Source organism: Phacochoerus africanus, chromosome 6, assembly GCF_016906955.1.
Source record: "Phacochoerus africanus isolate WHEZ1 chromosome 6, ROS_Pafr_v1, whole genome shotgun sequence".
In the NCBI taxonomy this organism is placed as follows: Eukaryota; Metazoa; Chordata; class Mammalia; order Artiodactyla; family Suidae; genus Phacochoerus; species Phacochoerus africanus.
This window is the reverse complement of record NC_062549.1, coordinates 58,265,100-58,337,188: the sequence shown is the minus strand read 5'-3', so window position 1 is coordinate 58,337,188 and position 72,089 is coordinate 58,265,100. Positions and strand designations below refer to the sequence as shown.

General features: G+C 37.2%; 1 non-coding gene and 1 pseudogene across 1 annotated transcript; one reads left to right on the top strand and one right to left on the bottom strand.

Annotated features, from left to right (window-relative positions):
* Nucleotides 1-2,869: 2,869 nt before the first annotated feature.
* LOC125130157 (U6 spliceosomal RNA) lies at nucleotides 2,870-2,973 on the bottom strand. The gene has a single exon (XR_007135658.1). It is a non-coding gene; the product is annotated as a U6 spliceosomal RNA (small nuclear RNA).
* Nucleotides 2,974-37,373: 34,400 nt separating this feature from the next.
* Nucleotides 37,374-69,402, top strand: LOC125128671 (60S ribosomal protein L30-like; annotated as a pseudogene).
* Nucleotides 69,403-72,089: the final 2,687 nt, after the last annotated feature.

The following is a 72,089-nucleotide window of genomic DNA, read 5'->3' as shown; positions in this document are numbered from 1 at the left end:
TCTTTGCAAAGTGAAGAAAATCTACATCTAAATCACATTAATCCATCCCCTGTTCATCTTCCAAAATTTTGTTGACATTGATCATCTATTATAATCTCCTCTCCAATAATCCTTGTCCTTCTGAGTTTCTGTCATTCACATTACTTTAATGTTATTTTCTCATAGTTATTAACCCAAGGAATTACCCACTGAATTCTAGGAACTACCCACTTTTAATAAAAGTGGAGATTGCTTTCCATCAGTATTTTCTTCCTTCCTGTGGGTCTGTTATAAGAATCCTGAAAGGCATCACTCCTTATGAGGAGTTTGTAAATATTTATGGACAAAATATGTTCAAAAAATACATTTTAAAATTAAGATGGTAGACACAGATAACTTGGTTCTGATTATGGCTCCAAGTTACATTCAAAAAATTGTTTTACACTTAGTGCCCTAGCTTCCTTTTCTGTAAATTGGGGTTAACAATATTATTTAATTAATGTGGTTAGAGCAAGAACTAAATGAGTAATATATGTAAAGCATTCAGAAGAGTGGTACAAGTTCACACAGAATTTCAGTGTGCTATTGCTCTTCCTGAGCTGTTCCCAGACTTCAAATTATCCTCAGTCTATTGCACTTCGTTATTTAGATCTCTTTGTCTAACTCTTCTGCTTTTTATGTGGGACCAATCTGATATTAATATGTTGTACTTTCATTTGAATTCATCTCAAAGTATTGGTAATTTCCCTTAAGAGTTCCTACTTGACCCATGAATTATTTACAGATATATTATTTAATATCCATGTGTTTGTGAGTTTCATAAATTTCTTTCTGGTAATTATTTCTTATTTCATTCCATTGTCATCTGAGAGCACACTTTCTATTGTTTACATACTTTTAAATGTATTAAAATCTTTTTTACGGCCTAGCATATAATCTATCCATATGCATTTGAAAAGAATATAAGAATGAATATTCTGATCCTGTTGGGTGGAATGTCCCATAGATATTTATTAGGTCAAGTTGATTGATAATGTAGTTCAAGTGTCTTTTATTTTCCTGTTGATTTTGTCTGTTCTGGTATTAAAAAAGGGGTATTAAGGCATCCAACTATTATTGTAGAAGTGTCTGATTCTTTTTTCCATTGTGTCCAATTTTACTTCATCATACTTTAAGTTCTCTAGTTAGATAAGTTTATAATTATTATAACATTCTTGACAGAATAATCATTTTATCATTATAAAATGTTTTTGTTTGTCTCTACTAAAACTTCTGTTCTTAAACATATTTTTCTGATATTTGCTTAGCCATTCCAGTTTTATTGTTGTGTTGTTTTGTTTTCTTGTTATTGTTACAGTATATCTTTTTTTTTTTTTTTTTTTTGCCATTTCTTGGGCCTCTCCTGCGGCATATGGAGGTTCCCAGGCCAGGGATCCAATCAGAGCTGTAGCCGCCAGCCTACGACAGAGCCACAGCAATGCGGGATCTGAGCCACATCTGCAACCCACACCACAGCTCACGGCAACACTGGATCCTTAACCCACTGAGCAAGGCCAGGGATTGAACCCTCAACCTCATAGTCCCTAGTCAGATTCGTTAACCACTGAGCCATGACGGGAACTCCCGGTATACCTATTTTAATGCTTTTATACTTAACCTGTACAAAAAAAGCTCTTGACTTTAAAGTATATCACTTGTATACAGCATATGTTTGTATCATTTTTTAACCCATTCTGAAATGTCTCCCTTTAGATAAAATGTTTAATCTTTTTATATTAAATGTAATTAATATTCAATTTTATAATTTTTATATCAAATGTAAGTCAGGTAGGATTTAAGTCCAACTTTTGTGATTTGTTTTCCATGTGTCACATTTTTTCCTAATTTCTCATCCTCTACTACTGGCCCCTTTTGTTGTGGTTGCTTCTGCTGCTGTTGTTGTTTAAGAGATATTTTCTAGTGTATAATTTCAATCCTCTTATGTTTTACTATATTTTTTTAGTTATATTCTTTTTTTTTTCTTTTGTCTTTTTTGTTATTGTTGTTGTTGTTGTTGTTGCTATTTCTTGGGCCGCTCCCACGGCATATGGAGGTTCCCAGGCTAGGGGTCGAATCGGAGCTGTAGCCACTGGCCTACGCCAGAGCCACAGCAACGCGGGATCCGAGCCGCGTCTGCAACCTACTCCACAGCTCACGGCAACACCGGATCGTTAACCCACTGAGCAAGGGCAGGGACCGAACCCGCAACCTCATGGTTCCTAGTCGGATTCGTTAACCACTGCGCCACGACAGAAACTCCTTTTTAGTTATATTCTTAATGTTTTCCCTAAGGATTACAAATAGCATGTTAACTTGGAAGTATCTGGTTTTGATTAATACCAGCTTAATTTCAATAGTATAAAAAACTTTGCTCCTATGTAGCTCTATTACTTTGCCCTACTTTGTGCTATTACTGATATAAAAATTACATCTTGGAGTTCCCTTGTGGCTCAGTGGGGTAAGGATCTGGCATTGTCACTGCAGTGGCTTAGATCACTGCTGTGGTGAAGGTTTGATCCCGGGACCAGGAACTTCTACAAGCCACAGGTGTGGCCAAATTGGAAAAAAAAAAAAAAAAAAGAATCTATACATAATATGCCCATGAACAAAGTTATAATTATTAATTTATGTAGTTGTCTTTTAAAACAGGAGGGAAAAAAAAGTGTTACAAAAAGTACATTTATACTATTTTTATATTTATCTATATAGTTTTACCTTTATTGATGTTCTTTATTTTTTCATATGGATTCAAGTTACTGGCTAGTGTCCTTTGATTTTCATCTGAAGGACTCACTTTGGTGATTCTTCAGCATATGTCTGCTAAAAAAGAAAAAAATCTCAAATTTTTTATAAAAGTATTGAAAGTTTTATGAATTTGCATGTCATTCTTCTGTAATGGCCATGGTCATCTCTGCATCATTCTAATTTTAGTAGGCTTGATACTAAAGTAAGCAATTAGTATCTGTTCTTATGTGGTACAGAATTTTAAGTGTTATAGATTATGAAGTTATAGATAAATTTTATAGATATATTTATTTAGAGACAATTTCAAGAGCATATTTGGGCAATGTTAATATTGATGTTGCAAATTCAGTGTTACAGTGTAGCAAGATATAATAGATGAAACACAACTCACAACATTTTTTCCATATAAATAAGGTTAAGTTTAATTATCAGTTGCCACATCTCTTCCAATATTTTCAGTTAGCTTTTAACTTCACAAAAGTGAAATGAGAGGATGGCATATTTTGAATTAATTACTGATCCAAAACACAGAATTCTTAAAGATGAAAATCCATTGACAGAGCCTGTGTTTCCTGTGAAAAATAAACCTGTACTACTCTTTGAAAAATTTATAAATATTTTACAAATTGTATGTTCATGAAGGTACTCTAGCATTTTAAATGGTTTCAGTGCACACACAAATTTCTATCCTCACACCCCACTCTTTCTAGTGAAGTTGATTAAGTGACTTTTTTTGAGGGGGGTCTCTGTCTTGCGAGACATGTTTTTATAATATTTTTTTAGCCTCTTTGCTGAAAACTCCATCTTGTCCTTCCTTACTTTGTCCCGTCTTCCTGCTTGAGAAACAGTCACGATGATGGTAAATGACTTAAGCTTAAGAACAAAGACCTAAAGGCATCATTATTCATGGGGTCAGCTGAATGAGGACATAGTACATTGGTCTAGGCACGCCCAGACCTGTGCAGATTGGCACGCCATTTGCACAAGCATGATATGTCCTCTAAAGAATAAGAGAAAGAGGAACCTCATGGCCAAGTGGTTTATGAGTGGTTGTTAGCAGAATATGCATTAGCAAAGAGAACCAAGGTGCAAACCTAGGCACACAGGGTTGCCACAAATAGGCATGCCTTTTGCAGAAGCACAGTGAGGATTCTCTGAAATGCTATGCATAGATAGCTAACTCAAATGCTAATGATTCTTAAATGCCTAAAGTTTAGAGTAAAAGTTTAACCATCTACCAGCTAAGTGACTTTTAAAATAATAAAAGAACTTATAAAATAATAAAAAAAAAAAAACCCTATATCCTGCACCTACAACCCCCTTTTCACTTGGTGTAATCCTCAAGAGCACAATAAAAGCAGTGTGGTTTCTTGAGGCAGGGCTCTTAGTCCCTGAGACCTTGAGTCCCCCAATTCCCACCTGTACTTAAGATAAATGTCTCTGTGTCTTGTTTTATGTTAACTTTTTTTCCTTAAGTTCCACAGCACCCGTTCTTCAGCCCCATCCTGTTGGACCGGTCTCGGCATCCCAGATTACTTTTAGGTAAGTTTGTTCCTCCTCTCCTGAACCCATTTCCTGGTAACAAAACAGTAAGGTACAGATAAAGATTCTGACTCCCAGGGAAGTTAGGTTCTGGCACCCTGGACTAGGCAGAGGGCCTAGCATCACACTGTTTACATGGAATCTTATGTGTAATTGATGAGCTTCTGAACATCTCAAAGAGACATTTAACACAGTTAAAGCTTCTGGAGAGAGAATGCATTTTATTGCCATCATTTTAATTTCATCTATCTAGATAATTCATGTTCTTGGTATAAAATTCAAAAGTAACAGTAGAAAGAAAAAGAACTCTTACACGCTTTTCCTGAAGCCATCCATTCCCCCCCCCCCCAGGGGTTATTATTTTTACCAGCTTCTTTTATATTTTTCAGGGGCATAGGAACTTGTGCCATATAGAGGGTTATTCCTCTTATTAGGGTAAGTTTGTATGTTTGTGTGTGTGTGTGTGTATGTGTATGTGTTTTCTGAATTGTAGTCTGCAAGAATCTGAAGTCTCTTTCTAAAAGGAGAGTTAAAAAGAGAGAGGCCAGGAGTTCCTCTGTGGCTTAGCAGGTTGAAGACACAGTGTTGTCACTGCTGTGGCATGGATTTGATCCTTAATCCCAGAACTTTCACATGCCTTGAGCATGGACAAAAAGAGAGAGAGAGAAGCCAGCTTCAGTCTGATTTTTATTATCTCCTCATTCTACCTCCTTCAAATATCATCTTTAAATAATGATGATAGTAAAAGTGGGATTCATTGACTTTGACAGTGCTGATCCATTCATTCAAGGAAAAGGATGGTGTGCCTGTGGGGTTCTAAACTATATTCATGAACATGTTGAAATCCTGGCTGGAACTGTCTATGCTTTGGGTACAGCACATGCTGCTATCTGCTTTTTAATATCATCTTGGGAATGCCCTTCACCTCTCTCCTTAATTGAAACTCGTGTTTTCTGTTTCCCATAGTTCTTCATTTTTGGTTTGCTATCTCATATTCCTGGAATATATAGCACAGTTGCTTTGTGAGAAACAATATGCTGGAAGCATATTTTTTGAGACTGTAACATCTCCAAGACTTTATTCTACTCTTTGCTTAGTACTTTGAGCAAGTATAGAACTCTAGGTTAGAGTTTCCTTCAGAATATTAAACATACAAATCCATCAATCTACTTTTCAGCATTACTTTTTTTCTTTCTCTCTTCTTATGGGCAATTAGAACCATATATTTTAAGAATCGTTCCTAACTTCACAATGATATGCTTAATTAATCTATTATCTTGGGTCCTTGGTGTGTCATTTCCATTAAGAAATTTATGTTCTTCATCTTGAGAAATCCACTTCAGTGATTCCTCCTTCTACCTTGTCTCTGGTCTGTTCTTTCTGGAACTTATGTTATTCAGATATTACATCTCTTCAATGGGCTTTCCAATTTTCTCACCTACTTTCCATCTATTTGTCTTTTTGTTCTGTTCTTTATACATTTTCCAAATTAATCTTCCATACCTCCTTTTTTCCTGCTTATTTTCTATTGTGTTTATAATGCTTTTAGAAAAAAATCTTAGGGGTTAGAATAGGGACATCTAGAAGCATTAGCACATGGGGCAAAGGACTGGGGACTGTAATACACATTCATCTTTGTTTCTTTAATTTCTTTTTTTTTTTTTTTGGTCTTTTTGTCTTTTCCTAGGGCTGCTCCCGTGGCATATGGAGGTTCCCAGGCCAGGGGTCTAATTGGTGCTATAGCCACTGGCCTATGCCACAGCCACAGCAAGGTGGATCTGAGCCGTGTCTGTGACCTACACCACAGCTCACAGCAACGTTGGATCCTTAACCCACTGAGTGAGGCCAGGGATCCAACCTGCAACCTCATGGTTCCTAGTTGGATTCATTAACCACTGCGCCACGACGGGAACTCGGAACTCGCGTCATCTTTGTTTCTTTAGATTCCATAAAAAGTACTCAGCATAAAACAGACTCACAATAAATAAACAAATATGTAGATAAATAAATAATAAAGCCTAGATTCTAGTCACAACTTAGATTTCTGTCCCCCTTCACATTGGCATAGCAATGTCCTCTCTTGGTCTCAGTTTTTAACTGGCAATTCCAGATTATATTTTCTCTCTGACACTGACAACACTAACATTTGATTCTAATAATGTAATTCATATGTTATAACAATTTTACATTGTTATAATATAAATCATGTGTAATTCAGATGATTCACAAATTCATATGTGAATTTGTGATTTATGTGAATTTAAACACATATCTTAGTTAACTGAAAATTTTAAATTATCTCCTGTAAAGAACTTACTAAATCAGTAGAGAGTTATTTAGAATAAGGAAAAGAACTGAGCTCTTTAGTACTTGAAATCCACTACAAATCTATCCCAATTTATTATATTTTTACTAGAGCTTAACTATTTACCTTAAGTAGATAAACCAGAAAAAGCTTTAGTAATACTGCAATTGGTAAACTGAGTTCTTTAGATAAATTTCAAAATGATTTCTTTTATCATGTATTATACTGAGATAAAGCCATCCACAGTGGCATATTAAAATGTAAAAGAGTTTCACATAATTCTACTCATTAAGCAGAGGTCACACAAAGAATTTTCTTATGATGTGAAACAGTGCAAAATGTTTATGTATCTTGATACTGATTAAAGGAAAGCTATCGAGGTTTGTCTTACAACAATTTCTCATTTTTTTTTTAAGTTTAAAAGTGACTTTTCCAAATTCTGGACATCTATACCTTTAAATCAGTCAGGCAAGAGCCAGATCTTTTAAAAAGTTTGATTTCATTTGCCCATCCACTCATTTAGAAAGTATGCTTTTTAGTCCTCTTTTTAAATAAAAGCAGTCTTGCCTGCACAGATTTCATCATCACTATTGAAAATATTTATCTGCCAAAGGAAAGAGAGGAGTACAAATCAGAAACACAGATACATCTTCTGACATTATTCATTTAGAAACTAGTTCTCAAGTTGTCATTACATTGACCACATAAAAATTAGAAATGATTTGTTTGGAGACCTACAGCTATTTCTAGACTCAAGATGTTTAGACAACTGTAGATAAAGTTTCATTATTAAACTGAACTAAATATGCTATAATTATGTACAAATCAGGATTATTTTTGCTCCATCAACTTATTAACATATTTAGGCCAAGCATCCAGGATACTATCATTCTTCAAAATTACACAGATGTATTTCCCAGCCAAAAAAAGTGAAAAGTAATGTTTGAAAATCAAGGTCAAGGGTTGTTTGGACAATGCTTATGTTTCTATCATCTGATTGCTTCCATTTTTATTCTGTTCTATGAAACCTAGAGTAGGCTTATACTTTCACATTTATTAACACTCATTGCACTTGGAATTATTAGTTAAATATCTTTTTCTCCAATAAATAATAGATTCACTAGGCCAGGGGCCACTACTGTCTTATTTTCTTCTGTATATATAAACTGTCACACTAAGTACCAAAGAATATTTGTTGAATTAATTAATGATAAATGAATAAAGAAACCTATCTTACCAGGCTGACAAGTGAACTAGTAAATGCAAGTTGGAATGTATGAATTGACCCAGCATTTTCCACAATTTTTATATAGTGATAGTTTATTTAAAATTTGGTATGTGAAATGTTATATGCAGAGAGTTAACAAATAGTAAGGAAAAATGATGGCAGAGGGAACTGAAGATGTAGATGTCAATTGAGCCTAGGGAAAGTTAGAACTAAAGAAAAAAAATCTATATTCTCGGGAGTTCCCATTGTGGCACAGCAGAAACAAATCTGACAAGGAACCATGAAGTTGTGGGTTCGATCTCTGGCCTCATTCAATGGGTTAAGGATCTGGCATTGCCATGAGCTATGGTGTAGGTCACAGAGTCAGCTCAGATCTGATGTTGCTACAGCTGTGGTGTAGGCCGGCAGCTGTAGGTCCGACTGGACCCCTAGCCTGGGAACCTCCATATGCCATGGGTACGGCCCTAAGCAAAAAAAAAAAAAAAAAAAAAATCTATATTCTCTATTTAAGTATTTGAGAAATAGAATTTAAGAATTCTTCAGTAAACAGTATTATTATGATCTCTTGACTAACTATAACTCATTCAAATGACATATGAGATGAAGCCCTCTCAGAATTTTACCATGTTAATCAAATGAAGAATTACACTGAAGTTTGAGTTTATGTTTCCAGAATATCAAAATTTTGTACTTAGGTAAAGATGAGATTGACGTTTTGGAGAACTGCTTTCTGAGTATAAATAATTTTTGTTCATTTTGTATTTTGTGTTCTTCTTAAAGTGGTTTTCTAAGTTTTCTTTTTATATATGAAGATATTTGTTTATAAAAAAATATATAATGTCTCCCTGTAGGCATGACAAACATGACTAGAATGCTACATAGCAGTGCTTTAGATATAATCTAAAAATTGTCCTTATGTGCAACAGCAGAGACCAGTGACTCATGAAATTGCTCAGCGTTGGGCACAGTCCTTCTTATAGAACTAATAGTTTATATGAGACATTTTTCTTCAAACTTCAAAACCAAAATATAAACTCTATTCAGTAAGTCAGTATTTACATTAAAACGAATTTCTTACTCACCGGAAAAGATTTAATTAAGTATTTTTAAAAGTTTGAAAATCAGCAAGACATCTTTTTGAACAATTTAAATATTTCCCTGCCTATTTGGTTTGGAATAAAACAGAAAACAGGAGGCAAAAACAACAGCAGCAGCAACTCAGGAGGGAAAAACTATTAATATCTCTGCATCTGTAATAATATACTCAGCTCCTCTCCTCTGAAATGGAAGAAAAGTTCATTTCCAGACTATTGTCTTTGTGATTAGGATCTGATCCCATTTCAACACTCAAGATTCCTCTTATGAAACTAGCCATTTTTATGAATTTTATTACATTTATAGTTCTACAATGATCATCACAACCCAATTTTATAGCATTTCCACCCCAAACCCCCAGCACATCCCCTCACACCCCAAACTGTCTCCTTTGGAAACCACAAGTTTTTCTAAGTCTGTGAGTCAGTATCTGTTCTGCAAAGAAGTTCATTGTGTCCTTTTTTTAGATTCCACATGTAAGTGATAGCATATGATGTTGGTGTCTCACTGTCTGACTAACTTCACTTAGCATGAGAATTTCTAGGTCCATCCATGTTGCAAAAAATGCCGGTATTTCATTTTTTTTTAACGGCTGAGTAATATTCCGTTGTGTATATGTACTACCTTTTCTTGATCCACTCCTCTGTCAAAGGACATTTAGGTTGTTTCTATGTCTTGGCTATTGCAAATAGTGCTGCCATGAACATCGGAGTACATGTGTCTTTGGGAGTCATGGTTTTCTCTGGATAGATGCGCAGGAGTGGGATGGCTGGATCAAATGGTTTTAGTTTTCTGTGGAATCTCCATACTGTTTTCCACAGTGGCTGCACCAATTTATGTTCCTAACAACAGTGTAATAGGGTTCCCTTTTCTCTGCACCCTCTTCAGAATTTATTGATTGTAGACTTTTGGATGATGGTCATTCTGGCTGGTGTAAGGTGGTATCTCATAGTGGTTTCGGTTTTCATTTCTCTAATAATTAGTGACTTTGAACATCTTTTCATGTGTTTTTTGGCCATCCTTATGTCTTCTTTGGAGAATTGTCTGTTTAGATCTTCTGCCACTTTTTTTTGTTGTTGTTGTTGTTGTTTTGTTTTTTTTTGTGTGTGTGTCTTTTTTGTTGTTGTTGTTATTGTTGCTGTTGTTGTGGTTGCTATTTCTTGGGCCGCTCCCGCGGCATATGGAGGTTCCCAGGCTAGGGGTCGAATCGGAGCTGTAGCCACCGGCCTACGCCAGAGCCACAGCAACGCGGGATCCGAGCCACGTCTGCAACCTATACCACAGCTCACGGCAACGCCGGATCATTAACCCACTGAGCAAGGCCAGGGACCGAACCCGCAACCTCCTGGTTCCTAGTCGGATTTGTTAACCACTGGGCCATGACGGGAACTCCTTCTGCCACTTTTTTGATAGGGTTGTTTGTTTTATTGGTATGGAGCTGCGGGAGGTGTTTACTCAATAGCCCTTTTTGTTCTGCATCATCAATTTCTTTCTTAATGCTTGATTATTCTCCAAAATACATATATCCTAATAGCACTCATTTTATTTATCTTGCAGCATACATTAGTAACTATCATTCTGCCAGAGTTTCCTTAATTTAAAATCTCTGCCCAGGCATTCTCTGGTGATCTAGTGGTTAAGGATTCATCATTGTCACTGCTGTGGCTCAGTTTCAGTCCCTGTTCTGGAAACTTTCACATGCCATAGGTGAAGCCAAAACCAAAGCAAAACAAAACAAAAATAAAATCTCTGTCCATAAACTGTCCATGTCTCTTCAAACACTGTAAGATATGGAAAACATTTCATACCTCCGCAGATGAGGTTTTCCTTAAGTACCCAAGGTAAAATCCCTCAGTTGCTTTCTACCATGCCTCACTGTTAATTTCCTTTACTCTACCAATCACAATCTGACCTTATAGCAATTATTTATTTTTTTAACTTGTTAGTTTAATCTTTCTCCTCAAGGTAGCATCTAGACTCTTTGAGTCTAATCCTTTAAATTTCTTGCCTGTTGATGTATCTTAAACTCCTAACAGAACTCAGAACATAGTGGTTACTTAACATGTGTTTATAGAATGAATAGAAGACCTATACCAGTTCCATAGAAAAATTAAGCTTCTCTTGGAGTTCCCATTGTGGCTCAGTAGTATTGAACCCAACTAGTATCCACGAGGATGCAGGTTTTACCCCGACCTTGCTCAGTGGGTTAAGGATCCAGCTTTGCCATGAGCTGTGGTGTAGGTCGCAGATGCATCTCAGATCTGGCATTGCTGGGGCTGGGGTGTAGGCTGGCAGCTGCAGCTTGGATTTGACTCCTAGCCTGGGAACGTCCATATGCCACTAGTATGGGCTTAAAAAAAAAAAAAGAAAAAGAAAAATTAACAATCTCAACCCTAAGTAACTGCAAAGGAGACACAGTGTCCGGTTGCCACTTGTATTTCTCTACCCTTTGTCCTATCTTTCTTCTACACTTTGGGTCTTTCACTATAATAGTCTATCCAGTATTTTGCCCTTTAGACAGAGTTCATTCCACAAATTAATCACCTATTTCAGTAACTATTCAACGAGTCCATGTATTATTATTTAATGTTATTTAATTAATTCATAATAACAAAAAAATTAAGGTTTGTATTTTCTTCCCTGCTGTTTTTCCAAGTACATTTTAAGTTATTCAAAGGAATGACAATATGATATCATCATTGGTGGACAGGAAATCAGGCTCTGTCTGATTCTCCAGACACCTTCACTAACTCCTAGAGGGATCTGTGTAACTGTCCCCCCAATAACTTTTACCATTTCTTCCACTATCGTGTAATATTGATTTTGAGCATAGTTACCAAACTTTCTAAAATTACTCTCATCTTTACCCATCCAAAACTTCTACTTCTCTCATCTCTATTAATGAGACCATAATCTATTCTTATCATAAATGACCATCACATTGTGACTTTATTGCTCTAGGCACAAAAGGGTTACCAACTTTATTTCACCTCCTATATATTTAGTCACCAAACATTGTCAATCATACCTGAAAAATAACATTAAATCATCCATTTTTTCCCTTATTTACATTTCCACTTGTCCAATCTCAGTTGAAGACCTTGACATGTGCCGAAAGGATAAGTTCTCCTTCACACAACCCCTTCTTCAAACAGCTACTATGATCTTGACAAGATGCAAATCTTCAGGCTATTTCCACTCACAATAAGGAAATAATTCCTGATCTAGGATTAAGGTGGTGGAGGAGTAAAACATGGAGCTCACCTTTTTCCACAAACACATCACAAAAAATCATCTACATGTAGAATGTTCATATAGAACATCTACTGAACTCTGGCAGAAGAACTTAAACCTCCAAAAAGGGCCAGAAAATCACCACATAACCAGGTAGAACAAAAAGAAAGAAAGAGAGGGAGAGGGAGAGAAGAGGGGGGAAAAAGGAATCAGGACAGGACCAGCACTTCTGAGAGGGAGCTGTAAAAGAGGAAAGGAACCCACACCTTTAGAAGCCACCTAACTGATGGGGCGATCAGTCAAGACAGAGGGAACTCAAAGCCTCGGAGAAAAGTGCAGCAGCCAGGCAGAGGAGGGCAAAGCAGAAAAAGAGCAGCACAAATCATTGGTACCAGTGCCCCAGACACCATAGTCTGAGACATTCAGATGGTGGCTGGGCACTGAGACTCAAGCTCCAGAGGTCAGTTCCAGGTAGAGGACTAAGGTTGGCTATGTGGAGATAGCCTGAGGAGCTAGGGAGCAGTTCATCACAGGCTGAGGAGCAAAGCACCACAGCTGAGGGAGTATGGGAGAAGGTCTAGGCCACAGGAGAAGCAAGGAGCCACAGTTGGGGAGGGTGAGAGGAAGAGGGGTGGACCACCACAGAAATGTTTTTCTCTGTGCATGCATGGCTCTTAGCTGTGGGGTGCTTCTTGCTTGGGCTACAGGAGGCTGGATGTGTCTTGTGGGAGCTAAGGGTGGTAGAGTGCTTCTTGAAAGGGCTGTGAGTGGTGGGGATAAAACACCTCAGCCATCTCAAATACCTGAGGTGGGTGTGGCCTGCCACACTAGAGGTCCATGAACACGGACCACCTGCAGCCCCAGACACCTCAGGGATAGACACCAGAGGAGGACACCAAAACCAAGATCCACCCATCTTTGCTCTCATTTCCCTGAGAATGCATATACCCTACAGTGCCAAATGCTCTGGGTGATGCCTACAACTGCCTGAGGGTCCCAGGGCCCTGCAACCAGGAGCAGCTGGTGCCACCTCACCATGGGTCCTTGCCACTATCAAGGGCCCAGCAATCAGGCACTGGCTACTAGCCCTGCTCCTTGCTTCCATCTCCCTGGAAGTGCACACAGGCTGTACACCAGCTTGAGGATAATAGCCTGCACACACTGAGAAAAGAGACAGCAAACATCCAAACCAAAGGCAGCCCTCAAGCCAAAAAAAAAAAAAGAAAAAAATGAGTAAGCCTTCTCAAAATACCCAGGGGCACTCTCACATAATATAAATAGCCCCCCAAGACTGCAGCAGTTATTACCCCTAAACTCACTGAAAAAGAAAAATATAAGCAAAATGAAGAAACTCAGGAACCATGCCCAGTTAAAAGAACAGGAGAGTTCCCCTGAAGGAACAAACAATGAATAAGATTTCTGAAGTCTAACAAACACCAAGTTCAAAAAGGAGATAGTGAAGATCCTGAAGTAATTAAGAATGAAGATGCAGGAATTAAGAGTGGATATGAACTGTAATGCAGATTACTTTAGAAAGGAACTAGAAAATATAAGGAGGAACCAAGAAAAATTATAAAATTCAATTGCAGAGACGCAAATTGAGCTAAAGGCACTAAAGAGCAGAATGAGTAATGCAGAGTAATGAATTAGTGACTTGGAAGACAGGATAATGGAAATCACCCAATCACCTTTTCTGGACAGCAGACAGAAAACCAAATGAAAAAACATGAAAGCAATATAAGAGATCTTTGGGATAATATAAAGTGGGGCAATCTACACATAATAGGAATTCCAGAAGGAGAAGAAAAAGAAAAGGGGACTGAAAATATATTTGAAGAAATTATGTCTGAAAACTTTCCAAATCTAAAGAAGACAGATATCAAGATATAGGAAGCACAGAAGGCCCAAACAAGTTGAACTGAAACAAACCCACACCAAGACATGTTATAATAAAAATGGCAAAGTTAAAGAGAGGATTCTAAAGGCAGCAACAGAAACACAAAACGTTAATTTTAAGGGAACCCCCATAAGGCTATTATCTGATTTCTCTACAGAAACACTACAGGCCAGAAGAGAGTGGCAAGATAAAGTTCTAAAAGGGAAAAATTTGCAGCCTAGAATACTCTGCCCAGCAAGAATATCATTTGAAATAGAAGGATAAATAATTTCTCCAACAAAAAAAAGCTAAAAAAAATACAGCAATATTAAACCCATTCTAAAAGAAATACTGAAAGGGCTTCTCTAAATAAAAAAGAAGTAAGAAGAAATTGGATGGAGGAAATCACAACTGGAAAGCAACCACTTAAATAAGCCAATATACAAATCTAAAAGGGGGAAGGAAAAAAAAAGTATCTTAAAAGTGACAATAAACACAAGGAACAGCAAAAGGACAAACATGAATATGTTTAAAAAAAAAGGAGTTCAAAATCACAGAATGTGGGGAAGGAAAGTAAGAAAATCTAGACTCTTTTTTTTTTTTAATAATGTATTTGAGCCTATATGACTATCAGGCCAAAGCAAGCAGATACAGGAAGGGGTTAACATACTTAAAAAACAGAGCAACCACAAATCAAAACCAAACACTACATTCACAAAAACTAAAAAGAAAAGTACCCAAGCATAAGATAAATGGAAATCATCCAACCAAAAAAAGAAAGGAACAAAGGAGAAATATAGAGTCAACTGGAAAACAAGGTTTAAAATGGCAATAAATACATATTTATCAATAATTACCTTAAATGTCAATGGTCTGAATGCTCCAATCCAAACACACAGAGTGGAAGATTAGATAAAAAAGCAAAAGCCTATAATATGCTGTCTACAAGAGACTCACCTTAAGGCAGAGGACACATATAGATTGAAAGTGAGGGGATGGGAAAAGATATTTCATGCCAATGGACAAGACAGGAAAGCAGGAGTTACAATACTCATATCAGACAAAATAGACTTTAAAATGAAGACCATAAAGGGAGACAAAGAAGAACACTGTTTAATGATAAAGGATCCATTCAAGAAGAGGATATTACAATCATCAGTATATATGCACCTAATATAGGAGCACCCAGATACCTACAACAAATACTAACAGACATAAAAGGAGAAATTAATGGGAATACAACCATAGTAGGAGACTTTAACACCCCACTCACATCAATGGAAAGATCCACTAGACAGAAAATCAATAAAGCAACAGAAATCCTAAATGACACAATGGAAATTAGACTGAATAGATATTTCAGAACATTACATCCAAAAAAATCAGAAAATAGTCTTTTCAAGTGCATGTGGAACAGTCTCAAGGATTGACCACATACTGGGGCACAAAACTAACCTCAAAAAATTTAAGAGTATAGAAATTATTTCAAACATCTTCTCTGACCACAGTGGCATGAGACTAGAAATCAACCACAGGAAAAGAAATGAGAAAAAACTGACTACATGGAGACTAAACAATATGCTACTAAAAGACCAATGAATCAATGGGAAAATCAAAAGGGAAATTAAAAATACCTCGAGACAAATGGTAATGAAAATACAACCACTCAAAATCTATGGGATGGAATTCCTGTTGCAGTGCAGTGGAAATGAATCTGATTAGTATCCACGAGGATGTGGGTTCCATCTCTGGCTTTGCTCAGTGTGTCGGTATGCAGTGTCGCCTTGAGGTGTGGTGTAGGTCACAGATGTGGCTTGGATTCTACGTTACCATGGCTGTGGCCTAGTATGGTAGCTGTATCTCAGATTTGACCACTAGTCTGGGAACCTCCATATTCTGTGAATGCAGTCCTTTAAAAAAAAAAACTATGAGATGCTCCAAAAGCAGTTCTTAGAGGGAAATTCATAGTGATACAGGCCTCCCTCAGAAAAGAAGATAAATCTCAAATCAGCAGTTTAACCTACCACCTAAAAGAATTAGAAAAAGAACAAACAAAACCTAAAGTCACCAGAAGGAAGGAAATCATAAAGATCAGTGAGGAAATCAATAAAATAGAGAAATAAACAAAACTACAGTAATCAAGACAGTGTTGTACTGATATCAAAACAGACATACAGACCAATGGAATGGAATAGAGAACCCAGAAATAAACCCAGACACCTCTGATCAATTAATCTTTGACAAAGGAGGCAAAAATATAAAATGAGAAAAAGATAGTCCCTCTGGGAAAACTGGGCAGCTGCATGTAAATCAAGAAAACTAGAACACACCCTCATACCATGCACAAAAATAACCTAAAAATGGCTTAAAAACTTAAACACAAGACAAGACACCATAAAATTCCTGGAAGAGAACATAGGCAAAACATCATCTGATATCAACCATACAAATGTTTTTTTTGGTCAGTCTCCCAAGGCAATAGAAATAAAAACAAAAATAAATCAATGGGACCTAATCAAACTTACAAGCTTTTGCACAGCAAAGGAAAGCATAAAAAGACAAGCTATGGAATGGGAGAAAACAGTTTCAAATGATGCAACTAACAAGAGCTTAATCTCCAAAAATATACAAATAACTCATACTACTCAACAGCAAAAAAAACAAACAACCTAATTGAAAAATGGGCAGAAGATCTGAACAGACATTTCTCCAAAGAAGACATGCAGATGGGAACAGGCACATGAAAAAATTCTCAACATCACTAATTATTAGAGAAAGGCAAATCAAAACTACAATGAGGCACCACTTCACACTGGTCAGAATGGCCTATCATTAATAAGTCTACAAATGACAATTACTGGAGAGGGTGTGGGGGAAAGGGAACCATTCTGCACCTGTTGAAATGTAAATTGGTACAACTGCTATGGCGAACACTATGAAGGTACTTCAGAATACTAAATACAAAACTACCATGTCGTCCAGCAATCCCATTCCTGGGCATCTATCTGGACAAAACTTACATTCAAAAAGATACAAGCACCCCTATGTTCACTGCAGCACTATTCACAATTGTCAAGACACAGAAAAAACCTAAATGTCCATAGACAGTTGGATGGATTAGGAAGATGTAGTACATATACACAATGGAATACTACTCAACCATAAAAAACAGCAAAATAATGCCACTGGCAGCAACATGGTTGGAACCAGAGACTCTGATACTAAGTGAAATAAGTCAGTGAGAAGGAGGTAGCCAGCCCCTACCTACAGCATCATTCCCTTCTTGAACATTGTTGTATTTAGCACAAGGCATTTAATTAAGTCCTCTACTTGCAGTCTGTGATCAAGAATATATTGGGAGTTCCCGTCGTGGCTCAGTGGTTAATGAATCTGACTAGGAACCATGAGGTTGCAGGTTCGATCTCTGCCCTCGCTCAGTGGGTTAAGGATCCAGCATTGCCGTGAGCTGTGGTATAGGTCTCAGGCTCGCCTCTGATCTGGCGTTGCTGTGGCTGTGGTGTAGACTGGGGGCTACAGCTCCAATTCGACCCCTAGCTTGGGAACCTCCATATGCCACGAGTGCAGCCCTAGAAAAGAAGACAAAAGCAATAACAATAATAATAATAATATATTGGAAGATGGAGTGTTTGGGGGCTCTCCATCTCATCCTGGGAACCAGATAGTCCAAGAGCAGAAATTTGATAGGACATTTTCATTATAGGTCAGATTTTGCAAACATTTTAATATATAACACAAACTATAACTCTAAAATTCTTTGACTTTTTCCCTGAAGGTATAAAGTGTCAGAAAATATTTCAGACATTCCTTACACTGAAAAAGAAGTAAACACAGCTGAACATCTCTGTAGGCTAGAAAATTAACATACAAATTTTTTGATATTATTGATCACAGACTGTATAATTTGAAATAAACAATAATAAAACAGTCTGCAATTGTCTAACACAGGATCTACATTAATAATCAGTTAATTTTGAAAGTGCATTTATTACAAGTAGCTATGAATCATTAAAACCCTTTGGCACAGTAGTTACCTTATAGTACCTTATAGTATCTAAACCTCCTCTATTTTGGTAGAAGACAAGCTATGGATGGACATTCATTTTATAAATATTTAGGCTCTGACAGTCAAAGTATGTAACTGAGAAGAGCAGAGCCTCAGACTAGATTATGAAATGAATAAACTGAGGAAGACATAAACATATGCAAGGCATTTCCTTTATTGAATTATGTTTTACTTACTTTCAGACACTATGTATCATAAACACAGGTGTCCAGTGTCCCACTAGGCTGTCACTGAAGAGTTTATCTTTCTGGCCCATCAGTTTCTACAATAACATCATTCAAAAAGATAAACCCATTTTACTTTTACTAACTAGTAATTAATTTAGTATGGACAATGTGAATAATTCCTTCTGAAAATATATCTTTTATGACAAATCTGTTGCTGGGAGAGTTAGGGTCTGATGAGAATTAAACTGTTATTATTCATTGCAAAATGGTCAAAGGCAACTTCCAGCTGTATCGAGTTGAAACCTTCCTTACTTCCCATAATCCTTCCATTAAGGGCCCAAACATAATCATGGCAATTCCAAAGGCAGAACATATGAACAGAGAAATCTGTTTAAAATAGTACTTATGCAGGGAAAGCACAAGAAGATAAGGGGAAAAAATCTCTAATGGAAGGAAAACTGCAAATTGCAAAAATAATGAGCTTTAAAGTTAGAGACAGGAACTCCTCTTCAAAGATGGTATAGACAACTACTTATGTACAGCATTGGTGGAATAAGATTCAGAATAAAACACTCAAGAAAAGTTATAATTACATAATTATTGTTGTCAATGGTGATAAAAAACTTTCTTTTTCAAACTAAAATCTTGGAACATCCGTTTACTGATATGGATAACAAATTGTATTTCACTGACATTTTCTTCATTGCAAGTGTTATTAAATTAATGCAATCTAAAAAAAACTAAGAGCAAATACAAACTGAAATGCCTTAGGTTAAATATCAGGTGTTTTGGCAAACTACTTTCATTATAAGTACCAGCAGATCTGATGCTTTCTCGTGTCACTGCACTTGTGGCCCAGGTTGATACTGCCAGGCAGGATGCTTTTTCTCTGACTGCTCCATGTTTCCACAATTTAACACATTCCAAGATAGCAGAGATCACAGGGCATAACATCGCCACCATCCCCAACATTATTTTTCTTCTGCAGCTTTTACACTCAACTTGGGCATAAGCTTCCTGCAGGCAGGAACAATGTCTTGGAGTTCCCGTCATGGCACAGTGGTTAATGAATCTGACTAGGAACCATGAGGTTGAGGGTTCGATCCTTGGCCTTGCTCAGTGGGTTAAGGATCTGGCGTTGCTGTGATCTGTGGTATAGGTTGCAGACACTGGTTCGGATCCTGCATTGCTGTGGCTCTGGCTGTGGCATAGGCTGGCGGCTACAGCTCTGATTAGAACCCTAGCCTGGGAACCTCCATATGCCATGGGAAGCGGCCCTAGAAAAGGCAAAAAGACAAAAAAAAAACAGTGTCTATTTTGTATAAGGTTCCCTGTTTCATCTCCATCGCCTAATAAGACGCCTAGTACATGGAAGGTGTTGAATAAAGATGTGTTGAATGGTTAAATGAAAGGATGAATACTATTGCAAGTTAATAACATCTGATTTCTTTCAAGTTTTCATAATATTGTTTCAATAAAATAATAAAAACAGAAAGTTGAAAGGCTTTTTTCCGCAGACGAAAATTTCCCTAACAGCAACAGCAACTTCTTTTTTGTCAGTACTATGTTAAGTGCTACACATACAGTAGAAGTTTGAGTACCAATATTGAAGAGGCAGATATGATTATTTTCCTTTTGCAAATGCAGAAACGAAGTATATAAAGTTTAAGACACACATGAATGGCCCACAGCTAGCAAGTGGTAAAGCCAAGATTCTAATTGATGTTGAAACAGCTCAGATATCAAGTGAAATTAAATTTGGCTGAGAGTAAAGGAAATCCAAGGCTAGTATGACAGCTGCGCTCTACAAAGTTTTTAGGAATTGAAATTCCATCCAGGTGACTGCTCTAACAAACCCAGGCTGTGTCCTTTATTCTCAGATTTTTAAGGCAATATCTCGGAGTTCCCGTGGTGGCACAGTGGAAACTAATCTAACTAGGAATCATGAGGTTGCAGGTTCAATCCCTGGCCTCGCTCAGTGGATTAAGAATCTGGCATTGCCGTGAGCTGTGGTGTAGATTGCAGACGTGGCTCAGATCTGGCTGAAACTGTGGCTGTGGCACAGGCTGGCAGCTACACCTCTGATTAGACCCCCTAGCCTGGGAACCTCCACACGCCGTGGGTGCAGCCCTAAAAATATAAAAAAAAAAAAAAAAAAAAAGGCAATACCTCTCTTCAAGAGAGCAAGATGAAGGAAGATCAAAAAGAGTACTAAGGGAAGTTCTCTTGTGGTGCAACAGGTTAAGGATCCAGCATTGTCACTGCAGTGGCTTGGGTCACTTGCTGTGGAGCAGGTTCAATCCCTGGCTTAGGAACTTCTGTCCACATGTCACAGGCATGGCCAAAAAAAAAAAAAAAAAACCAATAGCCATAAGGTATACCTGACAACCATGTCTCAAGGAAGACTCCTGGAAAATGACACATTTGCTTATATCTCACTGACTAGAAGATAGTCACAATTATAGGTTGAATTGCATCCCTCAAAACGCATATGTTGAAGTCCTAACCCTCAGTATCTCAGAATATGACTTCATTTTAAAATAGAGCCATTGGGAGTTCCCGTTGTGGCACAGTGGAAAGGAATCTGACTAGTATCCATGAGGATGTGGCTTCAAACCCTGGCCTCGCTCAGTGGATTAACGATCCGGAGTCACCGTGAGCTGTGGTGTAGGTCGCAGATATGGCTTGGATCCCATGTTGCTGTGGCCTTGGCCCAGGCCAGCAGCTATAGCTCCAATTCGACCCCTAGACTGGGAACTTCCATATGCCATGGGCATGGCCCTAAAAAGTAAATAAATAAATAAATAAAGCACCATTGAAATTTAGATGAGGTCATACTGGAATAGGGCAGGCTTCTGATTCAAGATGTCTGGTGTCTTTATAAAAAAAAGACTGCCGAAGTTCCTGTTCAGGCACAGCAGAAACGGAATCCAACTAGGAACCATGAGGTTGTAGGTTCTATCCCTGGCTTCGATCAGTGGATTAAGGATCCTGCATTGCCGTGAGCTGTGGTGTAGGTCATAGACACAGCTCAGATCTGGCATTGCTGTGGCTGTGGTGTAGGCCAGCTGTAGCTTATATACAACAAAATGACTGGTCTTACTACAGGATTAAAAAATATATAAAATAATCAGATATACAGGATATACAAATGTCAATATGGATATTGATATAGATATAAATATATAAAAATACACCTATTCTTTGATTAACCTTTTTCAAAATGATTCCATTCTATTAATGGGATGTAATATCTGTGGTATCATATAGTCCCTTTAAATCAAAGCAATATTTGGATTAAGTTATCCTTATTCTACAGAGGAAGGATAATTTGGGGTAGTGGTTTCATGAAAGAAATTTAAAGCTCCTTTCTCCGCCAAATTAAAAATATATAGTATGCTTTAATTAGGAATGATAAAAAGAGAATTTAATAAATGAAATAAAAACTGTATAATCACCAAATGCAATAATAATTTCCTTGTTTAAAAATTTTGCTTTTATTTTCCATTTCTCTATAAAACTCAGTTCCATTTACTTGAATTATTCTTCTCATTATGTACTGGCTAAAATTCTTTAGAAGAAACTGGGATTTTTTTCACTTTAGTCCCAAAAGAATGTTTTAATTGCATGTTGCCACAATAAATTGAATTATAAAGACATAGATTACTAGATAATTCTGCAACTTTTTAATTTTAGAAGGTCTATTCAAGAAAGCCATTTTCTGTAGATGTAGCCAAGATCTAAGAAAAATGCAAAGCATCCATTTCACAATTAGCAAGGAACAACGTAAGGGTGAATTAACTTGCTCAACCATTCGCAGAGAAAGGAAACCGGAATCTCCTACTGTGTAAGCTTTGATGATTTTACATTTATGAACCCACAACTGAGCTTAATTCAGCAACTGACCTGTGAAACAACACCAGTATTAATATTAATAACTATAATAGTATTTAGAGTAATTCCCCATAGAATTACAAAACACAATAAAAACAATTTGAGATTCAATTACATCAATAAACAACTAAAACATTAGTAAAGATATTAGCTAACACAAAGAAGAAAATAATTAGGGCTTAAAGAGGTATTTGCAGGGCCAGAAGCAGGACTTCTCCTAAGGACTGCTGGACATTGTCTTTTTAAGCAAAGCCGCCTCTGAGCAGACACATTTGGAAAGACGTGGAGTCAGGTGGTGAAAATAATTTTAATAAGGGGGGGGACAGAGGAACAGGCAAATGTGCTTCACAAAATGGAGGTGATAAGTACTTTATTCAAATGATTTAAATTAATTATTTATAAAACAAAAAGAAGATAGGATAAAAACAAGGATATCGGAGGTATAGAACAACTTAACTCCAGAGAGCAAGAGATTCACCTTCAGCAGACATTCATGCCACACTAAAAAAAAAAAAAATTAAATCATAAAGTTATTATCAAGGTTTTCATTCTTAAGACTCTAAGAAGTTAAAAAAAGTAAAAAAATAAATTATCTTCTCCAATTTTTTTTTCTTTTTTTTTTTTTGGCTGCAACTGTGGCACATGGCAATTCCCTGGCCAGTGCCAAGAATCCAAGCAGCACTGGGACCTATGCCACAGCTATCGGCAACACTGGATCCTTAACCCACTGTGCAATGGCGGGAACTCCCTCCAAATTTTTAATAAACAAAGTTAGTTTTAAAGATGCCCAACAAAGAAGAAATTCAGCAAATTTCTTTTGGCACCTGGCCTGTGAGTGAACCTCTTCCTACTTTCTGAGCAGCTCAATCCTAACTTCCATTTTCTTTAAAGATAATCTAAAATGTTAATGGTTTTGTATGGCCTTTCCTGATCTCCATGAGGAAATATATGCTCTCTAGATGGTATTTTTCCAGTTGTAACTGGTCACTTAAATGCATGACTAATCTACATTCTAGATATATGAAGATCAAGTGTTTGGACTTCACTGGCCATTTGGTCTCTTCCACAGCTTCTCAAGTCTGCCAGGTTAAGGTGAAAACAGCCATAGGCAATACACAAATGAAGGAGCATGGCTGTGTTCCAATAAAACTTTATTTATGGGCACTGAAATTTCATATGATGTTCATATGCCCCACTGTATTGTTCTTCTTTGAATTTTTCTCAACCATTTAAAAATGTAAAATCCCTTCTTCACTCACTGTCCATACAAAAACAGGTGGCAAGCCTGATTTGGTCCATAAACTGTGGCTTCCGAACCTGTGCTCTAGACTACGGGTTTTGTAAGATGAGGCCTCTCCTAAACTTATCTGTACTGTCCCTGCATTTCTTAATAAGTGCTTCTGTGAGTATTTGTCAAAGTAAATACTGGTATTATAGAGATAAGTTGCAATGAATAGAAAACAAAAGAGAAAGTAAGTTCACCCTTTTGTCTACCTCCTCAGAATGCCTTTAAGCAGATCCCCTATTATTCTCTTTCATACCGTCCTGCTCTTTTCCATTAAGTAGTTACCGCAATAGTTAATTATATAGTTATTGTGGAGTTTCATGTTTATTACTATATTAATTTCTATCACTGGTATGATAAATCACCATAAACATAATGGCTTGAAGCAGTATATGTTTTTATCTCAGTTTCCACAGGTCAGTAGTCAGATGAACTTGGATGATTCTCTGCTTAAAGAGACACAAGGCTGGAATCAAGGTGTCCGCAGGACTCTGTTCCTTTTTTAAAAACAAAAACAAAAACCTCTTGGGATACTCTATAAGGGAAAAACTGATTCTGGGCTCCTGTTGGCAGAATTGAGTTCCATGCAGTTATAGGACAGAGGTCCCCATTCCTTGATGACTATCGGCTCTTGTTCTCAAGCTTCTAATGTCCACTGCATCCCTTAACTCATGTTCCCTTTGCCATTCAAGCCAGTAACTGTGGAGTAAGTCCTTTTCGTGCTTCATCTCCCCTGTGTTTTCTTTTGCTCCTCATCTCTGTCTGACTTCAGCCAGGAATGCTTCTCTGGCATGTATTTATTTATTTATTTATTTATTTTGTATTTTAGGGCCACACCCATGGCACATGGAAGTTGCTAGGCTAGGGGTCAAATCGAAGCTGCAGCGGCAGCCATACTACTCAGCCACAGCAACGCAGTATCTGAGCCGCATTTGTGACCTAGACCACAGCTCATGGCAACGCAGGATTCCGGACCCACTGAGCTAGTCCAGGGTTCGAACCCACATCCTCAAAGATACTAGTCAGATTCCTTTCCACTGCACCAGAACAGGAACTCCTGCTTCTCTGGCTTTTAAAGTTTCATGTGAACTTAGAGTCTAGGGTAATCTACCCATGTCAAGATCAGTGACCTTAATCATATCTGCAAATCCCTTTGCCATGGAACATAATAAATTGCCCATAGGTTTCAGGGATTAGGACCCAGACGTTTTTGGGAGGAGGCATTATTCAATGTACCGTAGTTACCATACATCCCATTAGATAGTAAGTTGCATGAGCAAAGACTCTCTTTTATCATTGCTGTATATTCAATGTCTGACAAGTTTGCCAGACATATAGTAATTGCTCAATAAATATTTCTTGAATTAAAGAAAGAGTGAGCGAATGAAAGAATGAATGAATGAGTGGATCTAGGGTTAAGTAGAATGTTCTAACCAGTGAATCAAACACTTAAAAGTCTTGAGTGTGCCTATAGGACAGTGGTTAAGAAAAGCAGACTTTCATTTCAGAAAGACATGGATTCGAATTGGTAATTTTACAGTTATTTATTGACTGAGTAATCTTGGGGGACATTTACCGAGAATCTCTGTGCCAGTTTCTTCACATGAAAAACGGAAAATCATACTCTCTCCCTAAAAGTTATGCTGAGAATTGGAGTTCCCATGGTGGCCCAGCAGTAATGAACCCAACTAGCACCCATGAGGATGTGGGTTGGATCCTTGGCCTTGCTCAGTAGGTTAAGGATCCAGCATTGTGTGAGCTGTGGTGTAGGTTGCAGATGCATCTCTGATCCCGCATTGCTGTGGCTGTGGTGTAGGTCATCAGCTACAGCTCCAATTCGACACCTAGCCTGAGAACTTCCATATGCCATGGGTGTGGCCCTAAAACAAACTAACTAAAAAAAAGACAAAAATATAAAAGTTACATTGACATTAATGTGTATGACTATGTATCTAGTTCCTGGATATTACAGTGCCTAGCTCTTAGTAAGCACTTATTTTATTACAGTCATTATAAATGCTGCAGGTATTTTGAAACCTTGGTAGTTGATGAAATTAACTTAAATGGGAAGAAATAGAATAGAGACGAGCAGGATGAGGGAGGGAGGGAGTGACTGAAGGGGAAGAGAGGAAAGAAGGGTAGGATAGAGTCAGGGAGATGGAAGAGAGAGGTGTCACAGAACACTGCCACCCATCAATATCTAAGAATCAAGTAACTGAGGAGAAGTAAGAGATCAGTGGCTAAAGAAACAAGAGAAATAGAGAAGAGCACCGACTTGGATACAAAAGTGGAAGAGGAGTTTGAAGGATAGAATTACTAATAGTTTCAAGCACAGCAACAATAGCATGTAATGTAAAAGCTAAAGTGAGTTCATCACATCCCTGGATAAAGACATCAGTAGTGATTCAGTAATGAAGGTTTGGGGGAAGATCATGGAAGACCCTCAAGTGCAGCACTTTGAAGGAGAAATGGAATGAGAAAGTACGGTCTATAAATACTTTCCAGAGGTTTGATTTTAAAAGAAAGAGAAAGATGAACTATAACTTGGGGAAAAGCTTTGGGCAGGAAGGGTTGATGTAAAGGGGAATTTGGGTTGTGCCAGTGTTTATTTGCTGTCCTTCACTCATTCCTTCCCACAGCTATTTCAATCCCTTCCCCTCTTCTCATGCCCCTATCCTTTCCAGCTTCCCCCTGTCAAAGAAAAAATGAGTCAATAGTCAACCTAAGAAAGTAATGGAAAAACTTATTTGAGCCAACTTGAGAATTATAACCTGGGAGACATTCTTTCAGAAAGCTCTGAGGATTGTTCTGAGGAGATAAATGGGGTGGTCCGTATATATGTGATTTTTAGAGAAAGTTATGTGCAATCAAGCACACATATTAGTAGAAGGTTACTAGCATGTTATTTGCAAGGAGCAGATATCTTAGTTAATGGTATTAGTAATTTTATAAGCATGGGAAGATGCAAGAAATTGGGTTCACACAATTTTCTCCTGAAAATATCTTTCTGAGGGCCAGTTCTACCAGTTTTCCCAGAGCACAAAGTGCCTTATCCTGATCTTCACCTGAGCTTTTTCAGGAGGTATTGTAGGTCAGCAACTAACTCTTGTAGAACTGGATGTTGGGCTACATTTTTATTTTAAAACCCCTTCCCGGAGTTCCCGTTGTGGCGCAGTGGTTAACGAATCCGACTAGGAACCATGAGGTTGCGGGTTCGGTCCCTGCCCTTGCTCAGTGGGTTAACGATCCGGCATTGCCGTGAGCTGTGGTGTAGGTTGCAGACGCGGCTCGGATCCCGAGTTGCTGTGGCTCTGGCGTAGGCTGGTGGCTACAGCTCCGATTCGACCCCTAGCCTGGGAACCTCCATATGCCGCGGGTGTGGCCCAAGAAATAGCAACAACAACAACAACAACAACAAAAAAGCCAATAAAAAAATTAAAAATAAAAATAAAAATAAAACCCCTTCCCTTTTGTCTTTTTTTTTTCCCCTTTTGTCTTAATTTCAACCAAGATTTGGGAAGCATTCTGTGCCCAGTTTGTCCCATTGTGCTAGGAGTGCTCATTCCAAGGTCAGGTGAGGATTTCATTGATAGGCCACCCAGTGTGCTCTTACTGGATGAGACCCTGTGAACAATAGCCAAAAACTCCTGGACCATCTCTCTGAGGAGTCTGTTATGGTCCAGGAAATGTTTCCTTCTTGTTGCTTCTTCCCAAATCTAGAGTTACACTGTTGTAATCACTGATCTTATTGAATTGTGTATTTAGTCAATGGTCTCAAGCTGCCTAGTTATCATTCTTTTTTATCAGAGGCTTAGTTACATTTTCTGAAATGCAAGAAACAATCTTATAAAATAGGCAGAATATAAATAATATATTCCATAGGCCAAGGGCGTGGCAAAAAAAATTATCTTTAAAACTTTGTTTCAAACTACCTACTTGATAATTACCCTTGAATGTCTCATAGACATCTTAAATTAGACATGGTCAAACTAAATTCAAGAACCTTATTCCCCAATCCACCAACCGTTTCTCCTCCACAGCCTTCTAGCTCAATGAATACATCCGATTGTTCTAATCAGACAGTTTGGGGTCATCATTTTGGAGCTCATCTTATTCATTCCCCTTAATCAATTCTTCCCTAACTCTACAGACTTTGCTATTGCATATCTCTTGGCTCTGTGCACTTCTTTCCATTTTTATCACTAACATTTAGTCAAGCAATCACTCCGTGTAGCCTAGACTACTGCAATAGTCTCTTCACTGGTCTCTTCATACTCACCCCTAAACCCTGTACAATCCACCCTCCATACAGCAGTTAAGAATAATATTTAAATGTAGATATAATCAGGTCCCTCTCTTACTCAAAACATTGGAATGAAATAATAAACATAGCTTATGATAATAAATAACAAATAATAAACATAGCTTATGATTTAGTTGCTGCCTACATTACCAGCTCAATTTTTTCTACTCTGCTCAGCATCGTATTCTTATCACTTTCTCTAGAGTTCATGCTTCTTCCTACTTTGGAATCTTCAAAGAGGTAGTTCTTTCACTCATGCTTCTGAAGTCAGCTGCACATCAACTAGTTGGCTCTCCTTCAGCAATCTATTTGGCTGTCAGAGGGGTATCTCAGCTCTTTTCTACATGGCCTCTCAATCTCATGCAGGCTATCCTTGTTCTCTGGGCCTATTTTGACAGAGACAAAGCCCAAAACAAGAAAACAAGTCACAAGATGAGCCCTAACTCTAGGAATGAAGAAATAGACTACTGCTAGATGGGAGAATCTGCACAATCACATTGCAAACAAAAAGCATGGATATGGGTAGGTCATTATCTGGAGCCATTGATACAATCAATTGACACAATAGCCAAATCTCAGAAATAGAGGTTGTTTTTCTCACCTTTAAAGTATAGGATATCAGAGGATACAAATATATTAATAAATACTTAAGTACTGGAAAATATTTATATCTTAACACTTCTCCAAAATTAGTAGAAAGGTTTTTCCTAGTAATAAGGATACAGGCTGTAGGGAAGTTTGGAATGAATATTTGGGAAGTACAATATTGCATTTATCTTTGGGATTATACAAGTGATGGAATTTACCTGGCCCTTGAAAAAATACTGTAAAAATCAGAGAATTTTCAGGAGCAGTCCAGTAGGAATAAAATAATGAATAAAAGGGCTGATTTTCCGGAGTTCCCTCTTGGTGCAGTGAGTTAAGGATCTGGTGTTGTCATTGCAACAGCCTGGGTCACTGCTATGGTTCAGGTTGGATCCCTGGCTTAGGAACTTCCACAGTCCTAGGGTGCATGCCAAAAAAAGGAGAGGAGCTGATTTTTAGAATAGGAGAAAGTGATTAATCCTTCCATAGGTAGATGATTTCCTCTCTATCTCTTTATACTTCAAATTCCTATACCCCTATTTTATTTTATTTTATTTTTGTCTTTTTTTTAGTGTTGCACCCGCGGCATATGGAGGTTCCCAGGCTAGGGGTCTAATCGGAGCTGTAGCAGCCAACCTATGACACTGCCACAGCAACGCCAGAACCGAGCCGCATCTTCGATCTACACCACAGCTCATGCCAACGCCAGATCCTTAAGCCACTGAGCAAGGCCAGGGATTGAACCTGCAACTTCATGGTTTCTAGTCGGATTCCTTTCCACTGTGCCACCACAGGAACTCCCTTATACCCCTATTTTAAATAGTAGCACTACTTATCTCTTTTAATAGTATTTATCAGTGCTGAAACTTTACATTACTTTGTGTGAGCTTCTACACAGAGGCAGATGTTTACAATTTTTGCACTTCTTTGAATATAATCTTATATATGAAAAGGACATATATTTGAATGTATTATATGAAAAATAAAAATCCAATCACTCTGCTTAAGAAATACAGCATTACTCACATTAATGAAGCCCTGTGCACACCTCTCTCTCAGTGCATCCTCTTTCTCCTATCATTTATTGTTCACAGGTATTATTTCCTACCATTGCGACTTTAGAACATATACATGCATTGGAAACAAATAGTATTTAGCTTTGTGTTATTGGACTTTATATGTCTCATTTCAACACTAAATTGCTTACTAATATATGTGCATATGTATATGAAGCCTCACATTTATAAATTTATGCATTCTTCTGTCAGTGGATATTTGGATATTTAGATTGTTTCCAGGTTTTTTGCTATTGCAAATAATATGGATGTATTCGTTCATTTCTTCTGGCATACATGTGCAAGAATTTCTCTGAGGATTATACCTAGTAAATGAATTTCACATTTTTAACATTACTAAACAATGTCAAATTGTTTCCCAGAAACAGTTTTAAAGAAAAAAACTCTCATCAGAAGTGTATAAGACATAACATTGTTCCACCAATACTTTGTTTTATTAGCCTTCTTAATTTTTGCCAAATGCTTAGGGATAAAATAAAATCTCACAGTCATTTTAATATGTGTTTCCATGATTATTAATGAGGCTGAGGATCTTATGTTTACTGGTTCACATGTTTCATATGTTCAATATTTCATATGAGCATTGGTATGTGCGCTATTTTTACCCACTGTTTTATATCTATCCAGTTTCATTTTGTTTTGTTTTCCCTTTGTATAAATTAGATTTTTTTTTTTTTGGTAAGGTAAGCTTTCCTAGAAATTTATTTATTTGCAAATATCTTTGATCTTCTTTTAGAAAGGTTGCTGCATGAGGTACACAATTCTTTGTTGACAATTATTACCTCTTCTGATGATTAATTTTTTGTGTCAACTTGACTGGACACCCAGATAACTGGCAAAACATTATTTCTAACTATCATGGCACCTATGGGCATGTCAGTTAGCATGTTAATGTATTACAATAAGTTTATAATGAAGCTCAAGGTCTACTTGAAGTCAAATCATCTGCCATCTTGTATCTAGTTGGTTCTAACCATTTTTTTTTTTTTTTAATCCTCAATGAGTATGTCATACTTTAAGGGTTGTATCCTTCCCTCTTCCCTCTTATTTCACTATTGGTTCTGTTTCTCCATACATGAAGTTTCTTTTGCCTTTTTATGTTGAGAATTTCAATTTCAGCCTAATTGTTATATATGACTTTTTTTTTCTGGTGGCTTTTACAATGAGTCTTTGTCTTTACTGTTCTGTGATTTCACTGTAGTGACTAAATAGAGATTTCTATATATTTATCCTGCTTAGCTCATGTGATGTTTTTTAAATTTGACAATGTATCTTTCATGAATTCTCAAAAAATATTAATGTTTCCTCTCCATATCCTCTAATCTCCTTTTAAAACTCTAATCAGACGTATGTTTGGTCTTCTTATTCTCTTTTTGTATGCCACTTAAGCTGTTTTTAAGGTTTTCTATATCCTAGTATCCTAGTTGTGTTTACTTATTATATTTATTATTCATTCGTGCATAATAACTTATTATCATTAGTTTATAATCTGTGTTTCAGCGTATGATTTATCTTTCCTGCTACCTTACATTTAACCCATCAGTTGAAGTTTTTTTTGTGTGTGTGTGTCTTTTTGCTATTTCTTGGGCCGCTCCTGCGGCATATGGAGGTTCCCAGGCTAGGGGTCCAATCGGAGCTGCAGCCACCGGCCTACACCAGAGCCACAGCAACACGGGATCCGAGCCGCATCTGCAACCTACACCACAGCTCACGGCAATGCCGGATCGTTAACCCACTGAGCAAGGGCAGGGACCGAACCCGCAACCTCATGGTTCCTAGTCGGATTCGTTAACCACTGCACCACGACAGGAACTCCAAGTTGAAGTTTTGATTTAAATTATTAAATTTTTCAGTTCTAGAAAATTTTTTTCTCCATGTTTCCACACATTTCTCAGCTCCCATTCTGTAAGTCAATTCCAAGAAGAACCTCAGATAAGTCTCTCTGCTGCCCTTCAGCTATCCCTTGGCCTTAGCCAAAAAAGGACCTTATACTGAAATGGAAGAGCCATGACCTTCAATCAACCTGGATATCTAAGTTGCTACATAGAAGACAGTTACCATGGTGACTCACCTGGTCCTTGGCAAACTTGAAAGGAACAAAAGTAACATGTGTTACCCATGACTCATTTATTTTGCAACAGGAAGTGTGTACCTCTTAAACTCCCTCAGCTATTTCTTTCCTCTCCCAGCCCCTCCCCTCTGAAATGTACAGTGGAAACATTATAGTTAATAATTATATAATATTTGTCTATGGTGACATAGTAACTAGATGGTCTGGGTGATCATTTTGTAATGTACACAAATATTGAATTACTATTATGTAACAGAAACTAACATAGTCTTGTAGGTCAATTACACTTCAGAAACAAACAAAAAAAACTCATAGAAAAATCAGATCTGTGGTTACCAGAGATGGGGTGGGGGAGGGGGAATTGGAAGAAGGCAGTCAAAGGGTACAAACTCCCATTTGTAAGAAAAATAAGTACTAGAAGTGTAATGTACAACATGATAAATATAATTAACACTGCTCTATGCTGTATATGGAAGTTAAGACAGTAATCTTGAGAGTTCTCATCACAAGGAAAAAAAATTCTATTTCTTCAATTTATATCTGTATAAGATGATAGATGTTTACTAAACTTCTTATGGATATTATTTCATGATGTATGTAAGTCAAGTCATTTTTCTGTACACCTTAAACTTGTACAGTGTTATATGTTAATCATATCTCAACAAACTAGAGGGAAAAATACAAATAAAATATATTCTAGAAGTCCTTTTTTGCAGTGGGTTAAGGATCCAGCTTCATCACTGCAGCAGCTCGGGTTGCTGCTGTGGTGTGCATTTAATCCCTGGCCCAGGAACTTCCATATGCAACGGGTGCAGCCAAAAAAAAAAAAAAAAATTTTAAAGTAGCTTTTATGGTCAGTGTTGCACTTTGCCGTGGCACAGTGTAGCCCATACTGACTAATACTAATTTAAATTCATTTTTTTATTTGGTTATTTTTTGTATCCTCTTATTCTTTGATCATGATTTATTTATTTTATTTTATTTTTTTCCTGTCTTTTTGCCTTTTCTAGAGCTGCTCCCGTGGCATATGGGAATTCCCAGGTTAGGGGTCCAATCGGAGCCGCAGCCACTGGCCTACGCCAGAGCCACAGCAACGCTGGATCCGAGCCGTGTCTGCAACCCACACCACAGCTCATGGCAACGCTGGATCCTTAACCCACTGAGCGAGGCCAGGGATCGAACCCACAAGCTCATGTTTCCCAATCGGATTCGTTAACTACTGCGCCTTGATGGAAACTCCTCTTTGATCATTTTTTAAATTTATATTTTATCCTTTCTAATTTTTTATTCCATAAGCAATAATTTCAATGTCTGATGTCCCTGGAATTTAAGTTTGCTGATGGTTGTTTTCTCCTGCATATATTTGAAAATGTGTGGAGTTTTTTGGTTATGTGTTGATATTTGATTGAATTTAGTCTCTAGAAGAAAATTAGTGTCCTGATTTAAGGCCGATTCCCTCCAGACAGGATTCTTATAGACTTCTGCTGGAGACAAGTCATCTCAACAAACCGGGGTTACGATTAATTTAATCTCACATTGTCTTCCAGCTTCCCCAACCAGTAGTATATAACAGGTAGTATAAAGTAGAACTCTAGATTGATGTGAGGTGAACCTAGGGCACACATTCTAAAAAGCCATTTGATCCTTCTGTGTAGCTTTGGCCAAAACAGATTTTCATGTCCCTTTCCATTTCCTTTCACTGAGGCTATACCTTTCCCTTTGGAGAAACTTTTTTTTTTTTAATTCTTCTCTCTGACTTTTTCCACTTCCATTGGCCCAAACCTAATATCTTCATCCCAATTTAGCTATTCCCTAAAATTCCAGGTTGCTGCATCAACATGTTTTTCCTCTCTATGCCCCAAGAAATGCCCCAGACTCCATTCTGGCTTGCAATTTTGACTTCAAACTTTTAAAGCCTTCTGTGTTATTGGGGGAAAAGAAGGTACTTAAAGATTTCCTTTACTTTCTTGAGGACTCAGCTATGAGTTTAAAAATATATTTATTTTAGCTTAGTCCATGCCTATATGTTTTTCAGAGGAAGAGCTTAAAAGAAATAAAACTATGTATATTTTTACATAATTATATTCCCATCTTTCAGAATTTCTGAATACAAAAATATTCATTTAATAAAATTATAGAATTGTTCAGATTGAAGAAAAACACCAAAATAAGAAATAACTAAATATTTTTAAATTTCTAAATGCTTTAAACATATAGCGAAATAAGGAGAATAATATAAAACAAACAGCCAAGTTCTAACGACCCACATATTATAAATATTGCTACTCTATACATGTTTCAAACTTCTGTTAGAGTAATAAAATATTGCCAAAACAAATAACTTCCAATTACAGCTAACTGCAGAGTAGAAGTTTTACTTATGCATTCTTTAACATACATTGACTCAAAATTAAATATCATATGCAATGCTTAGCATTGGAAATTTAAATCACTTATGTTTAGGTCAATAATGGAACTGTTCCTTTCAAAATAAAATTTTACTTTGACTGTGTTGTTGATGAGTCAATCTTTTTCAATAAACACTTATTGAACACCTAGGAAAAATCTAACAGTGAAAATAAAGAAAACGCTCTAATTATAATTATGAGAAAATGTCCTTATTCCTTTTTTTTTTTTTTTTGTCTTTTTGCTATTTCTTGGGCCGCTCCCGCGGCATATGGAGGTTCCCAGGCTAGGGGTCAAATCGGAGCTGCAGCCACCGGCCTACGCCAGAGACACAGCAACGCTGGATCCGAGCGGCATCTGCAACCTACACCACAGCTCACGGCAACGCCGGATCCTTAACCCACTGAGCAAGGGCAGGGACCGAACCCGCAACTTCATGGTTCCTAGTCGGATTCGTTAACCACTGCGCCACGATGGGAATTCCATGTCCTTATTCCTTACTGACTCTGTATATCCAAAAAATATGACTCATCTATGTATATTATCTCCTGGCTTTCACCTCTGTATGGATTATTTATTAATCCTTGACAAAAAAAATCAATATATTGTGAATTAATTTATATACACTCAATATTAGTGAGATAAAATACAATAATAAAAGTACTATTACATAAAGAAGTACTAGATAGAACTATTATAGATACTTAAAGATGAGCTATGCCTCTCTCATTTCCTGTATTTTACTGTACAAGAAGATATAATACTATTTCTTCCATTATGAACTGAAATATTCTTAAATTTGTTGAAGAATTTCAATAAAGCCAATGAAAAGAATTATTAATCCTCTTGGATAGTAGTGGGAAATGCACTGTAATTGGTAAGCTTCATATCAGAGTTCTTGGAATTTCTCCAACTGCATTAGCAATTGGTCATCTTAATTACATGGTCCATTAGCTGAAATCTGCATCACAAAACTCTCTAGCACAATTCTTGCCAACTCTGATCCATTTATTGTAAGGTTAAAGTTTCCTTGCTCATTGCAAAATGAAACTAGATATATTAAGTTAAAGTATTTCAAGCTCATTAAATATACAACATCAAGTTAGTCACCATATCACATACAGAAAATAACTGCAGATCTAGAGACAATGCCTCCAATACTCCCAGTTTTTTATGATGTGGGTAGTTCTGCAAACAATCTGGGCACATTCAAAAAACTTTAAAAGAGCATGTCAATCACTGATCTCCTACTTTTTGGGCATTATAGGTATAATTATCTACAATCTTGACACAAGTCTCAGTCTGATAGTAATCAATAGTAAATTTCTAAATAAAAAGTACATTCAGAGCCAACTTTATCACTGCCAACAAGTATTTAGCCAGAAGTGTCCATGGCACCTTAACCAAAACCACCCTATGATATTTCTTTTAGAACACAAAAGTGCTTAAACAATCAGCTAATATTGAATGGATCTATTCAATATTCATTCCATCACTCAGTAAGATACTTTTTTTTTAAATGACATTATTTTTATTTTATTTATTTATTATTTTTAGGGGTTTTTTTGGCCAGTCCCAGGGCATGTGGAATTTCCTGGGCCAGGGTTGGAACCCACGCCACAGAAGCAACCCAAGCCGCTGCAGTGACAACACTGAATACTTAACCTGCTGAGCCACAAGAGAACTCTACACTAACTTTTATTTTATCTACAATGTGCTCCATGCTGGTGTATCAAGATTAATAAGAGATACTTGTGAGTTCCCATTGTGGTTTAGCAGGTAATGAACCTGACTAGTATCCATGAGGATGTGGATTCAATCCTCGGCCTCACTCAGTGAGTAAAGGGTCTGGTGTTGCTGTGAGCCATGGTGTAGGTCAACAGCTACACCTCCAATTCACTCCTAGCCTGGGAACTTCCACCATAGGTGTGGCCCTAAAAAGCCAAAAAAAAAAAAACCCATTTTCTTCAAGACACTTGTGACTTAGCTCATGCTATGTAAATTTTTCAAAAGAGTAAAAATTTACAAAATTATGTTGTTTTCTATCACAGAGACCTCATTTCTCCATTTCCTTCAAGGGGTGTAATCAAAAACTTAGATTCCTCACTAAAATCTGAAAATTATTTCTGTACATTTCTTGAATTTCATCTACCTAATTTATCGAAATATTGAGGCCAACCTAACATATAGCATATGATGAATTTAAGCTAGTATTGTTCTAATTCTAAATCTTAAATATTCTTACAGATTATCTATATGATAAGACATTTTAGAATTTTATCCAATACTGAAGCCATAACTTATTGATTTACATTGCAGCTTCCAGCTTTGCCTCAGTGAAAATGGAGACAGTAGGTGCCTGTCTCCTGTCTTTTTACATTTTTTTTTTAGTTCCACTGAATCTTTAGAGATCGCAGAAAATTTCAAGTATACACACAAGTTCTCATAATATTATAATAGCTGAGCTCCAATTATTCTGATTGGAAGAGCTGCTAAATTGTCTTAGTCTTTTCACTCAACCATGATTTCACATCAATGCTTACTTCTTCATCTAAAACCTATTTCCTTTGGTGTATGAAAAAGAAATGGCAATAGTTAAGCATGTCTACTTTCCTTAGCTCTTTATATTGTACCTGCGGATTTACTACGTAATTACACCTTAATCCTTACCAAGCTTTTTTTCCCAATGCAGATTTCAGCATTCATTGCACATCACATATCATTCTGTGTCACTCTAATATACATTCTTAGTTAAATATCACCCAGTCCATCTTTTCTACCCATTTTTTTAAAAAATCATGTTTTACTAAATTGCTATCTATGCAGCCATATCTATCTCGATATATTATCTTCCCTGTTTTTTCTTTCATTTGGATCACTTGCAACTGTGGAGTCTGATATTCCTTTTTGGAGGCTCCTAGTCTTCTTAACTCATCCTCCCTTTTAGAGGGTCAAGCAGTGGGATCAAATCTGTTATGGTGGACGCTTAGAGATGATATGACTTAAGTCGAATCATCTTCTACTACCCTGGCTGTCTGGAAATGGAAATAAAACTGTTTCCTGGAAGGAACTGTGTAGATAGGATGAGCTCTATGGAGTTCAATCTAGTTTCTAATCCTATTAGTCCCAGGGGAGATAGATAAAAGGACCATTAAAGTGGGACAGATGTGTTCTGTGATTGTGATTGCACCCTAATCTCTGACAATGGATACCTCCTTGTGGCCAGTGAAGAAACTGCAGGTGCCGGAAGTTTCAGCAAAGGTGAGCTTTGATGGCAGCAAAGAGGAAGGGAACAAAACTGCAATTTCTGTATTTCTTAAATTGTAGCTGAGTGCTATGTAGTGTTATCGAAATAGGTTTGAAGGAACTAGAACAATCTTTTTCCACCCTGGAAGCTAAAAATCAGAGATTGCAGAAGTAGTAATTTTAAAGACATTGCCAAAGAGCAATGAGATGATGATGACGATGATGATTGATGATGATGATGATGATCTAGTACCTGGACCACAACACCAGGCTTACACTACCTGGGAACTACTTCCCATTGAAGAATTTTCACTTGATTTTTATAGTATTTTTACCATGTCTGATAATGATTAAAAATTATATTCACTAACAATTGGAAACTTTAAGGTGATGCAGCACTTCTCACAAAGTCCTCATTATTCTCATATTAAAAAAAATTTCTTAATTTGTTTTCAAAGTTAGGTTGACAGTAGGTCCCATCATTCTTCCATCTCACTATCTGAACATGAATAGAAATTTTAGCAGATGTCTGAAAAGTTGAAGTTTCAGGAAAAGAAATAAACATTATGTAAGCATTTGCTGTGTTCTAAGTATCTATGTTTTTCATTCTTGTGTTATTATATTTAATCTTTCAGTATCTCAAATTTGATACTTTGTGTACACTGATTCTCATAAAGTTTAAAAGGTAGGACCAGAGCTATACGGCTGTCTCCATGTACTATAACGCCCCGGCCCCATTCTGGCCTGCCTAGGCAAAGGATTGAGATTGCATCTTTCATTACCCCTATTTCTTCACCTTGTCTGGCTACACTGGTGTTTCACCATAGTGGTAAAAACCCATTGTCTTCCCTTTTGTGGACTCTTTGTCTTAAAAGAGAGAGGGACTATGCTTGCCTCCCTGCAGATCTGATTCTATCTCCATACCTCCCGTCCTACCTTTCTAACTAATGCAGCTACACCTTATGGGAAGTTTCTGTTCTTGCCTCCATGACCAGGACTCAGTTATTCTCCTCATTCATCACCATTCCAACTAATCTCTACTAGATTCTTCTCAGAAGTAGGTATTTTCTTAAATATTATTAAAAGAATTAGTAGAAGGCATTTCCATATCTCAGGGCATAAACCTTTCCTTCCAAGTTCCTGTTTTCTTTCCAAGTTGGGCCCACAGCATCCAGTTCCTCTCTCTTTCAAAGGCTTCCCCTGCACCTTCTCTTCTCCCATCTCCCAACATGCTCCACTTCTACTTTGGCCTTTTTATGCCTTTCTTTCAAAATGTGGATTAATTCATCTCCTCCAATACATTGCATCCCATAGTCATAATTTATACTGTCTTCAAGTTGACAAGAGGGCGGCAAACAAAAGAACCCCCTATTTATTATCTGGATCCATCCACTCTACAAAGTGACTATAAAATTAAGACACTACATTTTTCTACTATATATTTAACAATTTTCAAATGCCTTTTACATGCAAGACTTTTGAAGTGTTAGGAAGATAGAAAGAAGAAACACACAAACACTAAAAAATTGTTCTCTACCTATAAAGGCATACACAGATAAATGTATAATCAGATGAATAGGATGTAGAAGGAGATATATTCAAGTAACAGAAAGAGGAAATTAGGATTTAAAAGATGGGAGGTGAGAATACAAATAAGGCAGCAGTGTAACATGGAGCTCCAAACTGAAAGTTTGGTCAATGAAGTTGCCCCATTTTAGGTAGAAATAACCCGTAAGATCTTCAGCTCAAAGAGCATGGCTCATGGAAGGAGACAATGCTGAGTCTTGCATCATCAAACTTTCCTATAAAGTGTTCCTTGTGTACCACCACGGAGCCCAGCACAACCTTGTTTCTTTTCATATCCATGCTTTGCTCCCATATTGTGCCCGTTGCAACAATTTCAGGCCCTTTTAGTAACTATCTCATCCTTACCACTTCCTCCATTTTTATCCTCTTACCAAGTCATTCCCAATGTTTTCCATAAAAATATTTTTTTCCAGGGAGTCCCCATTGTGGTGCAGCAAAAACAAATCTGACTAGGATCCATGAGGTTGTGGGTTCATTCCCTGGCCTTGCTCAGTGGGTTAAGGATCTGGTGTTGCCATGAGCTGTGGTATAGGTCTCAGATGTGTCTCAGATCCCACATTGCTGTGACTGTAGCATAAGCTAGTAGCTGCAGCTCCGACTGGACCCCTAGCCTGGGAACTTCCATATGCGGCAACTTTGGCCCTAAAAAGACCAAAAACAAAAACAAAAAAAATAAATAAAAAATAAAACCGAAAAACCAAACCAAACACAGCCTTCTGGATGTTCTTCCTGATTATAGAATCATTTCCCTCCAATATTTTACTCACTCTTTATTATTTGTATTATTTTGCTAAAATTCAAGACCTTGAACTGCTCAGTGGTTGCCAAATGCTCTATAGATAAGGCACGAAATCCTCAACATATCTCAAGTTATTCCTTTGCAGCCACACAGTACAGTGGTTAAGAAGATGGAGCCTGGAGCCTCAGTTTGAATTCTGTCATCTGATAGCTGGGGGTCTTAGGCAAGTACATAATTCCTCTAGGCCTCAAAATTCTCATTTTCAAAATGAGGCTATATTTTCATATGATTACGGTGAAGACTAATACTCTTAGAATACTGTCTGGCACATAGTAATAGAAAAAAATACTAACTGTGATTATTCTCTCAATTTCATTTTCCCTACTATTTCTTTTTCTGCGCTTGAATATGACACATTTCCTAGCTGTTCTTCAAAGTTCCCATCTAGTATCTTTCATATGCTTCTTTCTCTAGCTAGATCCCCAATCCATTCCTTCTCCAAACTGCCTTTCAGCTCTCATATTTCAGGTCTAATTGTGGATGTCATATTCTGTCACCAATTCCCTAGGGCTGAGGTAGGTACTTTACCTATTGTTTTCCACCATTTTATTCTGCTACTAAACACTTTGTTCTCCCTCATTGTATTACAAATATCTTAAGGACTAATTCCTCTAATTTCTCTAATGCTAACATTTTCAATGGCTTGTTTAGAGGTAGCAGTTTGGGGGGAGCAATCAGTCTAATTTTCAATTGCATATACCAGTTGATTTGATCCGATCATGAACTACATCATTATGATAATTTCTGTAATAGTTAAGCTTTATAAATTGTGCTTTTTTTTCTTTTTTTTTCTTTTTTTCTTTTTTTTTAAATTTGGCTGCACTTGCAGCATGCAGAAATTCACAGCCTAAGGATCAAACTCACACCACAGGAGAGGCCTGAGCCACTGCAGTGACAACACCAGTTCCTTAACCCACCATGCCACCAGGAAACTCATATAAACTGTGTTTTGGATTTTTGTTTGTTGGTTTATTTGTTTGTTTTTTTGTCTTCTTAGGGCAGCACCCATGGCAAATGGTGGTTCCCAGACTAGAGGTCAAATTGGAGCTGTAGCCACTGGCATACACCACAGCCACAGCAACGTGGGATCTGAGCAACATCTGTGACCTACACCATAGCTCACGACAAAGCCAGATCCTCAAACCATTGAGAAAGGCCAGGGATTGAACCTGCGTCCTCATGGATACTATTCAGAATCATTTCTGATGAGCTATGATGGGAACTCCTGGAAACTGCTTTTAAAAACGCATAGTTCTGGGAGTTCCCATTGTGGCTCAGTGGTTAACGAATCCGACTAGGAACCAGGAGGTTGCAAGTTCGATCCCTGGCCTTTCTCAGTGGGTTAAGGACCTGGCGTTGCTGTGAGCTATGGTGTAGGTTGCAGACGTGGCTCAGATCCCGCATTGCTGTGGCTCTGGCGTAGGCCGGCGGCTACAGCTCCAATTAGACCCCTAGCCTGGGAACCTCCATATGCCGCAGGAGCAGCCCTAGAAAAGACAAAAAAACAAACAAGAAAATAAAATTTAAAAAACCGCATAGTTCTGGGAGTTCCCGTCTTGGCACAGAGGCAATGAATCCGACTAGGAACCATGAGGTTGCGGGTTCGATCCCTGGCCTCGCTCAGCGGGTTGAGGATCTGGCCTTGTGGTGAGCTGCAGTGTAGGTCACAGACATGGCTTGGATCTGGCATTGCTGTGGCTCTCGAGTAGGCCAGCAGCAACAGCTCCAATTAGACCCCTAGCCTGGGAACCTCCTCCTAAAAAGACAAAAGATAAAAAAAAAAAAAATGAGGCATAGTTCTTTATGTCAGAGTTTGTGTCTCATTTACTTTTACCTCCAATCCTCATTGCTAGCACTCGAGGAATATATTCTATAGAACAAATATTCAGATATGTGTTAAGTGTAAAGGAAACAAAATATCTTTAAACTACACAACTCCAAGAGTGTTCCTGTGTAAATGAAGCATGGAAAAATAAGTTTGGGATCCAATTTACTTTCCTATAAATGAATGCCACTGGATCTTATGTCTTTAATCTTGATGGTTTATATTATTTTAAAGTGAACATTGAAATAACAACCAAAAAAAAAAAAAAAAAAAAAAAAACCCTAATGGATACAGCAATATTCAAAGAGAATTTTTGAAAGGAAGAAAATCTTAGGATTAATGTCTTTAATATTCATTTCTGACAGCCTACGTTCAAGTTTAGGTTGTCTGGTCAACATTTGGGTCTGACTCGTAGTTTCCAAATCATGGTGTGTCGTGTTCTGAGTCAATTCCCTAGAAGAGATTTAGGGATAACTTTTCCACAGGTTTTCTCAATTAAAGATGCATCTAGCACTTTGCCCACATCACCCACATCTGCTCATAAAAAATGAATAATGGAACACACATGTGCTGACTTGAGATTCATTTCAGCCTTTTGCAGGTGCAAATGCAAGTTTTAGGGTGCAAAGTGGAGCCACAAACATTGTGGGCTTGTCCAGCTGAGAGTCTAGGCTTTAATCACATCTAAATAACTCCTCAGGTGATGCAAGCGCATGATTTTGCTCGCAAAAAGAGTGTAATAAATATTGTTGATTGACCTGGTGTATATTAACAGATGAGGCTACGTTATTTAGAGAAAATGAAATCCAGCTAATTTCCACCAATCTGGTATTTGCTATGGCATTCTTTTCATATATTAACCCAAAATTCACCTTGAGTATGTTTCAAGGCAACTTTGGCTAAATAAAGCAGGAAATAAAATACTTTTATTTGTACATATAACCAATTCAGGAATTTACATTGACAGATAATTCAAATCTACTATAATTACTCCATATCCTTGCAGCTGGGGTAGTCTTCTAGCAGACAAACTAAGTCAACACTGTTGTTACAAACAGTAATAGAGGGGCTCACTGGTTCAGATACTCCTAAACAGCAGAAAATCCTCCAATCATTTTTTTTTTCAGCATGGACATGCATTTAAGAATTTTTTTTTTCTCAGCAGACATCCCTTCCTAATTTCTTTTTCCTTAGGTTAAGGTTCTGTGAATTACACACACTACTAATGATTAAATTGTCACATACCTTCCATTAGTCAATATCTACAAGAATGTGTCCCTTGCTAGTGAACATCATATAGGTAACAGAGCCTTTTGAAGATGGAGAGTAGAGCTGTGTTTTCTGAGAGAAATATCTTCATAGCTCCCCCTTGTGGCCAGATTTCCATGAAGTTTATTAAATATGGTAAGCGCAACATCTTCTGATGCCCAACTGTACTTTAATTTTTACTTTGCTTGAGTAAGGATACTTTTTACTCTACTCTGACAGAAAGAAGAAATACAGCTTCCTTGTTTCTTTATGGACTAGAGAAGCTCAGGTATTAAAGAATACACGCTCAGACACTTGCTTTCATTTCAACATTATAAATATAAAATTTTATCATAACAATGGGAATGTGTTATTTTTAAAGCAATGAATATGAATATATATTATTATCCAAGGAAGTATAATAGAAAGGAGAATTTTCCTGTAATAGAAAGGGAACTTTGTTTTGAAAAAATATGGTGATAGTGAGAGAGAGTTCAAAAGTCAGGGAAAGAGAGAAAGATTTTTCTCTTGGCTTCATGCTTAAATATACTTATCTCCTCTGGTCAACCCTGAGGCAAAGAAAAATGAAAATTAAGCTCTGATTTTACACTTTACTGCTGTTACAACGCTTCTCAACCCAACCCTCCTTGCTCTGTTTCTCCAAATCCTGCCCATTTTTCAAAGTGCAGCCCAAATCCTGCTTCTCTTGTAAAGCATTCCCTAACCATTTCATCTGGAAGCAATCTTTCCTTCTTCTAAACTTCCACAAGACTTATTTTCCATACCACTCATTTAGCACTTATTATTTACTGACTGGTAGGGATGTAATGTTTTCGGAAATGTTACAGCCATTGTGGAGACTTTTTTTAATCCTTTTGTATAGAAAATAAATTTGTACTTTTAAAAGCAGAGTAAGCCCGTGTGTCTTTATTATTCTTCATAGATCTGAAATCTAGTTTGTCTAATTATAGAATACATCACTATAACTCAAAGGAAGCATGTCTGTAATGCTTATAGTATGCCAGATATTGTTTTGGGAGACTTGGAAATATTAAATGTCCTAGCTACTTTACAAATATTAGGTAGTTAGTAATAGAAGTTTTACACATGTATGTATTTTTGTGTATATCCATGTACTATATACATGTATGTACCTGTATATATCTATATACATAAAAATCTTGTCTTTCTCATAACAATATCACATTTTAGAATTGAAATAAAAAATATTTATTCAGGCACTTCTTAAAATAAATCAATAAATCGATAATTACAAATTTAATACTGAATGATAGATAAAGGTATGGACTGATAAAAACAATAAGAAACACAGCAGATCTTAGTATTCTCCATCTTTGATGGATGAAAATTTTAGAAGGGAAAAAAATCCACATATCTAGAGTAATACAAAATTAGATTTTTTTTTCTGAAATGAGGACCCTTTTTTTTCTTCAGCTCATAAAACTTGTTGGTTTTATTTTCCTGAAGAAAAGAAAAAGTAGACGAAAACAAAAAATACTTGACAATTCCCTAGTGGTCCTAGATTCTAGTCTAACATCACCATCAACTAGCTTCAGGTATTAACCTCTCTGTTCCTTGTTCTGTTCATCTGAAGATGAGAGTCACCAACTTTATTAACAGTATTATTTCTATTTCAGATTCCAAAATCTATGTATGATTTTGTCCACATAGAAGAGAGTCTATGCAAAATAATTTTTAAAACTATGCCTATTGGAGTTCCCATTGCAGCACCTCAGAAATGAATCCAGGAGTTCCCGTCGTGGCACAGTGGTTAACGAATCTAACTAGGAACCATGAGGTTGCAGGTTTGATCCCTGGCCTTGCTCAGTGGGTTAAGGATCCGGCATTTCTGTGAGCTGTGGTGTAGGTCGCAGACATGGCTCGGATCCCATGTTGCTGTGGCTATGGCGTAGGCCGGTGGCTACAGCTCTGATTAGACCCCTAGCCTGGGAACCTCCATATGCCATGGGAAGCAGCCCTAGAAAAGGCAAAAAGACCAAAAAAAAAAGAAAGAAAAAAGAAATGAATCCAACTTGTAACCATGAGGTTTCAGTTTCGATCCCTGACCTCCATCAGTGAGTTAAGGATCCATCATCGCCACAAGTTGTGGTGTAGGTTACAGACACAGCTTGGATCCTGTGTTGCTGTGACTGTGGCATAGGCAGGCAGCTAGAGCTCCTATTTGACCCTAGCTTGGGAATCTCCATAGTCACTCAGCTGTAAAAAGCAAAAAAAAAAAAAAAAGAAAGAAAGAAAGAAAGAAAAAGAAAGAAAGAAAAAAAAATCTATCATTTGTTTCTATAGTTATGTAACTTAATGTAATCAGGCAAAATTTTCCATTTCCAGAAGCTGATAAAGATAGAATGATTAGGTAGAGAACACAGGCAAAACATTCACTGACATCAACCTTACAAATGTTTACTCAGGTCAGTCTCCCAAAGCAACTGAAATAAAAGCAAAAATAAACCAATGGGACTTAATCAAACTGGCAAACTTTTGCACAGCAAAGGAAACCCAAAAGAAAACAAAAAGACAACTTACAGAATGGGAGAAAATAGTTTCAAATGATGCAACTGACAAGGGCTTAATCTCTAAAATATACAAACAACTTATACAACTCAACAGCAAAAAAGCCAACAACCCAATGGAAAAAATGGCAAACCTGAAAAGACATTTCTCCAAGGAAGATATACAGATGGCCAACAAGCACATGAAAAAATACTCAACATCACTGATTATTAGAGAAATGCAAATCAAAACTACCACAAGACAGCACTTCACACCAGTCAGAATGGCCATCATTAATAAGTCCACAAATAAATGCTGGAGGGGGTGTGGAGAAAAGAGAACCCTCCTGCACTGTTGGTGGGAATGTAAGCTGGTACAACCACTATGGAGAACAGTATGGAGGTACCTTAGAAAACTATACATAGAGCTAACATATGACCTAGCAATCCCACTCTTGGGCATACATCTGGACAAAATTTTCCTTGAAAAAGACGCATGCACCCATATGTTCATTGCAGCACAATTCACAACAGCCAAGACATGGAAACAACCCAAATGTCCATTGACAGATGATTGGATTAGGAGGATGTGGTATATATACACAACAGAATACTACTTGGCCATGAAAAAGAAAATAATGCCATTTGCAGCAACATGGATGGAACTAGATACTCTCATCCTGAGTGAAGTAAGTCAGGAAGAGAAAGACAAATACCATATGATATCACATATCTGGAATCTAATATATGGCACAAATGAACCTTTCCACAGGAAAAAAAAATCATGGACTTGGAGAATAGACTTGTGATTGCAAAGGGGGAGGGGGAGGGAGTGGGATGGATGGGGTGCTTGGGGTTAATAGATGCAGACTATTGCCTTTGGGATGGATTAGCAATGAGATCCTGCTGTGTATCACTGGGAACTATGTCTGGTCACTTATGATGGAGCATGAGAATGTGAGAAAAAAGAATGTATACATGTATGGATAACCAGGTTACCTACCATGCTGTACAGTGGAAAATTGAGAGAACACTATAAACCAGCTATAATGGAAAAAAATTAAAATCATTATATTTTAAAAAATAGAAAAGATACACAACAGGAACAAAAGATAAAATGATTAAAATAAATTTATAAGGAATATTATCGATACCTACATTATCCTTTTATACGTTTAAATATTTCCTGAATTGACATTAGACGGAAGATGACAGAAATCATTTAAGCAGACAAGCAGAAAAAGGTCATTCAAAGTCCTTGCCTTTGTAGTGGGTATATATCCTTGGAACAATTCCACATTTATTCTGGACTAATGGATACTCTACCATTTTTTAAGTGCCTTTTCAATATCTAACATGGAATTCATTGTGCTCTATGCAATTCAGTCTATATGTGTGTATAGGGTTAGGATAGAAAGAGAGAAAGACAGGAAGAAAGAGAGAGAGTTCAGACAACCATATATACATGCATATTCATACTTGGGCAGGATGATCTTGCTAAAGATTGATTTTAAAGAGAATGCCAAGAAGCCTCATAGATATGGTGATTTAGGGGCTAAGAGCTAAACCACACAATCCCCCAAAATGAAGGTATTCAAGGCTTTTGAGGGACACGGCTGCTCCCTTAGCTACTCAGGCACTAAGCTATAGAGAGAAGGAAATTTTCTTAAGGGAAAACCTACTTAAGGGACAGACTTGATCCAGAACAGTGAGAGACTCAAGGTTATGCTTCTTGGATTGTTCTCTAGCCCAGCCTCAAGGATTTCAGGGATTTTAGAAGTGTGACAACATGTACATTTACAAGTGCAGGATTTGATAAGAAAGCAGGAGCAAAGATTTGTTCTATTTTTCACAAATTTCCCTAATTTTATTTTATTTAATTTATTTATTTATTTATTTATTTATTTATTTATTTTTGCTGGGTCAGGGATGCTACACCCAAGGCATATGGATGTTCCTGAGCCAGGGATCAAACCTGGGCCAACAGCAGCCCCTCAAGGCACAGCACCTAACCCGCTTAGCCACGTGGGAACTGCATGAATGTTTTATTTACTGCAGAGAATGTATGAGCAAAGTTGAAAGAGCAACACTCATTACATAAAAGCAGAGGTCACTGTCTGAGCAAGTTGACCCAGAGGTCTCTGAGGAAGCAGGGAATTTCTTCACTTTTACTAAGGTTAATTGTGGGCAGAGGAGAGAGAGACAGACAGGACGTAGAAAAAACATCCTGAGAGGGTCCCAACTCCTGCAAGTACTAGAAAGAAAAGATCGAGTGCTGTGTTATAATGTATTTCTGTGATGTTTGTTCCAACCCCAAAGATTATGAAAATTGAGAAAACAGATCTATCGCATAAAAATCTTTATATTTCATAGATTGAAAGAGTCGATTGCGGGTTACACAAGTTGTGTAACCAAACGTAATTTGCTCATCTTAAAATATGTTTTTGTTTCATACTGAGGGGGACAAAATTCATTATATAGCATTTTTCTTAACGAAAAACTTTTTTCTTAACTGAAAGCCATTTTGTACTATTTTTATTTTCTAATATTCAAGGCCTTTCCAGTAGTTACCTACCATTATTATTAGATATTTTTAGACATAGTGATATTTTCACTAGAGCTGGGTTACAAGTATCTTTGAAGGGAAAAAAAATTTTAAAAAGCACATCTTCCATTTATTTTATTCCCTGTCACACTATAACAGAAACTAGAGCACGGGTTTGATATATGGAGGTGCACATATAGTCCGGCATTCATTTGAATGCACACGTTAACTAAGTCTCATCTACCAATGAGAAATCTAAGACAACAGCTGAGATTGCTGCCATTAATCTTAAGTAAGAATTATTATGGTGTTAAATTAGAGTCTAAATTTCAGTTCTCTAAGAAATTGGAAAATGAGTGAGATATCACCTCAAAGGGTATTTTTTTCTATTGTATGATGTAATTTCCTTTAGAGTAGTCATCTTATTGGCCCATTTGCTAATTATCTATCTTTCAAACTTATTCAGATAGAAACTTACTGTTATGATTTGATCTAGCAGGGTTTGTTTTGTTTGTTTTGTTTTTTTCATTAGTACCTTTTCGTTGCTGCAAGTGAAGAGATGAATTGCAAGAAAGAAGGGAACAAAAGTATTTTGAGGAAAAGGAGAGAAAATGTCTTGCACCAAGAAAAGTAGGAGAGAACTGTGAACATCTATACCAAAAGGGGCATACTCAAAACTGCACCAAATCCCTTAACTTCCTTATATGCAAGGTTTAGCAAACTCGGCTGTCATTTGCTGATTTTATTCATTTTTTTTACTGTAGTTCAATAAGTAAATGGGAATTCAAAAACTAATTTCCTACCCTTTGGCGCCATCATGAGGCCAAAATAACAAAGTATGGAGAAAAGTAGATGTCCAAAGTAACCCAAAGTTTTAATATTTTCTTTTCATTCAAAATATAAGTATCCAGAGAATGAAGGTTTATTTCAGAAAGAAATATAATTATGTTTACTATAATTGAAACCTTCCAACCAACAAATCATAGATCATATGTCTACATAGGTAGTTCATTGAGTGGAATAAAATGTGCCTTACATTTTTAAGCAACAGTTAAATTACAACTGGAATTTGAAATCAATAAAATATTCATGTTTTGAAATAACATAACCATGACCTAAACCTTTTGGAGTGTTTTAAACCTATCATAGCAATATCATAGCTTTATTTTTTTTTATTCTATGGTACCACAGGGTAGAACATGAAGTAGTATGATAAAGTAACTCAGAGGTCTCAAAATACAATGTTATGATATTACAAGAAGAGACTATGCTATTTTAGGAATGGGAAGAATGACAATAGAAAGAATGTGGCAAAGTAATGCCTTAGAAAGAATAGCTAATGAATATCTAAGAACTAGAAGAATTAAAGTACAAATCACACTCAGGTGATTCCATATTTGAAATCATCACCACAAGTACATCTAGAATATTACAAAAGTTTTTTTTTTTTTTTTAATTGTGGTGTGGGTTCAGTCCCTTGGCTGAGAACTTCCACATGCCATGGGTGCAGCCAAAAAAAAGTCTCAACCAAGCATGGCTTGTTCTGCTATTTGTGTTATATTTGTATTATTATCCCTGGTTCATAGGATGTCCATTCTTAGCTTTATTTATAAGTTCATCAACAGAGGTACAAAATATTCATTATTCATCTACTTTCTCAGCCCAGATAATTTTTTGCATAAATTGTTAAAATTTCTCCAGTGATGAAAATAGGGATGCTAAATGATACTTGACGATGCTTAAATCTGATTTCTTGCCATTGGTCTTCAAAATTCCATCTACTTCTGTCTCATTTTGGCTTCATGGCATTGCAAAAATGAAAAGCCCTGTACATTTCATCTACAAAGTGTGGACCCTCTGTCTAAGGAGTAGAAAGTTGCACATGTCTTGCTTAGCTCAGCGTATCTTATTTACCACAAAAGCCACAGACAGAAGAAAAATAAAACTGCTGAACTAGCTTTTACCTGCTTTTTGTTCTTAGAGTGTCCTCTTCCCATCTTGTTCATACCTAGCATTTTTATGCTGTATTTCCATATATTCAGAAACATCGTCATCAACTTCAGTTACAATAAAGGCAGTCTCAGCTGCTTTCTTTTCTTTCTCTTGTCTCAGAGACAGATCTTAAATGTGGAAATGTCATAATTTGTTCTCATTTAAAGTCAGTGGTGATCTCCTTTTGTGACCCAGCCTCCAGCATTCTTTCAGTAGAATCACTGTGCTAACCCCAGCTTGGCTTTGGGCATATGTTGCCCTCATTTGGCCCCTGTAACGTCGCTCAGGGCGGATCATTATCTTTAACATTATATCCCAGGGATGAAGAGAAGTTAAATCTCCTTCCGCTGTAACAGCATCAAAGGCCCCTTTCACTGGCAAGAGTTACCAAAAAAGACATGGTTTCTGCCCTGATAAAATTCTCAAAGGCCCTCAGTCTGAGGGATGAAGCTTGGGAGTCACCGTCATTCTATGTGAAAAGGAGCACTCTGATCACCTATAACTTCCTTGGGGCAGGACAAGACTATTCCTACGTCAAACACTATACAGTGTTCAAATATTTAAATGTCGTCTCATAATTCTCTTCATCTCACATGCTGAGATGGTTTCTTTCCATTCCAATGACATACTCTTTTGTTTTTACTTCATTATGCAGTTTCAAGGAAGGGGAAGAAATTTGGATGAGAACTGAGTATCTGATACGGTTGAAGTCTAAGAAAAGAGTCTAATTATAACAGAATTATTTAATGCAAAAAATTAACTACACAGGTTGTAAAGGGAAGAGTAGAGACATTCAGAGATTGTCCATATTAGGGAGCCTCTACTGATCCCTAAATGGAAGCAATAAATGGATGAGACAATGTAGGAATTTCCAGAGATGGTGTCATCTGGTAGGAGGTGGGACCATCTCATTTCTCCATAAGGAGCTAGAGCCATTTAGGCTCCAGGCATAAATGGTACACCTGAGGCTTTTTCTCCCTTTCTACTACCTTCCTGCTACCTTAAATTTCTGGCCAGTGATTCTCATTGTGCAAGCTTACCATTAACTCTTCAAAAGGAGAGCTTGAGGTGCACAGCCTACATGAGTCAACCTGCCTGAAACGAGTTACAGAACAGAAGAACTGGGGAGAATAGCTCTGGGTCAAATTAACTCAAGACTGGCACAGAACACTGGGTAAGTAGGAAAAAAAGTCTTATTGAGTATCTGTTAGAAGGAAAAGAAAAAAATCTGAAAGGCTATAAATATATATATTTATTTATATATATTTATATATACCTCCCCTGGTTCACATACTTCCCTTTTGTATTAGGCATTATTGTTTTAGAACCATCCAAACCAGTCTTTTTCCAAACAAAAGACTTTCTTTTATTACAAAAAAGACACAAATATTTTTTTATTTCTCTGACACTGCAATTAAGAATAATGTATAATTTATTAATATTAATTTCTCTTCTTAGAAGATAAACTATTCTTTCTCTCTGCTTAAAATAGAGTTACTATGAAAATAATTTTCAACCAAATTGGCTTTCCGTTTTCTTCCCTGCTGCTAGTAATAAAATCACATCTTCCAGCAGTGATGAAAGCATGATTTCTAATGGTTCACAGCAAAGAGACTTTTTATTTTTTGATAAAGTGGGGACAGTCAAAAGCCAAATCAGGAGTTCCCGTCGTGGCGCAGTGGTTAACGAATCCAACTAGGAACCATGAGGTTGCGGGTTCCGTCCCTGCCCTCAGTGGGTTAGCGATCTGGTGTTGCCGTGAGCTGTGGTGTAGGTTGCAGATGCGGATCCTGCGTTGCTGTGGCTCTGGTGTAGGCTGGCGGCTACAGCTCCGATTCGACCCCTAGCCTGGGAACCTCCATATGCCATGGGAAGCGGCCCAAGAAATGGCAAAAAGACAAAAAAAAAAAAAAAGCAAAATCAGAACTCGCACACTATTTTATTTCAATCGACTGCATCTTTAAATAACATTCAAGAACTTTTGTCCCTCTAATAATTATAACTTTTAAGAATTTCAATTAATAAATTTATTGTGTTCAACCTAACAGGCCAATAAACTATTTCCAATGAACTATTTCTATAATCAATTAACTAATTTTATAAAATATTGTTTTATTTATATCATTCAAATAATCACTTTATGGCACGGCAGTAGCAAACCCAACTAGGTTCCATGAGGATGCGATCCCTGACCTCGCTCAGTGGGTCAAGGATCCGGCATTGCCACAAGCTGTGGTGTAGGTCACAGACAAGGTTCAGACCTGGCCTACTGCGGCTGTGGTGTAAGCTGGAAGCTGTAGCTCAAATTCAATCCCTAGCCTGGGAACTTCCATATGCCTCAGGTGTAGCACTAAAAAAAAAATCACTGATTTTGCTATTCTCTTTTGGTGGATTTACACATCACATAATGCATTATAAAACACCTGTCTAGATGTACAAACATGCATTCATTCTAAATATAGCCAATTTCAATTTCCTATTACAATTTTTTCAGGATTTTTTTTGCATAATCCCTAGGAAGTTTAAACTTAATCTAAAGATTCTATGATTTTGGTAGTAATCTCTCTAATTTTCCCTCTAGACTATAAATTCATTAAACAAAACCATAACCAAAATGTTGGCTTCCATTTTTACAGTATGATGAAGTATCTCTTTCTTTTTAGCATGAAAATCTATGAGCTCTCTATAATATTCATTTTCCAGTATATTACTCTGCATGTCATACTTCCCCTTTCCACACTCAAGTTGTTTTTACCCCTCTGATTTGACCCCTTCCTTACCTATGAGGATAGATAAGGAAGTGTGTTATTCTCTATTCTGACACTAGCCATGGTAATGTCATTTTAAGTTATTATAGGCAAGTTCTATTCTCTGACCTCAATATATGGTAGTTAGGGATCTATATTCCTCCCTTATTTAAATCGCCTTGCTTTCCTTGTTCTGAATAATACCTGCGATTTTTCATTGTTACCTAACTTTCCAAAAGCCAGTTTGGGGTTTTTTTTTGGGGGGGAGCACCCCGCTGCATATGGAGTTCCCAGGCAAGGGTCAGATCCAAACCAGAGTTGCAGCCTATGCTGCAGCTGCAGCAATGTCATATCCTTTAACCCACTGTGCAGGCCAGGGATCAAACCTGTGTCCTGGTGCTGGAGAGATGCTGCAGATCCCATTTCGCCACAGTGGGAATTCCTAAACTCCCTTTTTTTTTTTTTTTTTTTTTTAATAGGGCCATACCCGAGGCACATGGAGCTTCTCAGGCTAGGGGTCAAATCAGAGCTGTAGCCGCTGGCCTACCCCACGGCCACAGCAATGCGGGATCCGAGGTGTGTCTGCAACCTATACCACAGCTCACAGCAATGCCAGATCCTTAACCCACTGAACAAGGCCAGGGATCGAACCTATATCCTCATGAATGCCAGTCAGATTCGTTTCCACTGAGCCAAGCCGGGAACATCTAAACTCCCTGTTGTTGATTGTTACAACTTCGGTCGATAATATAAAATTCCATAATCTATTGGATCCCCATTGACTTAAAAAACAGGATTTAATTTTATTAAAATGGAATGTGAAGCTCTTTATGACCTGATGCCTGCCTCATCTCTACTGTTCCCTTTTTGCATGTTTACTGAAATATCAAGTTGTGTAGAGCCCTCAAAATACGTCACATTAATTATTTTGGTCATGCTTTTGCTTTTACCTGGAATAACTTGTCTCTACTAATTTTCTGCATAACTTCTCATTCTTCACGATTTCCTCTGAGGAGTCTTCTCTATACAGTTAATGCATCCCTTCCTAGAGTACCAGACAGTGTGATCATTCCTCATTCAAATGTAACGTTTTCCAGGAGCAGCATAAAGGCACAGACCATGTGCTCATCATTGGGCCAGGACTTGAGAGGTACTCAACAAATGTTCTCATGAACTAACTACGATATTTGTATTATAAGCTCCTAAAAGATAGTGCATTTTAATTTTAAAAGATTTAACCCATACTAAATGAACTTTATAATGTTTTTGATTAAGTCTGAACTTGAAAATTTACAAAATAAGAAATTACTGTGTCAGTAGTCTAGAAAAACAATGGAATTACAATGTTTCAGCAATCTAGTACTAAATGCCTAAACCAAACATAAGCTGACACCTTTGACCTTATCGATTTTCATGCTCTTTTTCTAAATGAAACTTGAAGCACATGCCATGTTTAAAAGACCTGTAAATAGCCAAGGAAACCCTAACCAGCTCTCATCTGACATACTGGAATTGTTGAGCTGACAAGAGTCTGAGAGATACATGATTCCTTCCAAATCAAGGACTCTTCATTGCTGTGGTAGATCTTCACTGGCCCTCACTGAATAGTCCTGATAACAGCCAGCTCATTCCTTCACTGGTCAGTTCCAACTGTTCAAGACATTTCTTCTTTAAACATAAGACAAATTCTACCCCCTATGAAGTCCCACACTGTCTACCCCTCAGTAACTACACAGAAGTCAATCATTTTCATCTTCACACCTTTGGAGTTAAATGCATGCATTCTTGTTTCTAGAAGAGAATCCTTATCCCCTAATTGGTTTTCAAGACCATTTTGAGATGATCTGTCCCTTTCCTAGATAGATGTACTTTACATTCCATCACTGATTTTTGTAAATAATTAGATCATAACTTTTGAACATTGAATAATCTGAGCCATGGCATCACTCTTCCCCCACACTGAAAGTCCCACTGAAATAAGCCACAGAGTATATCATGAACAATTTATAATCATCCAAAATTACATGATGATAGAATACCATCAACATGCCAGAAAACTGAAGGGAATTCTTCTAGATAAAATGTCCTAGAGACACAAAATGAACATCAGCTCTTGATTCGTTTTGCTTTGTACTTTTTAAGGATTTGCAACACACTGTCTTGGCTTCATGTAAATCTCATGAAGTTGTCACTCACAGGACCTCACTCTCTGGTGAGAGAGCAATACATGTGGCTTAGGCTGGGTCAGTGAGACCAATTTTCCCAAGAATATGAACTGTAAGTAGTCAGCAGTGACAGATAATATTTTCTAATGGCAGTACTTTGAAAAGAACACCATGGTAACAACTTGTCTCTCAGCTGACAAATTAATAAATAAAATGTGGTATATCCAGAAAGTAAAATATTATTCGGCCATAAAAAGGGATGACATAGTGATATATGCTAAAACACGGATGAACATTGAAAATGTTATGATAAGGAAAAGAAGCCAAACACAAAAGACTACATATTGTATGATTCCATTTATATGAAATATACAGAATATGCTGATCCATAAAGTAGAAAGCAGATTAGTGGTTGGCAGGAGCTGGTGGGGAGAAGAAGTAAGGGGGATAACTGTTAATGGATAGGTTTTTCCTTTGGGAAACTAGACAGCAGTGTTGGCTGCAAAACATTATGAATGCCCCTGGGCTGTATACTTTCTTTTTTTAATCTTTTCTTTTTTTTTTTTTTTTCTTTTCACCACGCTTGCAGGCATGTGGAAGTTCTTAGGCCAGGAATTGAATCCATGCCACAACAAGTGACTCAGGATGCTGCAGTAACACCACCAAATCCTTAGCCCACAGAGCCACCATGGAACTCCCGAACTGCATACTTGAAAGAGACTATTTTATCACACTCACCACAATAAAAGAATTATCAAGAAAAAAGACAATGATTAACTCCTGGTTCTGACATCAAACCTTTGTTTCTGGAGTTCCCGTAGTGGCTCAGTGGTTAACGAATCTGACTAGGAACCATGAGGTTGCAGGTTCGATCCCTGGCCTTGCTCAGTGGGTTAAGGATCCAGCGTTGCTGTGAGCTGTGGTGTAGGTCGCAGACACGCTCGGATCCCTCGTTGCTGTGGCTCTGGCATAGGCCAGTGGCTACAGATACTATTAGACCCCTAGCCTGGGAACCATATGCCGCAGGAGCGGTCCAAGAAAATGGCAAAAAAACAAACAAACAAAAAAAGAAAACCTTTGTTTCTGTCCTTCCTAAGACCTGGTTAGTTAGCTCTTCTCTCTATTTCATGAATTACTCAGTAATTTTCTAACAAGTTCCTTTCTGCCTTTGTTTTCTATAATTATTTTTGTTACTTTCACACTTAAAAACAACCTAATCCTCACAGTTATTATTATGATCATGAAGAAGCATAACTTTTTATTTTCTTTTCAGGGCGTGTACCATGACATGTGGAGTTCCTAGGCTAGGGGTCGAATCAGAGCTACACCACAACTTACTGGCAATGCCATATCCTTAACCCACTGAGCAAAGCCAGGGATGCTCTGGACAGAAGTAAGTAACAGACACTCTGAAATTCACTGCACTATTCTTTATAGTTTACTCTCTGGTCTTTAAGCAGGTTAAGGATCTGGCTCTATCACTGCAATGGCTCGGGTCATGGCTGTGGCACAGGTTTGATCCCTGACCAAGGAATTTACACATGCTGCGGGTGCCTAAATAAACAAACAAACATAGAAAAAAAGTATGGATATCCTTGAAACTGTTGTGAATATACACAAATATTTAAATTATGATAAAGTAGGTTACCTAAATTCCTATAAAATAATTATATTCAAAATTGTTGGAAACAGAAAGCCCTATTTACATGGGAGAAAGTCATATAATCTTCTTTATTCCATTTATTGAAGTAACTAGAGATGGAATTATAGAATTAAATATAAAATCCTAGTGAACTTTTTGTTGTTGTTGTTGTTGTTGTTGCTATTTCTTGGGCCGCTCCCGCGGCATATGGAGGTTCCCAGGCTAGGGGTCGAATCGGGGCTGTAGCCACCGGCCTACGCCAGAGCCGCAGCAACGCGGGATCCGAGCCGCGTCTGCAACCTACACCAGAGCTCACGGCAACGCCGGATCGTTAACCCACTGAGCAAGGGCAGGGACCGAACCCGCAACCTCATGGTTCCTAGTCGGATTCGTTAACCACTGCGCCACGACGGGAATTCCGAACTTTTTTAATTTAAGGAAAATACATCAAAAATATCTCTCAGGATAGGAGACTTTCTAATACTAAAGTTAGTAAAAATCATATAGGAATACATCAATAATTATGTTTTATTTAAGGTCAAAAATGTTGGAGTTCCTTCATAGCTCAGCCTGTTCAGCATCTGGCATTGTTACTGCTGTGGGCACTGGCTACAGCTGTGGTGTGGATTCAGTCCCTGGCCTGTGAACTTCCACTTCCCACAGGTATAGCCAAAAACAAATCAAAACAAAAAGTCAAAAAAAATTAAGAAATAAACAACAGTTATATTTTTGCTTCAGGTTTTACTGTGAAAAGTAAGACTATCAAGTGTGATTCACTTCAAATATTTCTTTCCACTATCTACATATCTCCATATATCTATAACCGTTCCATTTTTTCCTTATTGTGGAAGAATTGAGACTTCTCATGGTATATATTTTTGCTTGTTTGTTTTTTGGTCACACTGGTGGCATGTGGAAGATCCCTGGCCTCAGGTCGAGCCTGCACCACAGCAGCGACCCTAGCCACTACAGTGACAACACTAGATTAACCCACTGCACCATAGAACTTCCTTATTTTATATATTAGTATGGGCAACATGAATATGCCTAAGGCAAAAAAAAAAGTGAAACACGTATGTAAGAGTCGGGATTATTTCCAGTTTTGAGCCAAAATTAACTATAACAAAAGAACCACATCTATCATATTAATGTTATATTCATCACATTAGTGTCATTAATTTGAAGTCCTCAATAAAATTTTTATTTTATTAATTTGTATGGGTTGTATACTTTTATAGGAATTTATAAGTATACTAGTTTATGTTTAATCGTATTTAGGAAATGCGATAATAAAAACACATTGTCAACATCGAAGAAATCATAAGAATTTACTTTGGTTCCTTTTAGAACATTTGTAAACCTAACATTAGAAACACTAGGCTAAATATTCCCAAAGGTTCTTTTCTGCTGTAAAACAGTCTGGCATTCTCTGTGTGTGTGTGTGTGCACACATACCATTAAAACCACTAGAGGACAGTAAGACACTTGGACTAAATGTGATTTTTCTTTATCTTCCCCATTCTTGAAATTTTAGGTTTGAAAGGAGGCTGCTGTGGTGTTTTTCACATTAGGTCTTAAAAATTTAGTGTGTATTTTACATTGACTTTTCTAAGGTTTCTTAGTTCTTATACAACAAAAGCATTCCAATATTCCTGCCTTCTCTGCATCTTCTGTCCACTTTCATAATAATTTCCAAGAATGTTCTAACATCTCCATTCATATAGGCCATTAAGCCCAATATTCAAGGAGTCATCTCAGCAAATAAAACCAGCTCCAGGATTTCCTTCTGTGGCAAAGTGGGTTAAGAATCCAACTGCAGTGGCTTGGGTGGCTGCAGAGCTGTGGGTGGGATCCCCAGCCTGGTGCAGTGGATTAAGGATCTGGCATGGCCACAGCTGTGGTGTAGATTGCAACTGTGGCTTGGATTCCATCTCTGACCCGGAAATTTCCATATGCCTCTGGGCGGCCATTAAAAAAAAAAAACCTCCAGACCATTCTTATTAAAATGTGGAATCTTTAGTCAATGACGACTAGTCCCGTATCAATGAATTCTCCTCATTCAGTCTTACATTGCACATTCCCATCAGTATCATAAAACTCTCAAGATTGATTCTTGTATAGAGTCCTCTGTTCTATGCTCAGAGGTCTTCCAATTCCACTGACATGTTACTATTTTTTTCCCAGAACAGAACTTCTCAGTTCTAATGTCTTAAACCTAATGAAGGGTGTTGAAGGTGTCATTTCCTTTTTTTTTTTTTTAATGTTTATAATTTTATTCATTTTTTGTCTTTTTAGGGCCACACCTGCGGCATATGGAAGGTCCCAGGCAAGGGGTCGAATTCAAGCTGCAGCTGCTGGCCTATGCAACATTTTTTTTCATGTTCTCCAGGCAATGGAAACTCTCAGACAAAAGAGTTTTTGTGAGGTCACCTGTGGGGTGTCAGAGTAAGAGGTTTTCCTTATCAGGGCCCTGATTTTGATAAAAAACAAACAAACAAAAAGATCGGTAGAAACTATGCATTTAATCGTTGCAGCTCTGTTAGTCTTACAGCACCCTGGCCCCAATTTTCAGTGTCATAAGGCACTATGGCTGAAGGAAATGAGAATCACCTTTACTGATGTCCAAGTGCACTCTGATTTTTTTGAGCAATTAATTGGTCTAATTTGATCATTTGAGGGAAGGTGAAGTCTGAGTCTTCAGTTGCACTTAAAAGAACCAACTTACTTCATAATCATTGTTATCATCTCTCCCACATCTATTACATGGTGTAGTTACCATTGTCTCAATATATTAACCTCTACCCCTACCTCATTACAATTAGCCATATGTAAAAAGTTTAGTAAAAAGAATGGCAATTTATCTTTCTGCTCTTAATCAATTTACTTGAAAACAGAGCCTGAGCTGATACAACTCAATGGCAAAACATACAAACTCATCTGAAAAATGGGCAAAGGACCTGAATAGACTTTGTTTTTTCTGAAGAAGACATACAATTAACCAACAGGTATATGAAAAAGTACTCAACATTCCTAATCATTGGGGAAATACAGTTCAAAACCATAGTGAGATATCACCTCACATTTGTTAGAATGGCTATTGAAAAAAGGTAAAAGAAAACAAGTGTTAGCAAGGATGTGGAGAAAAGGAAATCCTTGTACACTGTTAGTGTGAGTGTAAATTGGTATAGTCATTATGTTAAATAATATGAAGTTTCTTCAAAAAAGTAAAACTGGAACTACCATATAATCCAACAATCCTTCTTCTGAATATACAACCAAAGGAAAAAAATCAGTACCTCAAAGAGAATCTACATTCCCATATTCATAGCAGCATTATTACAACAGCTAAGATATGGAAACAATTAAGTGTCCATTGATGGATTAATTGATAGAGAAATTGTGGTGTACATATACAGTGGAATATAATTCATATGTAATATAAAGAGATTCTATCATTTGTTATGACATGAATGAAACTAGAGAATATTATGCTAAGTCAAATAAGCCTGATTCAGAAAGAAAACAAAAACATGCTATCATTTATATGTGGAATCTAAAAATGTCAAACACATAGAAATAGACAGTTGAACAGTGGTTGTTAGCAGGGGTGAGATGGGAGAAATGGGGGGATGTTAATCAAAAGATACTAAGTTTAATTTATGTAGGATGAAAAATTCTAGAGCTCTAATGCATAGTGTGATGACTATGTTTAATAATGTACTGAATACTGAAAATTGCTAAAAGAGAAGATTTCGCTTGTTCTCATCGCACACAAAAAAAGAAAACTATTTGTGGAGATGGATATATTAAACACAGTAATCATTTTACTGTCTATCTTTCATCATGTTGTACACTTTAAATATGTACGATTACCATTAAAAACAATAATGATAAACAAACAAACAAAAAATACCTAGAGCCTGAAGATAAACGTAACTGCCTAAACTCTAGGCTATAGCACTCCAGTTGTGGTCTATTCATCAGCTGCCCCTGCATTGCCTTGCACCTTTTTAAAATACAAGGTCTTGGGCTCCTGCCTAAACATAATGAATCAGAACTTCTAGGGGGAGCCCAGACAGGAGTGTGCAACAAAATCTCTTTTGATGAGTCTCCATTTCACTAAAGTTTGAAGGCTACTGCTATTCAGGGAAATGCAGTTTTAAAAGAGAGAGAGTGAGTTAAAAGTGAGGCAGAGAAGGAAGGGAAGCATTTTGTCTTCACAAACAGATCAGCCAGTTGCTTACTCTGCAAAATATATCTCCAGGCAAGCTTTATAGAAACTGCAGTCCACCAAATAAAAACTGAAGAGAAGAGGAAAACCTCTCACCTATCTACTTTTTCTCATTGGTCAGTGTCGACCCCATGGTTTACAACCTCTCCTGCACATCAGATCTCTTCATGTGCCTACTGGGTAAAACAGATCCCAAGTCCTATGCCATGGTATTTTATCACAGTGAGTAAGTGCTAAGAGGGGCAAATGTACATTCTGAAATTTTTCAGAGTATATCTAAACGTATTTCCTCATTTGTGTCTTTTATTTTATTTTATTTTATTTTGATGGATTTGAGAATTTTGTAAAATTCAATGGGAAGGCATTATTTGGTAAATCAGGAATTTGGATCTCCTCTTGCTTGACAGAGAGAATTCCAGCTCCCCACTCCCACCTGAATATTTTTATTTTGGAGAGGGAAGAAAAATGACTGCCTCTTAAGTTTCAACTTTCATTGCTAAAAGTTTTATACACCTCCTTCAAAATGCCTGCAGAAGCTTGTGGAAAGCGGGTCCAAATTTGTGTATTTGAAAATTTGTGAGAAGCTGAGGAGCCAAGATGGCAGCACAGCCCCCTCATCTCCTACATCACATCTCTCATTAATTCTTCTTTCAAAAGAACCCTTACTTTCCTCTTCCTTTGCTTTGCCACAGCCACCTGACAAATAAAAATCCTGATTATCCACCATCTCTCCACCCCTACTTCTAGCTCTCCTCTCTCACTTTCCTGTTGAAAACAAATTTTGCAGAATTGCTATTTCCTACATTTGGAAAAAAAAATCTAGATTCTTTAGTTTCAAAATCTTGTCATTAGCTGTCCTCCTCTCACTTTCTTCCATCAATTTCATAAATCTTCCACTCTAGTCAATACCCAGTTGACTCTTCATTGTATTCTCTAAAAGACAGGTTATTAATACATCCATAGAACGAACTTGTGGTAGTATTTTAGCTAGAAAGCTAGACTTTTTTTTTTTTTTTTTTTTTGTCTTTTGTCTTTAGGGCCACACCCAAGGCATATGGAAGTTCCCAGGCTAGGAGTCTAATTGGAGCTGTAGCTGCTGGCCTTCGCCACAGCCACAACAATGCCAGATCTGAGAAACATCTGCGACCTACACCACAGCTCATGGCAATGCCAGATCCTTAACCCACTGAGCGAGGCCAGGGATCGAACCCACAACCTCATGGTTCCTAGTCGAATTCATTTCCATTGCCCATGACAGGAACTCCCAGGAAACTAGACTTTTGAAAGAGGTAGGAACAAAAGGTAAAATCTAGAGAAGCTCCATGACAGAGAGCAATTCAGTGCTGGAGCAGAGATACCAGTTATATATGAGCCCTGCTGGAATCATCTATGAAGGCACTAATATTTAATAATTATTTGTAAACCGGGGGAGAACAATCAACATCTTGAATCTGTTCATTTTCACTGGAAAAAAATGTTTTTTCTTTGAAAGTGACAAATAAAATACCAACTTGGGCCATCTGGTATCTGGACAGAGTCAATTTCAAATATTAATCAAGCTCAATTCAGCCTGGACCATTAATAAGATGGGCTTATTGCCCAAAAGTTATAGTTTTAGGAATCAACTGAAAATGACTCTTCCAGTATTAGAAGTGGACCAAGTTTTAAAAATATGCTAAGAGTTATTCAAATAAAATACTTTAATAGCAAGCATATGGTTTTATTTACTATTACTCTTTCATCCCTAAATAATTATATTCAATATTCATTTTGAAATTGGTATGAAGCCATGACAAAGAGGCCTAAGTATTTGGCAGCACAAAGCTGCACAATTTATCAATATTTGGTAAAGCAGAAACAGCGCTTATAAAGACCAGATGGTCTTTGCTTATGAAATTTTAAGTAATGGATATCATTTACACATGAACCACAGGGTAAAAAAATAGGAGTATAAATGATTCTTTAGGAATAGCAAGAAACTGATTTTCTACTCCTCTGTTCTTTACTTACCAGGTTATAAATAATCTTTGGTTGCTTTTATGTAAGACTCCAACAAGACTCTGTAGTGAAAATTACTACATAAGTATGGATGACAGAGCTACAATGGATATTAGAGATTATCTGATCTCCCAGGTTTACAGATTATAAAATTGAGGTTTAGAAAATATAAATGATTAGATTGCCCAATCCAGGAATAGGTGGACCCAATGATGCTATGCCATGCTTCCTCTTTAATTAGAATGTTACTGTTTAGCATATTATTAGTAATCACTACTAAGTAACAATTGATTAAGTATGAAACCAAACACATATACACAGAAAAACATAGATTAGACTTGGTACAAAAGGGAAATAGGAAAGACAAAAGTAAGATAGCAGATGGATCATAGCATTTTAGCAGGAGAGTAGCTGGAAGAGTGGCAACAAAATAATGTTGCACTTTGTTGCCTAAATTGGCTACTCTTTTAGCCAAATGCTCCAAAATTCAAGAAAGCTCTTAGTAGTAGATTTAATGATCTATTTATTATATTTGACAGTGATTTAAAATTTTCATGAGTACAGCAGGCTAAGGATCCAGTGCTCTCACTGCAGCAGTTCAGGTTGCTGTTACGGAGCAAGTTCAAACCCTGTCCCAGGAACTCCACATGCTGTGAGCATGGCCAAAAAACAATTTAATAAAAAATAAAATAAAATATAAAATTTTCATGCATAAATGTGACTAGATATGTGTGTTTTTTAAATACCAATAATTATATAAATATGTATCTATAATTATAATTCTGTTTAGGATTTGGAACATCAGAGAGCCAACTTGCACAACTCTCTGAAGAGAGAGAATAATTCATTCAGATTTTTCACAATCTTATTCTTGATGCAATTAAAAACTCCAAGCTGCTACAAAAAAAAATATTTTGAATTCCTAAAGGAGGAATTTAAACTTGACCAAACATGTTTAAAACCATGTTTTAATTAAAAAATATATATAAACTCTCATTTAAGTCACTCATGTGATACAGATGCTTCTCACTTCCAAATCCAAAGTCTGCTAATAATAAACAAATTTAGATGTCTAATGGATCTATGGAATATATCTATTAAGTGAAAGGAAAATTACAGGCTACTTATGTAAACTACTAAATCTAAATACAAGAACAATATACTTCCCAGTACTTCAAAAAAATACAGAAAAATATATAAAATATCTTTTTTTTTTTGTCTTTTCTAGGGCCACACCCACGGCATATGGAGATTCCCAGGCTGGGGATCTAATTGGAGCTATAGCTGCCAGCCTATGCCACAGCCACAGCAATGCAGGAACCAAGCCCAGTCTGTGAGCTACACCACAGCTCATGGCAACGCTGGGTCCTTAACCCACTGAGCTAGGCCAGGGATCAAACCCACAACCTCATGGTTCCTAGTTGGATTCATTAACCACTGAGCCACAACAGGAACTCCTAAAATATCTATTTTCATTCTAAAGTGATTACTGAAGTCCTGGTGATTTCCACACAAAGATGTCTGAGGAAAGATGTCTTTTTTCTTTTAATTTGTGCAAACTAAAAACAATAAAAAAAAGAAAAATAGATGAGACACTACTTTATTTTTAATGAAACTAAAAATCCCTTGGAGTTCCCGTCATGGTGCAGTGGTTAATGAATCCAACTAGGAGCCATGAGGTTGCAGGTTCGATCCCTGGCCTTGCTCAGTGGGTTAAGGATCCGACATTGCTGTGAACTGTGGTATAGGTCACAGAAGCAGTTCGGATCCCATGTTACTGTGGCGCTTGCGTAGGCCAGCAGCTACAGCTCTGATTCAACCCCTAGCCTGGGAACCTCCATATGCTGTAGGAAGCGGGCCTAGAAAAGGTAAAAAAAAAAAAAAAAAAAAAAAATCCCACCCTTATATCATAATCTGTAAATAATAAGCTGCCACATACAGTTCAACTAATTCCAGATTGCAAGAAGATGCCAAGAATATATGCAAATCTCAGATGAATTCATTCAAAGTACAGACTTGTCTAAGACCGGAATGCACAGACCTGGAAGGCACTACCTTCAATTATTTTAACCACCATTTGAGGAGGAATGTATATTTAAGAGATGGGGAACAAGTTATTTTAACTCAATTGGCATTTAAGCCTGCTATAACTAGTTGAAAACTTATGGATATTACATGGAATTCTAACTTGGATTGACTTGGAATAGTGAGCTCTTGTGATGGGGCCAGGCCATGGAAGAATTTCTGAAACATATTCCCCAAGATAGAGTGGCTTGCAAAGGAAGGGATTTGAAGGTTTAAAAAAGAAGAAATGTGAAAACATATCAGCATTACAAGAAAAAAGAGTATAAAACTAGAAAAAATAATGTTTCAGAGATTTGGATTGGCAGTTCTTAATTAATGTCTATTGAATGAAAATAAATTCTAAAGCGTCCCATAAAAACTATAGAGGAGAATTCCTGCTCATCTCAAGAATGAACATCGGGAGTTCCCTTCATGGCTCAGCAGTTACTGAACATGACTAGGATCTATGAGGATGTGGGTTGGATCCCTGGCCTTGCTCAGTGGGTTAAGGATCCAGTGTTGCTGTGAGTTGTGGTGTAGGTCACAGATGCAGCTCAGATCCCATGTTGCTGTGGCTGTTGCATAGGCCAGCAGCTGTACCTGCAATTCGACCCCTAGCCTGTGAACTTCCATATGCCTTGGGTGTGGCCCAAAAAGCAAAAAAAAAAAAAAAGTGTGAATGTGGGGAAGGGGTTCAAGATGGCAACATGAGAAGATCCTGAACTCACCTCCTCTCACAGAGATGAAAAATATATAATTACATATGCAAGAGTTTACTCTGAAAAAGACCTGAAAACTGAATGAATAGAGCCTCTACTACAAAGAACAAGAGAGTAACAATAAGGTAAGGGAGGCAGAGACTCAGTCTTATCAAAACAAGCAAACAAAACGCTCAAACCACAACAATAACAAAAAAAAATCCCAGCCACAGCAATCAAGAGGGATTTCAAAATACAGAAGTCTTCTCTGAGTCTCAAAATACAGAAATTTTCCCTGTGGAGAAAGGGATTTGAACACTAAATCAAGCATTGTAACCCTTAGATCCTGCACAGGAGAGATTAGGCCCCTAAATACTTTTCTGAAAACCAGTGGGATTATGTTCAGGAAAACCTTGAAATTGTAGGAAACAGATAACCCACTCTACATACAGACACACTTACCCTAGGAGAAAGCACAAAAACATGGGTTTAAAATGAACCTAGACCATAGGTGAAGCAAACCAACTAACTAACCTTAAAATACATACCAGCGAGGCAGAAAATTTTTATAATCTCACCCCACCCAGCTAAGTCCAGTGCTGGTAGGTACCATTTTGGAACCATCTCTCTAAATGGCTAGAGCCAGTGGGTATATTCATCCACTCCTATGCTGGAGTCAGGCACCCCAGATAAGGGCCCACCCATCACCATGACTGCAGAAGTGCATGTCCAAAGGCCCTGGCAACCCCTACACTATAGCAATGACACCCACCACAGCAGATGAACACAAGCAGCCTATACAGGGAACACCCCTTGAGTGCCTAGCTCTGGTGGCCAGGGGGGAATTGCATTTCTGAACCCCACAGTATATTTTCTACACAAGGCCATTCGTCAAAGACTGGGAGAAATAGTCTACTTGCCTAAAAATAGAAACAAACACAAGTCAGGCAAAGTGAGCATTCAAAGGAATATGTTCCAAATGAAAGAACAAGGCAAAACCCTAGAAAAGACCTTAATGAAAGAGAGACAAGCAACCTACCTGACAAAGAGTTCAAAGTAATGGTCATAAAGATGCTCACTGAACTTGGGAGAAGAATGGATGAGCAAAGTTAGGGCTTCAACAATGCAAGAGAAAATATAAGAAAATACCAAATAGAAGTTACAGAAGAGAAGACTATAATTACTGAACTGGAGAATACACTAGAGGGCTCAACAGAAGAGTAGATGAAGCAGAAGAATGGATCTGCAAGCTAGAAGATAAAGCAATGGAACTCAACCAGATAGAGTAACAAAAAGAAAAAAAAAATGATTTAAAAAGATGGAGATACTTAAGTGACATTTGGGAAAATATCAAGTAGAATAGCATTCACATTACTGGGGTCCCAGAAGGAGAAGAGAGAGAAAGGGCTAGAAAACTTATTTTAAGAAATAATGGCTAAATTCCCATGTGGCCCAGTGGGTTAACAATCTGGCATTGCTGCAGCTGTGGCACAGGCTACAACTGTGGCACAGGTTCAATCCCTGGACCTGGAACTTCCACATGCCTCAGTTGCAGTCAAAAAAGAAAAAGAAAAGAATAAATAAATAAATTAATTAATTAATTAATAATGGCTGAAAACTTCCCTAATCTGGGGAGGAAAATAGACATCTGTATTCAGGAAACCTATAGAGTTTCAAATGAGATGAACCCAAAGAGATCCACATCAAGACACATTATATTGAAAATTATAAAAATTAAAGATAAAAAAGAGAATCTTAAGAGAAAAACAATTTGCTACATATAAGGGAAACCCCGTAAGGCTTTCAGTAGATTTTTCATCAGAAACTTTGCAGGCCAGAATAGAGTGGCATGATAAATTAAGAGTGCTGGAAGGAAAAAAGCTTTGAAAAGAATTTTCTACCTAGCAAGTTTATCTTTCAGAATTGAAGGAGAAATTGAGAGGTTTACAGATAAGCAAAAGCTAAAGGAGTTCATCACCATTAAAAACAATCTTACAAGAAATGTTAAAGAACACTCTAGGACGTAAATCCTAGCAGTATAATTTTTTTGGCTCTGTCTCCTGAAGCAAAGAAAATAAAAGCAAAAATAAACAAATGAGACCTAATTAAAAGTTTTGACAGCAAAGGAAACCACTGACAAAATCAAAGGACAACTCACTGAATGGGGAAAAAAATATTTGCGAATTATATGACTGATAGGTGATTAATATCCAAAGTATATGAAACAGCTTATAAACTCAACATCAAGAAACAAAACAATTCAATTACAAATGGGCAGAAGAACTGGAGACATTTTTCCAAAAAGGAAATGCAGATTTCCAGAAAGAATATGAAAAGATGGTCAACATTGCTCATCATCAGGGAAATGCAAATCAAAACCACAATGAGATATAATCTCACACCTTTCAGAATGGCTACCATCTAAAGACAGGAAACAACAAAAGTTAGCAAGAATGTGGAGAAAGTGGAACCTTAGTATGCTGTTGGTGGGAATGTAAATTGATGCAGCCACTGTGGAAAACAGTATGCGGGTTTTGAAAAAGACTAAAAGTAGAACTTCTGTATTAGCCAGCAATTCCACTCTGGGGTATATATCTAAAAAATACAAGAACACTCGGTCAAAAAGATACATACATGCTAATGTTCATAGAAGAGTTATTTACAACTGCCAAGATATGGAAGCAACCAACATGTCCATTAACTGATGAAGAGATAAAGAAGATACAGTGTACATATGCAATGGAATACTACTCAGCCATAAATAAGAATGAAATCTTGCTATCTGCAGCAACATAGATGGATTTGGAGGGCATTATACCAAAGGAAATAAGTCAGACAGACAAAGTCATACTGTATGATATCATCTATTGTGGAATCTGAAAAATACAGCAAACTAGTAAATATAAGAAAAAAGATATAGGAGTTCCCGTCGTGGCGCAGTGGTTAATGAATCCGACTAGAAACCATGAGGTTGCGGGTTCGGTCCCCGCCCTTGCTCAGTGGGTTGACGATCCGGCGTTGCTGTGAGCTGTGGTGTAGGTTGCAGACGCGGCTCGGATCCCGCGTTGCTGTGGCTCTGGCGTAGGCCAGTGGCTACAGCTCCGATTCGACCCCTAGCCTGGGAACCTCCACATGCCGCAGAAGTGGCCCAGGGAAATAGCAAAAAGACAAAAAAAAAAAAAGAAAGAAAAAAGAAAAAAGATATAGACTCACAAACATAGGGTATAAACTGGTGGTTACCAGTAGGGAGAAAGTAAGGGTAAGAGTTAATATAGGCATAGAGAATTAATAGGTACAAATGATTATGTATAAAATAAGCTACAAGGATATGCTATATAACATGGGAAATATATCCAATATTTTGTAAGAACTATAAGTGGAGTATAATGTTTAAAAATTTTGAATCACTGTAATGTACACCTGTAACATAACATTTTACATCAACTATATTTCAGTAAAAGAGAAATAGTAAAGAGAAATGTCTCTAAACTGAAATGGTATAAATAAATAATAAGAAAGAATACAAAGCAAAATATCACTGGAAAAATCAGAAAAGGATCCAAAAAAAGAGAAAATTATAGGCCAATGTCTTGAGAATATAGATGCAAGAATTCTCAACAAAATATTAGTACAAAAATTCATTAATATATTAAAAAGATTAACACTATGATTAAGTGGAATTATTTCAACAAAGCAAGCATGGTTCAATATCCACAAATCAATTAGGAGGATACACCACATTAACAAAATGAAGGATACTTTTCTCACTCCTTGGCATCTTGGGGACTGCTCTTTGTTGAGGGCATTCCAAACCTAAGGCAGGAAGGTGGTGATGCAAAGAAGACAAAAAAGTCACTGGAGGCAATCAACATCTCTATGTTGTTACAACTTATTATGAAAAGTGGAAAGTACATGCTGGAGTACAAGCAGACTCTGAAGGCAGACAAGACAAAGCTAAATTGGTCATCCTCACCAACAACTGCCTAGTCTTGAGGAAATCTGAAATAGAATATTACTCCATGTTGGCCAAAACAAGTGTCCATCACTACAGTGTCAATAATATTGAAATGGACAGTTTGTAGAGAACACTACAGAGTATGCACATTGGCTATCATTGATCCAAGTGATTCTGCTATCATTAGAAGCATACTAGAACAGACTGAAGAAAAGTAAATCATGCACAATTTTTCATTAATAAAACCAGCTAGAGTTTATTTATTTTATTTTATTTTATTTTATTATTTTGCTTTTTTTAGGGCTGCACCTGCAGCACATGGAAGTTCCCAGGCTAAGGGTCAAATCAGAGCTGCAGGTGCCAACTTACATCACAGCCACAGCAACATGAGATCTGAACCAATCTGAAAACTACACTGCAGTTCACAGCAATGCTAGATATTTAACCCACTGAGTGAGGCCAGGGACCAAACACACAACTTCATGGATACCAGTTAGGTTCCTAACCTGCTGAGCCACAAGAACTCTAAATTTTTTTAAAGGATTTCCTGCTGTGGCATAGTTGGTTAAGGATCCAGCATTGCCACAGCTGTGGCATAGGTTGCAGCTGCAGCTTGGATAAGATCCGTGGCCTGGGAACTTCCATATGCCACAGGTGCAGCCAAAATGAAATTAAAATTTAAAATCTTTTTTTAAAAATGAAGTATAAAAATTCATATGATCAACTCAATAGATGAAAAAAATCATATGACAAAACTCAATATCCATTTGTGATTAAAAAAAAAAACTCTCAACAAAGTACGTACAGAGAAAAAGTACACTAACATAATAAAGGCAATATATGAAAATCCCACAGCTAATATCATACTCAACAGTGAAAACCTAAAAACTTTCCCTCTAAGATTAAGATGATGACAAGGATTCCCACTTTTGCTACATTTATTCAACATAGTATTGAACATAGCCACAGGAATTAGGCATCCAAATAAAAAAAAAAGGAAGAAGTAAAACTGTCACTATTTGAAGATACCACAAGGCTATATATTGAAAGCCCTAAAGACAGTACCAAAAAAAAAAAAACCAAAAACCTGTTAGAATTAATTAATTTAGTAAAACTGAAGGACACAAAATCAATATACAGAAATCTGTAGTGTGTCTATGCACTAATAAAAAACTTTCAGAAAGAAAAATTAAGAAAGGTGTCCCATTTACAATTGCACCAAAACCCATAAAATACCTAGGAGTAAATTTAACCGAGGAGGTGAAAGACCTATACACAGAAAGCTACAAGACACTGATGAAAGAAACTGAGGAAGACATAAATAAATGGAAAGATATTCTGTCCTTCTAGATTGGAATAAGCAATACTATTAAAATGTCCATACTTCCCAAAGTAATCTACAGAGTCAATGCAATTCCAATCAAAATCCCAATGGCATTTTTCACAGAACTAGAACAAATAATTATAAAATTTGTTTGGAAGCCCAAAAGATCCCAAGTAGCCAGAGAAATCTTGAGAAGGAACAAAGCTGGATGTATCACACTCTGATTTCTAACTATACTACAAAGCTATAGTAATTAAAGCAATACAAAACATAAAAACAGACACACAGATAAATAGAACAAAACCAAAGCCCAGAAGTAAACCCAGGCATATATGAAAAATTAATTTATGACAAAGAAGCCAAGAATATATAATGCTGAAAGGACAGTCTCTTCAATAAATGGCATAGAGGAGTTCCTTCATGGCTAAGAATCCAGTGTTGTCACTGCTGTGGCTCTGGTTATAGCTGTGGCATGGGTTTTATCCCTGGCCCAGGAACTTCTGCATGCCATGGATGTAGTGAAAACAAAAAACAAATAAACAGGAGTTCCCATCGTGGCGCAGTGGGTAATGAATCCGACTAGGAACCATGAGGTTGCGGGTTCGGTCCCCACCCTTGCTCAGTGGGTTAATGATCCGGCGTTGCCGTGAGCTGTGGTGTACGTTGCAGACGCAGCTCGGATCCCGCGTTGCTGTGGCTCTGGCGTAGGCCAGTGGCTACAGCTCCGATTCGACCCCTAGCCTGGGAACCTCCATATGCCGCGGGAGCGGCCCAAAGAAATAGCAAAAAGACAAAAAAAAAAAAAGAACAACAATAAAAAACAATAAATGGCATTGATAAAACTGGAAGCCACATGCTAAAGAATGAAACTAAACCAATTTCTCACATCATACACAAACTTTAACCCAAAACAGATTAAAGGATCGAATGTTAGAATGTAAGACATGAAACCATAAAATTTCCAGAAGAAAATATAGATGAATCTCCTTAATATGTGTCTTAGCAATATTTTTGTAGATCTGATTCCAAAGGCAAGGGAAAATGGGGTAAAAATAAACAAATGGAACTAGATCAAATTAAAATGTTTCTTGCACAGTGAAGAAACAATCATGAAACTGAAAAGGCAACTTACTGAATGAGAGAAGTTATTCACAAATCATTTCTGACAAGGAGCTAATATCCAAAATATATAAAGAACTCATATAACTCAACAACAAAAGATAAACAATCCAATCCAAAAATGGAACAGATATTTACCCAAAGAAAACACACAGATGGCCAACAGACACCTGAAAAGATGATTGTTATGGAAACTCAAGTCCATAATGTGACAACCAGAATGAGATAACACCTCACACCAGTTAGAATTAAAAAGATAAGAAATCAAAAGAGTTGACTAGGATGTGGAGAAAAGGGAAACCCCACACTGTTTGGGGGAATGTAAATTGATGTAGCCACTATGGAAAACAGTATGAAGATTCCTTTAAAGAATAAGAATAGAACTACCATAGCATCCAGCTATTCCACTTCTGAATGTTTATCTGAAAATATAAAAACAAAACTAACTAGAAAAAATACATA